Below are 66,737 nucleotides of genomic sequence, written 5' to 3' on the forward strand. Positions count from 1 at the left end.
AGAGAGGAGTGAAAAATAAGAAACTGCCAAGTGGCTTTCAAATATTCCCTATTGAATCCCTTTCTTAATAATGCCTTGAGTCCCATATTTGGTACCCTAAGCAGTTTTAAGACATGGGGCCATTTTTGTCTGCCTGCCCCTTTGTTCAAGTGAGATCTGATACTTTCACTTTGGGGCAAGGAGAGAACATTGGAGGCACTTCCCCACTTCCCCAAATTCCCATCACTATTCCTTCATTATGCTAAGCTATAATTTGGCTAACAAGCCACAGTTGGTTGTTAAACAGTCAAACAATAACCTGAGAAATAAATCATGGTATATAAGCAATAAACAGTTGGCTTCATGCTACATGAAAATTATATTATAACTAAGAATAATTTGTAAATAATAGGAGAGGAGCAATTCTCTTATTTCTTGGTTATAAGCACCTGTACCAGCACATACATCCAACTATAGAAGTTCTTTCAGGAAACAAGAGACTTTGGTATCACATAGTATGGATCACAATAACATGATCAATTTTATTCCTTCTTGTTGCATCCAGGGCCATGACATGGAATACTTTCTAGATAAGTTTCATAATCAAACACTTTCATGTTGAAACTTATATAATCAAACACTTCCATGTTTGGTTATGCACAATTCTCTCATTTCAATCGCTTCCCAATTTATCTTGTCACTTTTAATTTCATTCACTCTGCAGGAGGTCCTTTGTTTAGTTTCCTTCACACACTTCCAAAACTTTTTTTTTTTTTTTTTTTGGAAAAAATGTCTATTAAAAGTATTCTGCATTTTTGTGCCTCTTTTATTTTTACCTGTTCCTTTCTTTGTTTGGCTACATTCTTTGCATCTATCACTTTCTTTATGTGCATATTATATAACAACTTTCTCCCAACCTTAGTTTTGTAGCAATCAATCAGTTAGGTGCATTTTTCCTCATCCACAGTCTCTTACTCTTCATCATTAACACTAGCATCTTTTTCATATCTCATTAACTAAATTCTGCACACTTCTGTGACACTTCAAAGCATAAATTTTCATTTTGTTCCAAGTAGCTTCCATATACCTTTCCCCTTAAATTTACTTTCCATTCATTCTGTTGAGAGGTTGTTGTTTTTTTGTAATACCATTCATACTTCCTCATTCACAAATTCTGAATTTCAGTTTGAAACATCTTGCACTTAATTCACCTGATGCAATTCTGCTCGAGACTTTGGAGTTTTGTGATAGTCAGTCAGAATATACAGCAGCATTCTTGATGGCCTAACATCATGTAAGGCAACTTTATCTATATTCTGTTGAGATTAAGTGATTAATCAGATTAGTTGCTCTTTGATAACATTCCTGACTTTACTTGTGCAAATGAACTAGGACAACGTTAATTAGAATAATGTGTAGTTCATTATTATTGCAGTTTTCAGTCTTTCTTAATTCTAACAGAGATGTTCAATTTAATGTGTGTCATCAAATTCTTGTCTTCTCATAATGCTGTTGATTAGTATCCCATGTAAAAGATTACTTCCATAATTGTAAACACAAGGCACTTTTCCAGGGTACCAAGCAGACTTGGTATATTTACAATGTGAAGCATCTGTGTAGGGTACTTTCATTAAATTATTAGGACCACTTTCCTTGATGGATCTATTACAGTTACCCCTGTCATATACAGAGCATTTGTAGCCTTCTCCCATAGCACTAAATATTAAAAGCTGCAGCATACATCCTTGCAGAGAGGCCACTGTTCTGACCAAGCTGTTTGCTTCTCATTGAGAAATACAGCACAAAGCAATCTTTCTCACAGAAGAGAAGAGAAGTAAGTTGATACATTTGCCATGCTGGAATTAAAAATATTGGGAGAGAAATAATCAAGATGAATAATTATTGTCTTTCCTACTGACACTGCATTTTAATTGCTATCCCCCCCCAAAAAAACACCAACCTCATGGCAGCTAATCAGATTGCTGCCAGATGGCCAGCCCTTATTTACTGATAAACCTTTTACAATAACCATTTTGAAGACAGATAATTTTTGAAACACCGTGGAATTATATATGAGGTTACACAGATACAAAGTCATTGTGCATGGCCAAATTTTAACATGCAGATTTGTATAAAGCAGGAAAAGACGTTGGCTGTTCAAGCAAGGCTTCAAATAATAATCTTTTTCATTCTTTAATTGCAACATGGCGATATCACCACCAATCTTGTTCATAGTTTGGAAAGTGAATGTCTCATAGAGCATCCCAGGGTGATTGATGCATTTGCCTTTCCTCTGCATTTCTGAAAACCATTCAATGCCTCTAGATTAATCATTTGCAGCTTTCATGCTGCTGGGAATTGGAGTCTGCCGATATTTAGAAAAGAGGGCCAGGAGTCTCCCTAAGGAGGCAGACCCTATTACAATTAACTTCTGAGTCTATTGTTTACAAATATCCTTCAATATGTTCAGTGTTAAAATATTTTGTTTCCTTTTGTATTTATAATTTAGCTGTGTGTCCCCCCCCCCCACTTTTAATTGCATTCTTTAGGTTCGTCTAGCCCCCTCTAGTGCCTATTTGGTAAAGTCTTATCTTACTTTTGAGGGGGGGGATTTAAAACAAAAGCGTACCAAAGTTCTCATCCAAAAACCTTCTTCAGTTCAAGGAAAAACAAAAGAAGTCCAGTTGCCTTCTGAAAAAGCACCTTTAGATCAACCATGACCTGGGTGACTGAGAATCTCCATAGACATTTAAAACAAAAGCATTTTCATGTAGGAAAGATTATTATAATTAGTTAAAATATTTCAAATTCATCTGAATCTTTGTAACTTTCTAAAATCAAAGTTTTAAATACCCTTTTACTGTTTATTCAAAAACAATTTAAAGTCCTTAAACTTCCATTTAAAATTTCTTTCACTAAGGATTGAAGGAAACTCACCCAATACTGCAACACTTGTCAGTCCAAAGGTTCTTAAGTACTTAATAAGCAATTTCAGAAACTGATTAGAAAAGAAAGTATGTGAACCCAGCATCCTTTCAAATGCACCAATTGTTGGCAAGATGGCTATTCCCTCATCTCCTTAAGCTCTAAACCTACCAGAGACTGCTATATTTTGGTCTCCTCATGAGGAAAAACCATCTGGAGCTCTTGTGGGTGATCTCAAGTCCCCTCTTGTCCAGACAGGAATTACAAACAACCTGTCTTCTTGCCAGCTCTTTATTCTGCTGCAATCATTAGCACCAACTTTAACTGAATGGCTTCAGGACATTTCTTCCTCAGGCCAGAACACAAAGGACCATGAATCTCTTACCTGTGGGGCAGCTTCCAATATTGAGAAGGAAAAAAAAAGCACAATCATTACAAGAGGCATTCCTAAGCCTATTTCTCAAAAGCCGTGGGGAAAGTAGGTGTTACTTCCTCCTCCTTAGCCATTTATCCCACTCAGAGCCTCAATAAACCTTCTACTAAAATAATTATATTTCCTCCTTGGGCCACTCCTCCAATAGGGTAGGATATGTGCTAAATGTCACATCATACCACCACATGTTTACTCTTCCAGAACAATTATTATTGTTTTTTTTTATATGCTGTCATTTGATTATGCATGTGTAGACTGGTAATAAAGCTGCACATGCACAGAACAGTCACTAAGATAAATCCAAAAAAACACTGCAAAAAGCAGTGCCAGTCACTTTGACCTTATGAGAAGCTGAGGCCACCCAGCACATTCCCCAGAGCCACAGAGAAAGCAAGATATCAGCATCACAAGTGACACAGACAATGGTCCCATAGGTGGTAAATAAAGTTGACTTCTTTACAACACAGTGATGGGGTGAACTGGATGTGATTGCTTACAGCATAGAGCTTAATGACTGAAACATTCCTGTTACTGTTTGTTCCCCTGAAGAAATTGATGTTAATATGTAAATGCTCCTGGAAGTAAGGATACCAGTAGGGAGATTGCTTCATGAAAGTGCTTAGGTCATTATTTGCAACTGGGTGATATTAGCCCAGGGAAAAAGAATCTATTCTGTATCTGTAAATGTTGTTAAAGATAGTAATTTAATTCTGTAGAAATGCAGCAATTCACTCGTAAAAATAGAAAACAATAAAGAACTAATTAACAAACAGTAATCCACTCATAGAACCATGTAAATTATGAATTTTTACATGGTTCTATATTGGTTACATGGTTCTAAGCATTGGACAACACAACTTCCCTGTCCAAGAAGCAAACAATGTTATACATACCGTATTATGCAAGGAAAAAAAGGTTTGTTTGCATAAGAGCTCACTTCATCTTCTGTCATAGAGGTAAGGCCAACAAACACATTCCTTTCAGATCAATGTTTCTACTCTGCAAAGTGATTTGTTGCATTGCTAAAATCACACACACCAAAAACCTAGTAGGAATCCCTTTTTATCTAAGCATACTCGGAAGTCAGTCAAACTGAATTCAGTTCCCATTCATTGCATTTTCAAGTATACACCATCAATAACATAAATATTTCTTGACAACTGTAACAAATAAAAATCAATCACTCCTGCCTAATGTTCACTTATCAATTTACTTCAATAGAAGAAAGTCTTTGAATCGTATGCTTCCAACCACTGCAAATTGAATCGTACTTTCTCATAATTGGAACATTCAGTTGGCTAAAATCTGGATTATAGACAAGGCAATCTATCCACTAGCCAAGGCCCATGAGTTCAGTCCGTCTATGGAGCTGCAGTTTCTGAAGTCAGTTGCCAGTGCTAGAGCACCCGTCTCATTTAAGGGAAAGTCTGTCTTCCAAATTTCTCCACCCAGCTAGAGGAGGAATCACTATACACCTATCATCTACTATGTAATGCCGATGGTCAATGAAAGTTTGCACAAAGGAACACACTTCCACAATCCTTTTCACAAATGAGGTGGCTGTTACTAATTGATTGACAGAAAAACGTCTGTTCCAAGGATTGCTGGCACTCTTTATTAGCAAGTGGCGCAATGTCACTTAGTTGCAGCCTTTTCCATTAAGCAACAACGATTCTGCCTATTTTGTGAACGGGTTTGTATAACAGCTGATGTGTCAGCGCAAGAGAGCTTTGTAGACACAGGATAAATGTTTCACTGCCTGAATATAAATACATCAATTTCATGTTCATAAATGTTCCAATTTGCTTTCCTCAATGACTGAAGACAATATCCTGTATAATGTTTCTGCCTTCCCAACTGACATTACATCTTAATTATCCAAAAGAAAAAAAATGCCTGTGAGTCAGATTGTTGCCAGATGGCCAGCACTTATGGATTGATAAAGCTTTTATAGTAACCAATGTGGGCACATAATTTTTTAAAATTTTATTTTAACAGTATGCTGAAATTAGAGATTGCCTCCTCTTTATGATTATGAACTAGGTTTACAGTTATTAAGGGTGCTTATGGCATTTGGCTACATGTAGAAGAACTGTCTCCATCCATCCAAGCTCTTCAGGGGATCCATAGTCCTGCTGGAGCTTGACCAGAACATCTCTGAAGTATCTCAAGGAGTTTGAAAATATAATGGCAACTATTTAGTGCAATGTTTTGCTGTGTCCAGAATGCAGAATCATTCCTGACAGGTGGCCATCCAGACACTCTTTAAGTACAACTAAGAAGGACTCAACACTTTTAAAGTCAAGCTGTACTCACTAGTAGGAAATTTCTCCAAATATGCTATTTGCAATGGTATGTAAAAATGACCTTGGGAAGAAGGAGGAGGAGTCACAGTCAGGGGAATGGTCAGACAAGAATGTCTTTAACTGATTTCTGAAATAATTTTTTAAAAAAATATTCTTTTTTTAATGCAGCATGGCATTAAAATATATTTGGATGTCAGTAAGGCATTTGACAAAGTAGATCACAACCTTCTTGCTAAGCTAAAAATGTGGGATAGACAGCATCATCACCAGATAGATGTGTAACTGGCTGACAAATTATACTTAATGTGTAATCCTCAATGGAACTACATCTACATGGAAGGAAGGAAGCAGTGGAGTACTCAAAAGTTTTGTTTTAGGCCCAGTACTCTTCAACATCTTCATAAACAATTTAGAAGATAGAATAGAAGGGGAACTCATCCAATTGGCAGATGATACTAAACTGGCAAGAATAGCCAAAACCCCAGAAGATAGGCTCAAGATCCAGATGGATCTCAATAGACTTGTTCACTGGATCCTATCCAACAAAACAAAACTCAGTGTCGAGAAAAGTACAATTTTACACCTTGGCAAGAAAAATCAAATATACAGGTACAGATTAGGTGAAACCTGGCTCAACTAAGAACCTATGAGAGGGATCTTGGAGTTTACTTAAATAAGAGGCAGCAGTGAGTTGCAATCACCCAAAAGTCAATGCAATCCTAGGCTGCATTAACAGAGGGATAGAATCAAGATCATGTGAAGTGTTAGGACCACTTTATAATATCTTGGTAAGGCCACACCTGGAATACTGCATCCAGATTTGGTCACCATATTATAAAGAAGATATACAGATTCTGTAAAGAGTGCAGAAAAGAGCAACAAAGTTGATTAGGGGATGGAGGCTAAAACATATGAAGAACAGTTGCAGGAATTAGGTTTATCTAGTCCAGTAAAAAGAAGGACTGGGGTGACATGATAACAGTGTTCCAAAATCTAAGGGGGTGCCACAAAGAAAAGAGGGTAAATTCAACCTATTTTCCAAAGCACCAGAAGGCAAGATAAGAAACAATGGATACAAATTAATCAAGGAGAGAATCGCAGAGAACATCTTCAAATTGAATCTCTGAACTGAATACTCAATCTTGTTAATTAGGGAAAGGGGGACAGGGAAGAACAACACAAGAATAGTGGTTAAATCTGTCATTGGTTGATATTACCTAATAAATTTCCCAAAGTGGGATGGAGGTGTTCCATTATTCTGCTTGGCTTTGGCAGAGGGAGAATTAGATTTGTATAACAACTAATGCTATTGCAATATTCATAGGTATTTTGACACCCCACCTATAGTGACATATCATTTAACTTAGTAAGACTGAAGGATGTTTACTAATCTGAAAGCTACCTGTAAACCTAACCAAAATGTGTGATCTTCATTCTTTAATTAATTGGTTTCAGATTGCTTTTGCTATTTAATTGGTAGAATATTCCCCCAAAAGAACTGATGTTGGCTTTGGTGACTGTATGTTTTTCCCCAGCTTGTATAAATTTCTCTGTATCATACCTAGATTAATTGGTACGAAACTGATGGCGTGTGCATGCATGTTTATATTAATTACCGTAGCAATTGTTACGTTGCATTTTGCTCTTTTCTTTTCTGAAGTTTTTAAAATGACAAAGGATAGACTGGTTCCTTCAGCAAGCAAGTAGAAAGGAATACACATGCACTTCAAAAGTTCTTCCCTTACAATCACAAAGAAATGACACATATTTTAAAAGCAGATGATCAATGAGTTGTAAACTAAATTGTCAACCTGCAGCTATTTTTCAGCAGACAAGGGCAGCAGTACAAGAATGCTACAACCATATTTTTCAAAATATAGTGGCTAAGAAAAAATGTTTGATCATAAGGAATTAATACTTTCATTCCTGTAGGCAACCAGTCTTCTGCCTATACAGGTAGTCCTTGACTTACAACAGTTCAGTTAGTGACCATTCAAAGTTACAATGGCACTGAATAAAATGACTTATGACCATTTTTCAGAATTACCACCTTTGCAGCATCCCCATGGTCATGTGATCAAAATTCAGATGCTTGGCATCTGTGTATGGGATCATGTGAACACCATTTGCGATCTTCTGACAAGCAAAGTCAATGGGAAAACCAGATTCACTTAACAACTGGGTTATTAATTTAACAACTGCAGTGATTCATTTAACTGTGGCAAGAAATGTCATAAAATGGGGCAAAACTTAACAAATTTCTCATTTAACAGAAATTTTGGGCTCAATTGTGGTTGTAAATCGAGAACTACTTGTAATATTTCTATGACCAAATGCTTAGATCCATCAGTTCCTGTGTACAGGTTATCCTTGTTTAGCAACTGCCTTGTTTAGTGACTGTTTAATTATAATGAAAAGGTAACTTTGCAACAAATCCTCTAATTTATGATCTTTGCAGATAGTTTTACTTAGTGACTGCTTCATTTAACAACCATCCTAATTGTGATTATTTAAAGGACTATCTGTATAGAATATGACTGTAATCTCATTGCATTCTATTCTAATTCTAATTCTAATTCTAATTCTAATTCTAATTCTAATTCTAATTCTAATTCTATTCTATTCTATTCTGAGTTCTTCTTTCTTTATATCCATTGGTTCCATATAAATATTGTCTATTTTCTTCTCTTCTTTCATTCATTTTGTAATCACTTACATTTTTTGTAAAGAAAAATTATCCAATTATCTTTTACTGACACTTTTGGAACTCTCCCTGATGCTATCTTTCTTAACATATCATTCAGGGCTTGAGAAGAAAATGTTGGCCACTTTTTTAAAAAATAAAAAGAATGTCATCACATACAGGTGTTAAAAGAAAAAAGTTATTTCTCTCTTTTTGTTCAACAGATAAGATAAAGAGGATTCATTGACATTTCACAAATACTTTATTTTGGTAGTATTTATTCATGCATAAAATGTATTAATAATGATAAATATGAAGCAACCTACAAATTTAAGAAATCCACATATAAAATTAAACAATTGGAATCAATGACCAATGATAGGTAATGAGCTTCTTCTATTTCTTCCTGCATAAGTTAACTGTTGTCTTGGATTCTTACACAGAACAGGAGTTGACCTTTGTTTTTGTTTTTAATATCAGGTTTAAATGCAGCTCCACTCATATCTGACTTAGAACGGTCCACATGTTTAAATTTGTAATAAGATTAAAACATAATTTACAAAATAAAAGGAATATAATAATTTACCTCATTTACTGGAACCAACCAATTAGGAACATTCCTCCTCCATTGATACAAACATCAACCATGTCAAGCTGCAAAGTCTCCCTGAGCAAGTCAGTTTTATTTGCTTTTTGGGGAGCATGCTTCAATGTGTAGAATAGCTTTTTATTTAAAAAGTAAATCCAGCATAGAATTTAATTCTAATTGAAAACCATTCTTGGATTACAATTTTATACATCCAAGATTTGAGTTCGAGAGTTCATATCTTGATTTGATAATACTGATTTGTTTATGATCTACACTCTTTTAAAATGATTTGCACTATACAGTATTAACCAAGAATATTTAAGTTTAATGTTCAACAGGGGCATATGTTAATGGATATTACATATGCCTTTTAAGAATACACTGACATATATTAGTGTTGTATTTCAGATTTGTTGTTTAGCTGCTGTATTTCACTAACTGTACATTATTCTTCTTCCATCTAATTTGTATGATTTCTTTCTTTTAAAAAACATAATAAAATGTAATGTAGTTGTCCACATCATTCTCAATTATGAAGTTACCTGGATTAAAGACTATATCTGCCACATGTACATTGAGTCAGGGATATTTGACTGTGAAATATAAACTATAGTGTATTCTCATTAGTAAGGACAGAGTTGGGCTACAGGTGAAAGAGCCTGTATCTTACATGCTAAAAATCACAAACCTAACTCTATGGGTACTAAACTCCTTATGCCAAGGAAAACAAACTGGAAACTGGGACTTCAATGTCAGTTAAATCCAATCCACCTCACATGGTGGTTGTGTGAAAAATAGGAAGAGGAAGGAATATTAGATATGTTTATTACCTTGAAAAATCTGTCCTCTGTGAACATACTCTATGTATTTTAAGTATATTTCCCCCCTTTTTCTATATATTTGCTACGTAAGAGATATTAAATTGACCAGCCTGTAATTCCACACTCCTTCTCTGTATCTTTTTTCAAAACATTGCACACTTAACCTAAGGCCAAATGCTCACGGGAAAACTGCTACTTTGCTTGAAGCTGGACGAAGACCCCCTTCCTCTATGACCTCCACTTGCTGATACAGGAGGAGCTGCTAAGCCAGGAAGGGTCTCCAATTACATTCCTGCTCTTTCAAGACACTGCAACTCATCCTGAGTCAAGAGAAAGGTTATACAGAAACCCTAAGATACAAACAACAGTAGCTGTCTTGTGAGGGTTCAGTTTAAGCCTGTTATCTCCCATCCAGTCCTTACAGCCTCCAGATAGCGGGACAAGACTTTAACAGTTCTCCAGAGCAGCCCAGGGTTGCAGTGTATATTTGGGTGTCCTTAGCATATTGATGATACTGGACCCTAGACCACTGGATGACCTGCCAGAGCTTTTTAGAAGCATATATTCGAGTAGGAGTGTGTGGGATGCCAATTTCCCACTTCCCACCATTTTCTATCAGTTCTACAATACCCATACCAAATCATGATCACCATTTAGGATTAAATCAAGTTGCCTCCCTTCTGTCCATCCCAGTCTATGTCTCAAATCATTTAATGTATCTAGAAATCTCAAACCATGTCCTTGAATACAATATTTGCAATTTGTGGATTCTTCTGAGACCTTCATATTTCATTATAAGAACACATGATAACTTTTTTTCAGCAAGCAAAATCTGAAATGATAATTATCTAAGACTAATTTACTGAAGAGTTATACAAATCCAATGTTCCCAAAATTGGAAGAAAGTTTTAAAAAACAAAATCCCAAGGTTGATTTTAGGTTTATATTTTGTGACAAATTATTAGAGGGAGAGACATATGCATACAGTAGGAGCATTTTTAATAAAAAGACTGAAATCTCAGTTGGTGCAACCAGTTGGCCAACTCAGCTGGTGAGAAAGGATTGCCTGGCTTAAACAAACAAACAAATCTAAAATTTAAAGGCCCCTTAGGGCATATAATAATAAAATTTATGAGGAGGAAACATATTTGGCATTGGTCGCATCCTTGATGTTCAAGCAAATGTGATGCAAACTGTTAATTATGTTAATGAAAACATGTAAATTAGATGCTATTTTCTGGTTTATGACACATTTCAGGCCTAAACAAGCTGGCCACCTTTGAGACGTGATTTGTACTTTTTCCAGTTAATAGTAACAGTGTAAAATGGAGGCAGGGGGAAGGTTATTAATCCAGATTTCAATGTTCTGATTTAATGGTTCAGCCTTAATGTTTTGATCTTCCTCTAAATATACCCTTATCAGTCTGTGACTATTAGACTGTTTATGCCCTTTGGCTGAGTCAGGTAACATTTCTCAGAAGTGAAAAAGAATAGACTCTTCACCTCCCTGCCTGCTAGAGGGCTGGTTTACATTGAGCCCAAGTGACATAATGGTACAGTGTCAAGTTACATGGGAGAGTTGGTAAGAATAAAAATCTCAAAATCCATTTGTCATGATTGTAACATCTGGACTACTCTAGAGTAGGTTTTCTACTTTACTCTCAGACAGCCTTGATAGCTTTTTCTTATCAAGATTCTGCATTACAATCTTCCTCACTTTATAACAGGGTGGATTTGATTTAAATCGAGTTGATTTAAATCACAATTTAAATCATGATTTAAATCACTAGTAAAAAGGCTTGATTTAAATCAACTCGATTTAAATCATAATTTTTAAAGAGCAACTGTCATCTCTGCTACTCCTTTGACCCACTGTTGACTCACCGATAGCCCGTGTTGCAGAATATACAGCCTCATGCTACATAACTAAGCTCCATTTCATGCTGAATAAACTAAATTATTTATGTATCTTAAATAGAAAACTATCTTACGATAGATTTTTACCCCAAAAGTTTTTTATTAAAATAAACCAAGTGGCTGTGGCTTCCGGCGCCCCGATATAGTCAGCAGGTGCCATCACTGACTATTGGGGGTGAATCTTTGCCCCCCACGGAGAGGGCTCGCAATCTGGGTGTCCTCCTGGACGCGCGGCTGTCTTTAGAAGAGCATATGACAGCCATGGCCAGGGGGGCCTTTTATCAGGTTTGCCTGATTCACCAGTTGCAGCCCTTTCTGGATCGGGACGCCCTGCGCACGGTCACTCATGCCCTTGTTACTTCCCGGTTGGACTATTGTAATGCTCTCTACATGGGGCTCCCCTTGAAGAGCACTCGGAGGCTCCAACTGGTCCAGAATGCGGCCGCGCGGGTGGTTATGGGCGCAACCCATTGTGCCCACGTGACACCCCTCCTGCGCGAGCTGCATTGGCTCCCAGTGGTCTTCCGGGTGCGATTCAAGGTGTTGGTTACCACCTTTAAAGCGCTCCATGGCATAGGACCCGGGTACCTCCGAGACCGTCTTCTGCCACCAATAGCCTCCCACCGACCAGTTCGCTCCCACAGAGAGGGTCTCCTCTGGGTGCCATCGGCCAAGTTATGTTGGCTGGCGACACCCAGGGGGAAGGCCTTCTCTGTGGGAGCCCCAGCCCTGTGGAACGAACTGCCCCCGGAAATTCTCCGTAAGATCTCCGACCTCCGGGTGTTTTGCTGAGCACTGAAGACCTTGTTGTTCCGCCAGGCCGGACTATCAACACAATAGTTTTAAATTGGGGTATTTAAATTTTTTGGGGTTTTAAATCTGAGCCAATTTATTTAATTATTTTAAATTTTATATTGCTGTTTTGTCTGTGTTTTTAAATAGGCTGTACACCGAGTCCTTCGGGAGAAGGGCGGTATAGAAATAAAATTATTATTATTATTATTATTATTATTATTATTATTATTATTATTATTATTATTAAATTCGATAAAAATCAAAAAAATCCAATTTAAATAAAAAAATCTGATTTTTTTGATTTTTTAAAAAAGTCATTGATTTTTATCCACCCTGCTTTATAACATGAACAGGCCATCTTATGCCTTTCTTGCCTACACTAAGAGTTCCAAACAGTTTAATTTTCATCTACGAAAAGATTGTATTCAGATAATCCTATCCACACCTTTTTTTCCCCGTCTGTTCAATTGTCCAATTCTTGAAGATTGCTTGGACAAGTCCCTGCAGTTTTCTTGGCAAGGTTTGCCCTTCTTCTGGGAGAAAGTGACCGGGCCAAGATCACCCAGCTTGCTTTGTGCCTAAGGTGGGACTAGAACTCAGAGTCTCCCAGTTTCTAGTCTGATGCCTTACCCACTATACCAAACTAGCTCTCTGCATGACTAATTGCTATAGTGATTGCTAGTGTTTCTTCTAAATAAATGGGCAATCACAACAGAAATGATAGAACATCAAGATGATTCTTGTAATCTTTTGGAAGTTCCTCCTAAATGTTTGAACCATTTATAATCAGTGCTTTGCTTGTAACAACAGAATAAAAATCTTGCAGATACAGAATTTGATTACACTCAGTTTATCTGTAAAAGAAACCCAATATGAGTCTCAACCAAGCTAAAAAGATTACTCTAATGCACTGAGAGATAACGAGCTATTTACATTTTCAGTTTTTTTTAATGGCAAGCAATATAAAACTGCCTAAGCACTGAATAAATGATATAATTGAAAAATTAGATTACCAAAAGATCAAACCAAAGTACTTATTCTCAATATAGAACATAAACTGTTGCTATAGCAAAATATTGATTTTAACACTTTAAGATAATTGCATGTATAAGTTTCTGGATGTTTGAGATCCTGATTAGCCAGATCTTACCCAGTGGACTATTTTCCACCTTTCACAATGAGAAGTGTACAAGTATGTGCATGTGTGTGAATTGTCTGCCACTCACTGCTCTTTCATTTTGCTAGTCTTCCACATGTGTGGGTCTAATGTCTGGGGTAGTGACTGGGTTGACATCTATCTAAACCTTCCGGATGGCACTTACTTGCCCATGCTACACCAATCCCCAAATAGAGAGGCTTAATCTGTCTAAAAAAAACTAAACAAAAATTTCAAAATTCCAGAAATATGGGGTTAAGCCATTCATATTTGCAGGAAAACTATTCTACCCTTTCTCTTATCCCATTCTGAGAATTTTGGGGAAATAATTAACGTTCAATATATCCATTTTAAAAATAGTCTGGACTGATTTATTGAATGCAGGTTATACCCTAGCCTTACAATGAATTAATGAATACATAATAAGCAGTACAATATCAAGCCCAATTTAATGCTACCTGTATAAATTATGCAAATCGTACGAACATGGGTTCATACAAGCTTCTGACAAGCAAAGTCAATGGGGAAGCCAGATTCATTTAACAACTGTTACTAATTGAACAACTTCAGTGATTCACTTAAGAAATGTGGCAAGAAAAGTTGTAGAATGGGGCAAACCTCTCTCAACTGATTTCTCACTTAGCCACATAAATTTTGTGGTCATAAGTTAAAGACTACCTGTTTTTAGCCTGGTGAAAAGATGAAAACTGTTTTAGTGAATATTCTGGATATCATTTTATTATTTTACATAACTTTTCTCAAAATATTCTTAAAATAAAAATAGACCTACAATATCTGGGCTACTTTTCCACGTTAGGCCTGTTTGCATTTTAGTGAGTATTCCTAAAAGTTCACATCTGAAAATTGATGTCTGAACCTTGCTGCCCAAGTGAAAAAAATGTATGTAGAGTTCTACATTACAGTTTTCAACAACATATATTTATTCAGGATACGATATGATGCATTCCTGTAAGGATTACAGTTCTATGAGCGCTCCAAATATTTCACATGGATTATTTTGAAATAAATATACTGCAAGATAGGTTGCTATATGAGGGAAAGCAGAAACAGTCAGGAATTTACCCAAATATTGAGTTTCCATGAGATTTCATTATCTCTTGGTTAATCCGTTGCTGCAAGTTCAGGGTAGAATATGAATTGCTTTTGAAACATTATTCCTGCATGCATATGCATGCATGTATATGTGCATATATAGATATAGATATATAGATATATACACACACATATACATATACATATACATATACATACACATACACATACATCGTATGCCCCCCATCTCGCCAGTGATATATGAAACTCATATAAAGCACCTGGGTTTTGTTATTCATTTCAATAAAATATTTGGATATTTTATATTTGGATCACTACAATATTTCGATCACTCATAACCACCTCACTTTTAATGGTGCAAAAAGTCATCTGAACAACATGGAAAGAATATTCTAAATCTCTTTATGCCCCTCTTGGTCTTTCTAGATGTAATATTATTTGTAATCATTTTGGTCAGCCCTAACTCAGAAAAATTAAGAGATTTGAATTTTTCTCAAGAAACACATTTTTGAGTAATTTAGTTCTATTAAGGCAGAAATGGGGGAAAATGTTATCTAGCACTTTTCTTAGTGGGAGCAAAAGTTCTATACAGCTAAATCAAAAGAAATACAGAACTCTTTCTAAAGGTGAGTTATGATCAGACAAATAGCACCACCTGTAGGACAAACGAATGCACTGGCATAAAATATCAGATTCAGCCTTAATAGAGCCTAGGCCTGTGATGGCGAACCTATGGCACACGTGCCACAGGTGGCACGCGGAGCCATATTGGTGGGCACGCAAGCATTGCCCTAGCTCAGCTCCAGCATGCATGCACACACCAGCCAGCTAATTTTCGGGCCTTCCGGAAGTCGGGAAATAGGCTGTTTCTGGCCTCCGGGGGGGGAGGAGGGGGAGGCAATTTTTGCCCTCCCCAGGCTCCTAGAAAACCTCTGGAGCCTGGGGAGGGTGAAAAATGGGCCTTCCGGTCCCACTGGAAGTTGGGAAACAGGTTGTTTCCGGCCTCCAGAGGGCCTCCGGGGGGAGGCCGTTTTCACCCTCCCCAGGCTCCAAGAAAGAAATTATGGGTGTGGGTGCGCGTGGGTGCGACCCCCCCCTGCACTCCCCCCGCTTTTGGCACGCAACGGCAAAAAGGCTAGCCATCACTGGCCTAGGCTGTCTTCACTGGTCAGCTTGACTGGAGATGTTAGAAACTGTAATCCAATAGGTCCAAATCATTTATTCTAAAACATTTTAAAAACATAAATATCCCTGATTATTATACTTTACAGTGGATCTTCAAAATAGCATCTGATAAGCTATTATTCTATTTTACAGTGAATCTTCAAAATGGCATCTGATAAATAAGTATGAAACTAGAGGAACAGAATACTTATATTCGTATGCAAGCCAATAAATTATTATGCAATCAAGTTCTTACTGAGAATGAAAACAATAGATTTTTTATTCCTACTCAATAGTTAGCATCCACTGGGTATGGTAAATATACTTGCAGTCACATACATATGTCCTGCTTCACTTTCAGAAGAGATATGAATTTGAGAGACAGGATTATTAAGGAATCTTATTCAGATATTTTTTCTTAAAACTATAAAAGTAGCACAATTACTATGATTTAATATTCAAAATCCAAATCTCATTGAACTCAACTGGACTTGCTCCCAGAAACTCATTTCAGAAATATGCTTTAAATACAGCCATCTTGAGTACTTTATTCAGACGTTAGATGTTTTCTGCCAAAAATATTTGTCTTTTGAAGAATAAAACTGCCTCATCTTTCTCCAGCTTTTGGAATTCCTTGTAAGAAACCTTGACAACGACAACAACAAAAAGAACAGAAAAGAATTAACTGTAAATTAGCACAAATCTTACATCAAAAATAATTATAATGAAACAAGACGGGGAATATTGGAGCTTGTGAGGACATTCTACCTCTAACCTTAAAGGGGGCCATTCCTGAACCAAATAACCTAACAGAGGGGTTCCAGTTTATCAAGGAACAGTGTAAGTGTTAATTAATTATTGCCAAGATGTGTAAGAATAGTCACTGTTTTGTGAAGGATCACTAATTATCTAATTATCACTCTGTAGATTCTACATTAGATTATCCTTTGATGTTGACTGATTGCACAGAAGTACTAAAAGCAGAAGTAATAGAAGTACATGCCAAATTCAATTCACACTGTATGTAGACTGCATGTTCACTCCAAGAGATGAACACTGGCATTGTTTAATCTCTAAACAATGCTCCAAGACTCTGCTTTCACTGCAATTGTTTTAACACAAAGTTCAAGGAATAATACTTTCAAGCAATATTCCAAAGTGATATTTTATGTTACCAAATAATATCAATACTGAAAATGGGCTCTAGGTTGATGTTGCAGAACATACTCTGCATGAAGGGGGGAAAAAAAGATCCCAGGATCACCCTGTGGATCCAGAAATTGACCCGTGTAGCAACTTGCAGCAACTTGCAGCACCGTAGCAGATGTATATATAATATTGAGCTAAAAGAGCCAACAAATTAAAATAAGATATTTATATCCACTAAGCCTTTTGATTAAAATTTATATAAAAACTTTGAATAAAATTTTTTAATAATTTTCTGCATAATGACATAGATTAGCAAACTGCAGAAGTCATGCTGTCTGGTTTAATTTTTGAACTCGTTGCTCCTGATGTATCCCTTTTGCTCTTTAAAAGGAAGGACAAGTTCTAATGTTATTCTCCCTTAATAATTTCAACAATATGTTTTCGTACCAATATAACTTGGTATCCCAGTCGATTTAAATGTCTTATTTTCATTGCCAACCGGCCTTTTGGGTGTTGTGAGGGATTTGAGAAAGCACTTGCAGGTGGGCACAGCACTGCTATCCTGTAAACAAGGACAAGAGAAATGCCTACAATAACAACATAATTAATTATAGCAGTCTGCAGAAATATCAATACAGCAAAATAAGGATGAAAATTCCAAAGGCTCTTCACTTAGATAATTGTAACCAAAGCCTGTCCTATCTGCATAGGTACATTATGTGATTTATGCATATATGTGTTTCAGTTAAACACATCTCCATCTCTTTCTGTGTAGTACCACTCTCTTTTACACTGCAGTCATTCAAAGGCTGATACAATCTTCAGCTTAATGCCTATAGCCCTGCTATAAACCTATTGCCTTTAGAATGACAGTTTAAAAAGATAAAGAGAGATCATCCCAATGAATTCTTGTGTGTACACATAAAATGTACCTCTATTTTCCAGAGATTATACAGCAGGTACAGAGGGCACCTGTTCAATCCCAGGAAATGACATGGTTTCTTTAAGTGTGCCCACATGTACATTTTGCCCTTCAAATCTGGATGTCTGCACAGAGAAATAAATGAAGTCTTTCTCTGCAGATCATGGCATCTAAACAATTATGCCTAGAAATTCAGCCTACTGCACAACAAATTAAGTAAAGCATACACTCAGATAAAAGTACCGTTTGAGGTTGGGATCCCCTTTCAACTGATCTGCTTCTGTACTTGTCAGTGCTATTTTTCGGTTTGCATCCATTAAAATTTCAAAATCTAAAAAAAAAAAAGGCCAAACATTATGTTTTTATAAAGAAATTGCTATATACTCACAATTTCTCAAAATAATACAAGGAAAAATGTATTTGAATCACATACTAAATGAAAATTATTAAAGTTACATTTGTTTTACTAACATCAATGAAGAGAAATACTACTCTGGTTATGGAGGGGGGAAAATCACAATTGATTATAAACAATTGAAGTTTGGACAAAATCTTTCCCAACTAGTAAGCATGATTGCCCCATTAACTGCTAAGTTTTTATTTCATTATATTTTATAGCATTATGCTTACTTGATACTTTGTATTTTTTTATTAAAAGTTTTTTATTTTTTAAACAAACATTTAATATAAATAATGACTGAAAGTGAATCACTTAATTCCAATGTTCTCTTATAAGATTTTAGTTACTTTGCCAAATGAAAAGTGCATTTAAATGGAGTAACCATAGAAAAGGCCAGCTTCTGGGCTCATCTCCCCTTAAGGTGAGGAAGAGGAGATAGCCAGATGATCCCCTCATAGACACAGGGCAGTAGGCAAGAAACCTGTACTTTAGCCGTTTCCATTTACATGTATTTCATTTTTATGGATTTATATAGCTCGTTGTCTCTATAGTGATATTTTCTTGCAAAAAATAAAGGACAAACCTGAAAAATGGGCAAATCTGAAAGATTCACCTGGATATTTTTTAATATTTTGTATTTATAACATTGTTTTACAAAGGAAAAAGCAAACCCAAAACCAAGAAAAACTCTACAAAAGCACATATTCTAATAAAAATATCTAAAAACATATATTTATTTTTAAATAAAGAAATGTAAATTTATTTTTAAAAAGACAATTCAAAATTCAATTTTTTTTTCATATTTTTCATGTGTGAAAGGCTGTGCATTAAGTGGTACCATTTGTATGGCAAAAGCTAAATGACCAAAAAGAACAAAAGTAGCTTTTGAAAAATAAATAAATTTAAAGGACAACTTTCTGAAATAAAGAACTATCCTTAATAATAAATTACGTATGATCCCAGTACTCATAGGTAGAGGGCAGTAGGCAAGTAATCTGGACTTTAGTCATAGCAAGGTTTTATATGTATAAAAATCAGTAAATGCTTTGAGTAGCAATAGGTAAGCATTTGTTCAGGCTTCAAAGCAAATGCTCCATATTGGACAATAATAACACTGTGATGTTTCATACCTAAGCAGTAACCTTGAGTCAATTGTACATTTATTTGAAACAAATTTTCATTTTCCAAAAGCGTAAGCAGGGCTTCCTGTATTTCAGGATAACTAAAATCAAGTATTTTCTTTGGTAACGATGACAATTTCTCTGATAAAATTGTTGATGTTGAGGAAGAATCTCCATCAAGTTCTAGACAAACATTTATTGCAGGCAACATACTTAGACTTTTTTCTATATAAAAGAAATTAAAAGAAAAACTGTTAGCCAATGAACTCTTTATCTGCTTGAATAAAGACATACATATTTTGCCTAAGGAAGAAAAACATAGGTTTTCAAATATAGGAATGAATTATTGGAGATCTGTTCAATTCCGTAAGCCTTTGGGAAAGCTCCAAACTGCATCTTCAATCAGCATTAGCTCATGGTCAAATTTAATGTCTGCAATTTTCTCCCCATATTGCACCCAAGAAATAAAATGAATATGCCTTGATAAGTACCTTCAGCAGGAGCCTTTTTACCTTCATCTGTCCTAACTTTATTTCTATTGCTTTAATACACCAAAAGAAAACAAAGTATAACAATGCTATACAAAAAAGAGAGGGAAAGGATGAAAAAGAAAAAGAAAAAAGTGGGCAAAGTAATAAAATAAATATATAATTTGTTTCCTCTATTTAAAGCTTCTCAAATTTTAAGTTAAACTTTGACAGAGACTCATATACTTTGTTCCTTCCACTGTGTTGATAAAGACCCAAATCAAAGGCTTACTATGTAGCTCTTTATAATCTGGTGTGCCAGTGTCTTTCTAAGAACAATCTTTTTCACAACAATCAAAGCATAAGATATCCAAAATTCTTCATAAATAGATCAATTCAAAATTTGGGGGATGTAACTTATCAGTATATTAATATATTTAAACAGAATCTCCCTTGACAAAATTTTCTTGACTATGTGGAGGATTTCCAGCCAATGGCCAAAGTATTTGTCACTATATCTTCACATTTATGATAGAAAAATATATAGCTAGCCTTTTAGAAACAGTCCCTGATGAGTCCAATAAAAACCCTCCCCTAAAATGTTTTGTGAATTATTCTCATCTCAAAACTTGAGGAAAATATTTATTTATTTAATTTTTTAAAAGCTGAAGATATCAACATGGAAGATTAAGATACTCCAATTCCTCATTCCAAATTTGTAAAATTCTACAACTGAAAGGCTGATTTAACCTGGGAGTAGGGGGATTATCTAATCATAAGAGTTTCCAAGGCCACCAATTTATAAGAACCAAATGTGAATATAAAATGTCTTAATTAGCAATCTTAGGCAAGTTGTATTCTTTTTGTAATCTCACAAAAATACAAAGACACAAAGAACAAAATGTTGATCTACAGAGTTAACCCTGCTTTCAGTCCAAATTTTATATGCCATTTTAAAATAAAATAGGAAAATATGAATGAATCAGCTTTTCAAGTGAACAAGAAACAAGCTTCAGTTTCTTCCCTAATAACTTTCAAGTATGTCTAGTGGTTTTCAATGCCTTGAATACAACTAAATCCTGACTATAATTACAAAGACATACTTGTCAGGAATCGTCTCCAATTTCTTTTTGAAATACATACTTAATTTTGTTTCCAAAACACAGAATAGAACAAAACATAATAGAAGTAAATGTGCTTGGCCAATGGCATTGTTGAAAAGCTGAAAATTAAACTCCCCACATTCATTTGGGAGTTGCTGTTGAGGAAGAAAGAACACATATTGGAACGTGACTGCTTAATAAAATGTTAACATCTACTTATTCATTTGTTTAAAGTATATTTGTGAAATTAACATAGCTATCCCTCTTATATACTAGTACAGGTAGTCCTCGATGTACAACAGTTCATTTAGTGACTGTTCAAAGTTACAATGGCACTAGAAAAAGTGACTTATGACCACTTTTCAGAGTTACGATTTTTGCAGCATCCCCATAATCATGTGATCAAAATTCAGATGTTTGGCAATTGGTTCGTATTTATGACCACTGCAGTGCCCCAAGGTCATGTGATCAACTTTTGTGACCTTCTAACAAGCAAAATCAATGGGGAAACCAGATTCACTTAACAATCAGGTTACTAACATATCAACTGCAGTGACTCACTTAACAACTGCGGCAAGAAAGGTTGTAAAATGGGGCAAAATTCATTTAACAAATGTCTCCCTTAGCAACAGAAATTTTGGGTTCCACTGTGGTCTTAAGTCAAGGAGTACCTGTATATAGTAATGAATATATATTAATCATGAAATTATATGCATTTTTACATTTATGGGTGTTCGCAGCCTTCTACTAATATTTTTCCATGCTAAACAACTTAAAAGAGAGCGACTTTGGTGTAGTGGTAGTGGTAGTTAAGATATCAGGCTAGAAAATGGGAGACCATGAGTTCTAGTTCTGCCTTAGGGACAAAGCCAACTGGGTGAACCTGGGCCAGTCACTCTCTCTCAGTCCTGGAAAGCAGGCACCCTTGCCAAGAAAACTGCAGGGACTAGTCCCACCATCAACCTCAGCCTATACCTATCTACAGAACAAGTTGTTGCTGCTGTAAGAGTATACAATAGACACACAACACCACATTATGCAGAATGTTACAAACTTTCATGCATACATACATGCCAAGACTTCTACCTCAAGACTGTTTTGAAAAAAATGGTCTTTAGCAGCACTGTTGACCAGTAATTATTCAACTCACATACATCAAAGTTTCAGAAAATCCCGGAACATCTCAACAAACACAATGGGATTTTAATACATTATAACTATTAACAGATAAAATATTGGTAATCTGTATCATGCAAACTTAATTTGCACAAACAACCTATTTTGCCCACTACACCTCTCCCCAATTTAAATTCTATGTACATGAGCCTGGCCACTTTATATGTCTGATAAGTAAGCTGCAGCTCATGAAAATTTAATAAAATTTATTATTTTATAGGAAAGTTGCTATCAGATTTGATAAGGCCAACTTTACCTGTACTGGTAACCTTTTTAAAAAGGAAAATAAAAAATCCCTTCCTCATAAGGGACATTAGTGGATCTTGTACTTGAAGGAAGATTCAAAATTAAATTTCCTGCTTTGGCTTTGGATCTGAATTATCTCAGCTTGAGATGTTCTTCCTTCTTTTCAAGAGCTTGGACTCTGTTCTCATGAGATTCAAACATCATTTATTCAAGCTCTTTAATTTCACCTTGCCTAGGATCCACAGTGTGTCCAAGTGTTTCAATTTTAAGTATATACTTGGCTAAAAAACTTACAGGTTGAATTAAAATGAGTAGCTCAAAGTCTGATGCTTCTTTTGGTTCAATTTCAGATTGAATCATAATTAATCAGACTCAGACTGTCAGCTGAGCAACCAACCTCTTAGACTAAGTAAGAGTCCAGGGATCTTTCTTCCAGCTAGGGACAATGCCTCAAGAGAATATTTCTTCCCCTCGGTTCAAAATGTATAGAAGGGATGCATAAAATTTCTTGCTTATCAATTATGTTTTAACAAATATATTTTTTCAAGAGTCATGGAACAAGAGGAAATAGTCAGCCGTTAATGTCCCTTCATGTTGCCCTGAAATCTCTTTTTCCTCTCATCATCCTGCTTCTCTGTCATGGTGTGACTTTTTTAAAATTTATACAGCAGGATGAGTCTATCTTTAAGCAGGATGATTGCTTCAGAAAAATAAAGGTGGCTTTTTTGGGGGAGAGATCTTTTATTTTGTACAGGTACTTTTATAGCTATTAGGGGAAAAACACAACTATTTACAGCAGAGGGTCCACATTTCCTAGTGCCTTATTTTTTCTATCTGTCTCCCAAAGATATTTGCTAACAGAAACCCCTTGGTTGCTTAATTATCTTGCTCCCTCTTTCTCATCCTTCCCCCTCAGTTTTTCACTGAGAGAAGGATAAGAAGGGAATTGACTGAACTAGTGTGTGCTTAAAGCTCTTCTTCATGGAGTTTTGGGCCTCAACTGGCATCTCTCTGCATTATTGCATGATTCTGGGTCTTCTGATCAGCCCCTTCAAAGCCCTTCTGATCTAGGGCTTCTGCAAAGGCTCCTGGGGACTAACAGCTGCCTCTCTCTGACCGTCTGCCTTGGGTTTGGGGTGAAGGACATCCATTTATCTCAGTCTTCTCTTCTACCAAGGAAGCCTCCAGCCAATGACTTCAGTTTTCTCCCACTAGGGTGCACTCCTGCCCTGTTCCTCAAGGCCATACCTGATTCTCTGTCATGCTACACTTCCTTGCTAGGTTCATTGCTTAACCCAATGAACTTTTGTGGTCTTTAAGCAATTCCAATAAAGACATCACCATGATACAGATTTTAGGATACTAATGAACAATGCAATATTAAGCTGATCATTTTGAAAGAAATATGGATAATAATATAAAACTGAAAGTGGGTATTTTGTTCACCTTTTATTATGCAACAAATATATATGTTAATTTGTCTACACAGAAAATTACATAGATATGATCAACACAGATTAAAGAAAATAAAAATAAAATAAAATTGATCTCTAACCTGATTTTATTAGATCACTGAGAATTTCCTCTTGAAGCAGTTGATTAAGAGCAAGTTGGGGAAGATATCCAGCAAGACAGAATGAATATACAACTCTTAGTAAATCCATATTATCAATCTCATGTAGATGTTTATTCAGTATACTATTCAGAGAGTCAAGAAACCTTTTAAAAAATGGAGGTAAACAAATATATAAATTCCTAATAGGTTAAATAAATCTACAAATACTTGAGGCTTATATATCAATTCACAGCTGAATATTCATGAGATAAATTAGGAAAATTTCTACATATCGCTATTTTGCAATAGGAACTTCCTTCCACAATCAAAAACAAAACACATAGCTCTTCCATCATGTTCAGATTTGATTTGTTTAGTATTAGCATCTCTTCTAGAACGAATTATGTGTTTGTAATTACCTTTCAAATTAAGAATACTTGTATTATAGTAGCTTTTTAAATACCGTAATCATTATACCTCAATTTTTAATATTAATTAAAAATTAATATTAAATATTAATATTAAAAAGGGAATGCACTTGATCTGTTTTTATCCTGGTAGTCAGTCATTAAGCAAACTATAATAGCATCAGCATTGCCCATGATTTTTATAGGACCTTTATCACATTGATGCACTGATGCAAATGTGTGGTGAATGTAAACCAACCAACCTGGCATATTCGAGCAAGATGAATGAAGCCTGAGTGATGGCGACCCTTTTTAAAAAGACACATTTAATTTTCAAAGAAGGAATGATGATGCCTTAAGGGCACAGACTACTTGACCCAACACTTACACTGCAGAAAGAATATTTATTTATTTATTTATTTATTGCGATTTATATGCCGCCTTTCTCCCTAGGGACTCAAGGCGGCTTACAAAATGACAACTTCAATACAAATCACAATACAATACCAAATTAAAATCAGTAACCCAATTAAAAACGATTTAGAATATCTACAGAGGGGAAGGAATTTACAGGCTACTCAAGCCCAAGGCTGGTACTAAAAGAAAGCCAGGCTTATGGAGACTCTGTGAGAGAGAGGGCCAAAAGCCACTTAAGACTGATTTATAGCTGCCCGCAATTACCTGTAGCCATCACTGCATACCTACACTGCAAAGGGTTTGATGGGTAAGCGGAGGTTGCAAAGGGCTGCAGGTGGGCTGACGCAAACACATCCCAAATCCCAATTGCACATTGTGCAGAGATGTGCACCCTGAATGTTGCTTGGTTCCTACTTCCAGCTGGGAGGAGGAAGAAGGCAAGGTACGTTCAAGCAGGAAACGTTAACGTTCGCTGACATATAAAAAGAATGCCTATGCAACTATCCCTAAACAACAGATGCATATGTTCCCTCACGGGCAGTGCTAGAGAAGTTTGCTCCAGCCTTTAGTCTGCCAATGCCCTGTAAGCAGCAGCAGTTTAACAACAGTACTTGGGTACTTAGAGCAACCCAGGCAAGGAAAGAGTCCTTTCCCCTCTTTTCTCTTGATTTTGATGAATGAGAGGAGGGAGGGAAGGAAGAAAGGTCACATTTATATGCATCACAAATCTAATGTTATCATGAAAATTATTCAATTTTATATGGCCTGTAAATCTGTTTTCTATTTTCTCTTCTGTCCTTTCACTTCTTTTTTTCTCTTTTGTCTTGGTTCCCCTTTCAAATATTTGTTAAAATCAAATAAAAAGAAAATTAAAATTAAAATGTTTTGTTTTTTGTTTTACCTGGTGTGTGTGTGTAATGTGTCCTCATATACTTTCTTTATTGGATTGCAATAATACAAAATTTGAGAATACATGTTATAATACTCACACCATCAAAGAATTCTATATATTAATTTGGTGACAAATTTGAGATTATTTACAAATGACCAGAAGTGTTTCAGAAATTATTTTTGAAATGAGTATTTACTAAAGAATAACTTACTCTTGGCTTTGGCCGCTGGAGAGGTGATTGAGATTAGAGTAGGCTCGCAGAATAATTATAACATCTTTCAGGTTCAAGGATTCCAGGTGAAGCATCACTTCCTCAAGAAATTTATCCATCAGTTGGACTGGGTGAACACTAAGATTTTCAAAAGCTGAAAGTAACAGAATTACCTGAAATCAAAAGGAGAAGTTGCTGAGCACATTGTAAGCCGCCCTGAGTCTTCGGAGAAGGGCGGCATATAAATCAAATTAAAAAAAAAAAAAAAGTTAAAGTAACTCACATATATTGAGATAACTTTATTAAGAGGATTTTTTTAAAAAAATAGTCAAAAATGTTGTTGGGCCTGAGAATATACCACTGAAGAGAGAAGCAAATTCCTTTTTGCTTTCCTGAATCCCTGTTTACAATCCTTTTTCTATTCTAAGCTTCTCGGGCAAATTTCTCTCCCTCTGTCCTTTGTGAAATAATATGAAACTAATCTGCTATAATAATTTAAAACCAAAGATGCATACCCTGGTTGCATTCTCCAAAGCCCAACTGTTAACTTCTTAAAGCCTTTCCAAATTGTAATTTTTCATAATACAGAAAGAAGTTATGATATGCATCAGCGTAACCATTATTACTTATAATTATTACTTTAAATTGAATTCCAACTTAAAGCAAAATGGCTGGGGAAAATACCCCTAGAGAATGTGAAAGAATAGTGTCTATACTTTGCTGTTCAGAACATACAGTACCAATCCAGTATCTCCCCCCACCTTTTTTTTTTCTTTTTCTTTTTCAACTGACTTCCAGCCTCACAGGAAGCTCAGTTGTACCATGGGAGAAAATAGTTTTGGGGAGTAATAGATTAAACAGTCTAAATTTCCCTTCTACTAAGCACTTAATAAATATTATTTCAACAAACCATGTATTTAACTGATATATCTGATGTATCTATTTAACTGTGTAACTGATGTATCTATTTCTATTTGATTATATTTTTCTGGTTTTATCACTAGTGGAGGGATGACATTTTGTATGGACTTATTATTACATTGCCACTATATTTTATAATCATGAGCTGCATTGGAAACCTTTTTAGATTGGATGGCAAAGTACCACTGAATCTCTAAACACATGTAAGAATTAAATCTGTCCCCAATAACTAGACCACAAAAACATCATATTGCACTGAACATATTTAAATCCAGTCATCCTGTTAAGAAATCCTATGATACTTAAATTTTTATTTACATCTTTCCTATCTATTTTCACTTTCCTGATAACTTCTTCAAACAAACCAATCTCTACATTTCTAAACTTCTTATAGCTTAGTATCATTTATCAAGTAGAGGAAACAAAAACCTTTTATTCACATTATTCATAGTCCAGCATAATCTGTGAAATTACAGAGACAAATAGATTAAGTATATTGTCCATATTGCAACACCTCTCCCCATTCCTATGCAGTTACAGGGACTTATCCTAAATAATATCATGAATCTAAAATAAAATTAAAAACAATATTAGCATCCCATGCTACCATTCATTTACTACTGAGAATGCCAGTAATATGAATAGTGACATCCTATATATTTACCTCATTTCTGTTCCATGTATAGAAGACTGATGCGGCATAATCAGCTAATGCAGAATAAAGTATCCTATTTTGATATCTCAATTGTTTGCCAGTTTTCAAAACATTCAGCAGGTTCAAAAATTGAGTTCCTTCAATGTTTTCTAATGCATACAAAGAAAACTAACATTGGAAATTCACTTGGTTGATAACATTTGTAAAAAAACATTTGTGCTTTGAGTTTCTAAAAAGAAATGACATGATAAATCCTGAAGCAGAAAATACAGCATAATTGGCAAAACTAAAGAACCGTTCAAGGAACATGATTTGGTCAAGTGGAGGTTCTCTCTTTTGAAGAATTTATTAACATGACATCCAACTTTTTTCATATCTATGTCCACTATGTATTGTTAAATAAAATCAAAACACCTCTTATGCTGCTTTAAAGTAGCCTAAGAATTATCTTTTTGAGCCAATTCTCTTAAATATTTATGTATAACTTTCACTATAAATGCACAAGTCTAGTTTTATAAACTATAAGCCAAGGCTGAAATTTCCAGATATAAGTGGTCTTCAACCATAATTGAGCCCAAAATTATGGTTGTAATTGTCATTAAGATGGGTCATTAAGCGAACACCATGGTTGTTAAGTGAACCTATTGTCTGCAATTGATCTTTTTTGCCAGAAACCAGAAATAAATGCCTATTCCTGGAAAAAAAATTTTACAAATTGCACTTCGCCACAGGATGCTGCAAACATCTGCAGAAAAACAATCAAGCTCAGAGAACCCCAAAAACTCAACAGTTCCACCATAACCCACATATACTCCCTATTTTCTTGTTCTGCTCTTCATAAGCAAATACTTATCTGTAAACTCTTATGGCAAATTAAAAGAAATTGGATTCTAGAACATTATAATCAAATAAACTGTTTTGAACATTAGTAATCTTATACATTTGTCATGACTTACCTATTACTGTCTTACTACAAGCATTCAGGATTGGAACAGAGAGATAGTCCATTTCACCCAATACTCTGAACATTTGAAAAGCATTTGGAACTGTAAAGTGATTCATCAGATTCAACATCTTGTTCTAAATTGAAATAAATTTCAAATTAGCCAGAAGTATCATTGGCGTACAAGACAAGGATTATAAAATTATTGTTTGTTATCACAGAGTTAACAAATATTTTTCTCCTACTTTTGCTTTGAAGATTTCAAGTTTTGAAAAAGTAATCAGCAACTTCATTTTTGTTGTTTAAAATGCCATTTTACACCTGAATACCTATTTTTAATTTCTCACTTTCTATATAGTTATGGTGATTTCATAATTATGTTGTTTTAGTCTGGCTATCTTTAAACTTACTTATGCTGTTATTTTGATGTTTATTTGTATTATGTTTTTATATATGGTTAGCCATCTGGAATTGCTGTGATGAGATGGATAGCCATATAAATCAAATAAATGAAAATATGTTTCTTCTATCCAAGTTCTTATAAAAAAGGAACACAGAAATAATGAAATCACTTCTGTTGTACTACAACTGTAAGAATTAATACGTAATATTTATTTACTTATCTATATGAGTCCAACCTACTCCAAACCCAGTCTGGGCAGCTTACATAAAAAAGCAAGAAATAAAATAGAAAAACAGATCATGGTCACCCAAAAGAAAAACCATAAATATTAAGTAAAACAATAAAACTGTAGGATTCAACAAACACCCTGTTCTAAGGCCTGTGAGAATAGCTATATGTTAAAAGAATTCTGGAAAATTATCTGTGTGGGAGCCACTACATATTTTGGGGGGTGGGAATGCTGTTCTAGAGATCAGGTGCTATGACAAAGACAGACTTCTTGATAAAGCACTACCTGGAAACCTGGAATGCCTCTTGCATACCTGATTTTTCTGGAAAGGCAGAAATAATCAAAGATAGGTAGTTAATCAGGTTCTTCACTAAATTTCATGATTCTTGACATTCATAGCTCTTAAAATAAATGACCTTTTCTTCTGTGATGACAAAAGCGATGATACCTGCATGTACAGTATATTCATACAAACTTAATGCAACAATTGAAAACATAGATGAAAGAACAGTATCAATTTTTTACCTCCAATTTTTTCTTAAGTGTCAGTGGTACATCTTTCCCGATACTGCGCATAATGGTTTGCAATACAAACACGTTTGATATTTTGTGGACTTTGTCTTGTAAAAGTAACCTATTAAGAAAGAAATCCTCTGAAAAAGAATATGTAATGGCTCCTACATAGTCTCCCAGAGTCGTCCTCCTAACCCCGAGGCATCCTGCACTCATCTGAGACTCTGTCCACCTAATGAGCCCTGTGATCGCTTAAGAACCACAACTGGGAGTTTCAGGTTTACAGTTGTTGAGCGAAATGATCACATGGACATCTTAATTAACGACCGCTTTGCTCAACAATTCCAGTCCCAATTGTGGTCATAAATTAAGGGCTACTTATACTGCAAACCGGTGTACATGGGGTTACTCTCAAAAATTGCCAGAATCTGCAACTGATGCAAAATGCAGGGGCCAGGATGCTACCTGTTGTATGGATCAAATAATCCATAAATTCCATACTGATAGAACTGCACTGGCTAACAGTTGGTTTTCTGATTTAATTCAAGTTGTTTGGTATTGACCTTCAAAGTCCTTAACACTTTAGTTAGTGCCAATCTATAGTGGGAACTACACGTCCCACTATGAACGTATCTTCTTTGACCAGTAGAAAAAAAATCTCTTCAGATCATGTTTTAATAGAATTTGATTATCTAGTAGGTCAGAAAGGCCTTATTTTGCATGGGCCCCAGGCTCTGGAATGGGCACCCTCAGGAGATGTATTTGGCCTCCACTCAGCCAATACTTAGGAAAATTAAAAATACAGCTTTTCCACCGAACTTTTACTTATTCATTTTCAATTCTGATTTTAGTTGTACGCAATAGATGATTGACAGATGGACAAATATAGATATGTTCTCTAATAGTGTAAGATGCCTTTATTATTGAAAAAAAATTAAAGTGGGATAAACAAATATCCAGAAACAAATATAAGTGGACAGCCTGGATATGGACACCAAAGTTTCCCAGGAACTACACCAGAGGTTAACATAAGATAAACTGAAAAGTATCCTGTTAAATATTTCATTTATGGTATATCTTAGTCTGAATCTGGTCCAGGAAAATAAAAATTGATCTTAAGTATATTTGTCAGTAATTCTCCATGAGCTCAATTTGGCTTGTTTTAAATAAGTGTATACAATTTCTATATATTCCATTTTACATTCTGAAGCAATTTTATACAAAGTTTCAATTCATATTCAACCTCTTTAATTTTCAAGTATCCTATTGAATATTTAATCAATTTAAATTTACAGTTCTAAACTCTCATTTCTTTTAATTATGGCCACATTTTGGACGCATCATTAAATTCAACCTCATATCCAACTCTGCCACCAATTCCCTTTCTTCTTGCACTATCACAAGGAGAAAAAAGTTCCCAGTTCCAATGAAAATCTAATGAGTATTTCATCTGAATGCTAAATTATAATTAGTCTTAATCTTTAGTTTACTAAAGAAACCTGTAATTTGAACTGGAATTAAGACTAAGCTCAAGATGTTTGGGTTCAGATATAAACTGGAATAAGCTACAACTATTTAACTAGAAACAAACTTCTCCCACAAGTGTACCCAATAACTGATAAGTACCAACGTACAAACTTAATTAAAGTCTTTTCTTACTGTAGTCCAAGTTGAAGAGCTTCCACATTCTTGCATTTTTCCATGACTTTCAAAGCGTTTGCAATAATTGAGATACATTGAGTATTAAATTCATTGACACGTTCCTATTGAAAAATTCAAAAGTTATTTTAGAAGATTTTCATGGAAAGATAAAATTATAGGTCAGAGGAAAAATTAACAAAGCAAATTCCTACTGCTATTTATTTATTTATTTATTCATTTGCTGCCTATCTTGCCATGGGGCTTCTCTAGGCAGTTTAAAATAATAAAAAGGAAGAAAATTGAAAAAAATGAAACAGAACATGAAACTATATCAAGAGTATAACAGAAAGATGGATGGGCAGAGGGCAGAGAGCAAGTGGGGAGGTGAATTCTGCCATCTATCCAGCAGCCACCTCCAACATGGAACTCCTCCGTTTGGTGTCCAGGCCAACTGGCAGCGCCAGGTCTTCAGGCTCTCTGCAGAATGATAGGAGGGTGGGAGGAGATCTTAGAGGGTAATATGTTCCAAAGGGCGGGCACTGCAGCACAGAAGGCTCTTCTTCTGGATCCCAGCAGTTGGAGTTTTTCGACAAACGGCATCTGAAGTAGGCCCTCTTTGGTAGCACAAGTAAGATAGGCTTGTACTAGCGGGACGAGGTTATGGGCAAAGAGCCACAATGTACAGTACCACATTTATAAGTGCTTTATTAATTGTATAGTGAAAATTCTGATTCTCTCAAGTTTCTCTAAGGTTAAAAAAGAACACGTGTTCCACTGCACGGCCCTGTTCAATATAGGGTTCCATGCAGTATGCTCGTAGCGCAAAGGCATTTCCATTTCTTTTCTAGCTATAAACCAGAGAGCTGGGAGTGCAATCAGCATTCAGGATGCTCTGCAGAAATGCCATACAGGGAAAGGGATAATGTCAATGGAGCTAATAAAAGTGGCAATTCCAACTGTGCTGCTGATTGCTGCTAACCATTCCAAGCTGGCTACGCTGCTGATGACAGCAATAAGAGGGACATTTCTGGAACTCTGTTCCTGTTTTCTCTGACTCTTTCAACCCAAATGAAACCATTACTCACTACAAATAACAGGGATGACTTAAAGCAATACCTAAATTATTGAGAACCTAAGAGGAAATTATAATCACACTGTAGATCAATTTAAATGACTTTGAATAGTTCATTTGAGTCCTATTAATGTCAATGAGACTATTTTAAAAATGAGGTTGCCCAATAGCTTTTTTTCTTTTCTCTTTGTCTCAAAAATTAGAACATGTAAACATTTACCTAAATATGTTGTTTCCGGAAAGTAAGTCAAATAAGGGCCTAATTAGTATTAGTCATAAGAGTTATAAAGTAGCAACCATCCACTTGTGAATCAGATACAGAAGAAATATATAGCCAGTCCAGGAAATTTAACCCCAGTGCTTAATATATTGTAATAGGGTAAGCCAAATTTTGTTAAGGTCCCCATTCTCTTGGTGATAATCTGTTTTGAGTTGCATTGTAGGCAAGCTGAAACAAGTAGTAGGTAAGGCCAGAGACAAACAAGAAATAAGGAATAGGACAGTGAGCTCTTTCCAGTCTAAACAAATCTCCTGCATACAGCTCATTTTGAAACTGGGATAAAGAAGGCATGTTATCCTCAATTTCAGTTAACAAATTGCCCACTCATGTGCTACAGGATAGTTCAAACATGCTAAATCATCACCCATGCTTACATATCCCAGCTAACCAAATCAGCTGCTCTTCCACAGTAAAAACGTCTCTTGGACACCTGCAATGAATGATTGCTAGAGTCCAAGTAAAAGGGTTCTGTCATTTTTGTTGTCTATTAGCTGCCATAAACACATCAAAACAAAAGGAAGCTCCCTTCAACCCTTTTGTATCTTCTTATCTACCCACATACATGGCCTTCTTCTTCTAGGGCTGCCCTAAAATTCAACCTTTTTCTGGGAACATATTCTTTAAAAAATACCCTTTCTAGTCTAGATTCCAGGACTGATAGTTTCTGGAAGATTCCTGGTACAAACTAGGTCCAATTCTGATTGACTAAGTGATGTATCTGGCCAGTGACGCATATCAGTTTGGAAATAAGTCCTAAATTCAGTTCCATTTTCAGGTAAAGGAGTACAGACTAAATCGTAAATCAATAGTAACTTTTTCAATCCGTAGATAATGAAACTGAAATGTCTTAGATTATTTTTTAAAGACAAAAGATTATATATGAAGTCTAGAGACATATTAAATAATAGATTTAACTTTTTAAGTAAGCCAGAACTGTTCCTTATTTTAAAGTATTCTTAAATTTTGTCTAGAATGGGGATTTTTTTTGCTTACCTGGCAAGTCCTCAGTAATGTCTGAACTAACAAGGTATTTTGTGGAACTCCTAATTTTACCACAGAAAGTAGAGTGTGTGCCAAATCATTGCTATCCATGTACTTTGCTTCATCCATCACATGCTGACAGAGCTGTCGAAACTGAGGGTGTTCAAGCATCATCTTTGTCTCATCATATTTCTGACTCTTAAGTGTTTTTTTTTTAAGCATCCACATAGTCGAAAAACAGTTACTGACATACTTTAAAGAGACTTGACTTTTTGCAGCACAGTCTAGTACATCACAAGGAGATACGCATTTTTGAAGGTCACTGAAAAATTTCTGGGAAATGTCAAATTCATCGCTTTCTTTACTGGTATTTCTAACTTCCTCTGAGGAGTTCAACTGAACAGGTTTGAAGTTCTGCTCATGGTCAAGATCGTTGGTTATTTTCTGCTCATTTGCATCACTGCTCCCAACATAAACAAAAGTATTTTGAGAACTAGTTGAAATTGAAGAATGAAACCAGCAAGAAGGGACATACAATGAACATTGAATACTTTGTGCAGAATTTTTATAACCATTAATCCCAAATGCAGTTGTTTTGATTTCTTTTCTAGGAAAAGATCTCCCTGCATTGTAACATGCCTGTAGCCTTCTTATTGACCTTATAAAATATTCCAGTTTGCTGTTCATCTTGCAGTTTCTTTACAATATCTTGCTTGGAAAAACTTATTTGAACCTAAAGAAGAAAATCAGAACAAAGCTGTTAACATAACATCAAGTGAATTAATTAACCAGTACAGTACATTAAATCAATTGCAATCAGTTTAAGGTGGGGTTTTTTTTGCTTCAATTAGTACAGTCATCTGTTTTCCAAGTGCTATGAAATGCTAACCTTAGTAAATCTAAAATAATAATAAGAGGGCTGAGTACTGCAAGACTGAGCTAATTTAGGCCAAAATTTCCCAAATGAGACAAAACTATGAACACTTAAATTCAGTACAGTATTTAGGTTAGCTTTCAGAATTTGCACTTTCATCTAAGTAAATATGACTGCAAATACTGAAAGCTATCCAAAATATTAAATTAAATTGGCCTCTAAGTGTTCAGTTTTGTCTCAGTGGGGAAATTTCTTGAATAAACTTCAGTAGACATAAAGGTTTTCTTGCTCCGTTAAATGTTTTTTTTTAAATCTATTAGATCTCATAAGTTAATTTTAAAATAAAGGTTACTAGTCTTTTTTTTAATCACGTTTTAATTCACTCCTCCAATTTTGTACATTTACAGGCCCGAATTGCAAGAATTACAGTAGCAAGTAAACGTGTTCGATTCTCCGAAAACTGGGAGCTTCCCAAGGCATGAACCAATAATGAAGGAAGAAAGGCAAAACAAAATTGTCTACAAGACGAAGCTTCAGAGTTCATAGCCAGAAGATAAGGCTATAAAGATCGAGGAATATAAACTATAAGGAGCCAATAGAAGCAACGTCACTCTCTCCTTACTGAATTCTCAGCAGTCTGTCTCTTTCAAATATATCGAAACCTCTGTCAAAGCAACGTTTCCAGGGCTGAGAATTTGCACTAAGGACAGAGAAAAGGACAAGGCGCCTTTGCCACGCCGCCGCCGCCCTCCTTGTTCCCAAATCCCTCTTTCTTTCCCGCTGGTTCCTTGTTGTTTGATCTCCACCCTGCCAGATGTGTCCAGCGCTCCATTCCACTTACTTGCCTCCCCGCGCGAGACGCTCAAAACCAAGACGCCGGGTGACGCAAATTCATACGCGACGCGAGGATTCCTTCCTCAAGATACAGTTGCCTGAAGCGGACAAAATAAATCAGTCGCCGAGGCCTCACTATTTCGCCTCCTGTCGGACTGTGCGCGCCTAGTTGCTAGGCGACCCTCCGCAAGGCTTCAGATTAACAGGTTTCTGGCCGCGGCTCTTGGTCAATGGCGAAGTTCGTGCTGGCAGGTGAAGGGGAAACCCTCTCCAAGGCGACTCTTACTCACCCCCGTTGGTTGGGGATGATTGAATACTTTTGGACTAAACTGGCGTCGCCTTTTTCGCCTTGAATTCCTGTTGGTTTCATGTTTCTTTGTAGATCGCCCAGACTGATGGGGGCGGCTTGCGGATACTATAAATAAGTATCTGCAACACAGACGGTGCAAGGCAAGAATAATCGAGTAGTTCTTATCTAGGACAAAGTATTTTTTCCCCTTCCATTCAGTCGTGTTCGACTCTCAGAGACTGCCTAGTCCCTGTAGCTTTCTTGGCAAGATCTGTTTGCCATTGCCTCCTTTCTAGGGCTGAGAGAGAGTAACTGGCCCAAAGTCACCCAGTTTGGTTTCTGCCTAAAGTGGGACTAGAACTCACTGTCTCCTGATTTCTAGATTAATGTCTTAATCACTACACCAAACTGGCTCTTTCTTATTTTTATTTTTCATTATATTTGTAAGCCTCCAAGAGATTTGTCAAATTGCAAGGGAAAAACCCAAACCCATAAATAGATAGTGCAAAGCAACAGTAATTGACTGGGGTCCTACCTAAGATAAAGTAATTTACCAAGACAAAATAATTTAAGCAAACCAAATTTAGGGGTTCAGGCTTAAAATCTAATTTGGGTTGTTTGGTTGTAGCATTCCGGGTTGTATGAACCAGCCATTGTAATGATTTAACATTGTATGAATTCAGCCTGTTGTGGATTATTCAGTAAATCTTAATTAAACAAATCACGATTTAACATTATGGATCCAGACGTATCTTCTTTGTCAGAAACGTACAATATTAGGCCTGCTATATCTGGGCACCACAATCCATTCAGCTGCTAGATAGTAGCAAAGAGAGACATAAACTTTTAAATCTTTGTTTCCAGTCTTCTGAATTTTTTGCTGCTTAAATACAGCAGGAGCAATTATATAAACTAACTTTAACCTGTTTTTTGGTTTGTTTTCAGTGTCTTCTATCAACCAAGGGCTGCAAAATCAAACTAAAACAAATTCCATGAATTGTCTAAGTACTATTTTATAAATTATTTCAATAAAATCTACCAAAGTTGAATATGAATACTGTGTCTTGAAATGATGTGTTGTTGGTGTAGTTTGATCATCATAACACTCTGGTGTTTTTCAAATTTTAATATCAAATTACTTCAACATTGCCATGGCTCTGCATTGGTCAAAGTTTGGATTAGGATGTGGAGGACCCAAGTTCTAATCCACCCTCAGCCATAGAAGTTTCTCATGGCTTTGGATCAGTCCTTCTCTTTTAGCCCAACCTTCCCCACTGGATGGTTACTATGGGGGAAAATAGGAAGAAGTGCCATTCTACATACTGTTTTGGGCTCTTGAATGAAAGCTGGGATATACAGTAAATTCAATAAAGAAATCACATGTTTATAATTATGTACAATTTTTATTAACTACTTAATTTCCAGGTAGAGCAGATTGCCCCTACTATGCTAAAGCAGAACTCCTAGCTGACTATCTGCTGAAAAATTTGCCTAACTTCAGGATACACAAGATAGTTCAACATCCTGACAACTGGGAGGTAACATTATTTCAGTCTGGTTTGCTAATGAGATTCTCTACTTTTGGAATCCATTAACCAAAAGAAATATCTACAGGTAGCAAAAGAGAGGGATGGGATAAATATACAGTGCATAAAGATAGTTATATGGAAACTGATGAAGAAAGCTAATGAACTCTGCTAACCTTTGAGTTTGGTTATTTGTAACATCAAATGTATGATGGTTTAGGGGCATAAACAAAGTTTGGGAAATCTACAATAGTTTTTTATGGTTTTAATATTTATTGATGGATAAAAGTGACGATGATACACAAAAGCTTCATCTATTTTGCTTCAGTTTAAACAGACAAATTAGATTTTTGTTTCTTTAGAAAGAATGGCATAATTTAGATAACAAGTCAGAGATTAAAAAAACCTCCATAAATTTGTGGCAAAATGAAGTGAAAATATTGTCCGCTAGTGGATGTTGCTACATTTGTCTAGAACCTATTTATAATTGGATGTCAATTAAAGCAGTTAACTGAGGTATTAATAGGTTATCATAGAATGTATTTTGTGTTTTTCTGCTAAAATACTGAAAGTGAACAATTATTGATTAAGATACTTGAGTTCACATATAAAGTATTTAACCAGATTCTGTTTTCCTTTATTTTGTATGGTTCCAGTTCTATTAATGTGGTTATATTAGCATTGCCTAATATAACCACATTAATATGTGTATGTGTATGTCAAGGTTTAGCCTAAAAAGGGAAGTTTAAGGGAAAATAATTTCTTGAATAAAATATAATTCTTCCTTAACTCCAGAGTGCTTAGGTAAAATTAGTTGGTAGAAATGGCAGGAAAACAGAATATCTTAGGCTGTGATGAGGTGTCTTTCACTGAAGGTATTTTCAGCAAAGATGTGTAGAGTTTTTCCCCCCAAGGAATAATGTGGATTCTTTAGTGAGCAGGGAATTGGACCAAATGATGAAAATGTCTCTTCCCACTTCATAACTATGTAAATCAAAAATGGTGATTGTATTTCATCTGCAGACTGAGCTGACTCTGGGCGCTCAAATATAGGTGCCAAATGTCTATGGAGATTCTCAGTCATCCAGGTCATGGTTGTCCTAAAGGTGTTTTTTCAAGAGGCAACTGGACATTCCGGTTTTTCTTTGAAGACATTTCGCTTCTCATCCAAGAAGCTTCTTCAGTTCTGACAGGATGGTGGGGAATGGAATATAAATCCTTCCATTTCCCACCATCTTGTCAGAGCTGAAGTAGCTTCTTGGATGAGAAATGAAATGTCTTCAAAGAAAAACCGGAATGTCCAGTTGCCTCTTGAAAAAGTACCTTTGGGACATGGGTGCCAAATGTTATGAAGTAGGCAAGTTGCTTTGCTAGTATGTGAGCTTTCTTCCATCCCGATGAGTTTGCTAGTATCCACATTCATAGATCCTATTCAGAAATATATTCTTAACACTAGCCTCTTGTACTGTATGAAGGGAGAATGGATACTTGTAGGAAATGTAAGGATGATTGTTTCAACAAGGCAGTTAAAGCCATTTATGGATGTGTGCATATTAGTATTGCATGCTAATATGCAATGCTAATTTGAAAGCATTTATCTTTAGAAGTGGCTTCAGGAGATCTGTAATGAGAATGGCTGGAAACACAAACGTTCCCCAATTATTTGGAGAGAACTGTTGGACCGTGGCGGAAAGGGCCTTCTTCTAGGAGGATTCAATGAATTTCTAGAACATGCTCAGGTAAAAGTTTGCATATAGACTAGTTGCATATTGATTTTTCTGCTAACTTCTTTTTCTTACTCATCAATCTGTTTTTATTTTCAGACTGACTAAATTTCAGTATACAGTATGTTTAACCACACAATGCTTCAGTCAGCTTAATTAAAACTGTTAGGGAATTAGTGAATGGAAATTTAAATATATCTGTAAAATATCTGAATCTCATTGAAGGACATTTGAAACAGATAATATAAAGCAGAGGTGTCAATCTCGATTTTATTGAGGGACACATCAGGGTTGTGTTTGACCTCTGGGTGGAGAGGAGGGGACATGGTCAGGGTGGGCATGGCCAGCTCAACGTCACTCGTGTGATCAAATGCCACTTTTGCTAATTGTTTGTTTTGCTAGCACTCTGCCAGTGAAAACGGAGCTTGGGTGGGGCATGTGTGGCCCTCCCGGGCTCTGTTTTTGGCTACGACAGCCTCCTGCAGCCTCTGCCAGCTAAAACAAAGCTTGGGTGGGCCATGAGTGGGCCAGATCTAAGCAACCCATGGGCTGCACCCGGCCCATGGGCCTTGAGTTTGACACCCCTGATATAAAGGGATAAAACAGTTTGTTAGAGTAAATGGAAAAGGGCAGTAAACAGGAAGTTATTTGAAAAATTAATGAATTAATCAGCAAAATATTTGTAACAAGTATATAATTGTAGAACTTTATTCACTAGATAAAATAATTCTAAAGAATCTTGTCATTCATCAAGATAATTGATGGAACCCTGATCTAGACTAATGGGTGATATGTAGTAGAGTTTTTGTTTCCCAGTTACTTAAAAATAGCAATAACAGAATGTAAAGATGTTGCAATGAAGAAAACTAAGTACAATGATGACTGGATTTTGAGGAAGTAAACTGCCAGTATGGTGGTAGCAGCTAACCAATTGACCAATCTTGAAAAGCTATGCAGAATTAGGACTTGAAAGGAAAACCATTAGAAAATCCCAGAGCTATAGATTAAATTGGGAAGAAAATAAAACACTTCTGCACTTCCCCTGGTAAAACTGTATGCATGTCCATGGAGTCACTAGATTTTTTGTGGGAACTCTGAAGTAAGTTCAAATCTGGATTTAAACAAATCCATTGATCAAGAAATATCCAGAGGCACCATATTGTTAAACTCCAAGAATATGTCTTTGCTCTTGACTCTGTATTAGAAATAAGAATCTGACAAAAATAAAATCTGCTTCCCATGTTATGTTATCTTACTATTTACATATATACTGTTGTTCTTAGACACCTAATGTCATAAATTTAAATGGCTCTCCCTATTGTCATTACTATTTCTATATTTTTGTAATCAAATGTGTTTTGGTCTTCAGAATTTGAGATAACTTGATATTTATTGATGAACCTTTTTGATCTTCAGCAATACTATAACATCACATCAGATATGATGACTGAAGAGATGTTACTAATAGCTAATGAGAACTTGCAGACTTGCATAGAAATTGAAGCAGAAGAGAAAGAACTAAAAAGTCTTATCAATCCCTTGCACATTTGGCTTAATAGGTGAGAAGGTGAAAAAGAAACGACAGAGTCTGAACAATTTTAATTCATTTTTTCTTTTTCTTTTTTTTTTGAACAATTTTTTTTTATTTTTTTAAAAACACATAAACATACAAAAATCTTTTCAGAACGAGCCACTGATCTGGTCATGAATAGGTACAATTACTAATTCCTCTTTAACAAAAGCTTTTCCCAAATCCCCACTAATTACCATAAAAAAAAAGAAAAAAATTCTTCCTAACATATATTTTTTATACACAAATCAATTACCTTCTATTATTTCACCACAAATCTTAATTTCCAAATAGCACAACTTAATTTTCTCTAACATTATTGCCCTAAATTCTATCTAAAAAAAGAAAAAATTCTTAAAACCCATTACACTAATCTTAAAATCCTTAATTCAATAACATTTCAATTTCTTTTCCTTTTAACATGGATGGATATATCTTAAAGACATTCAACAAAATATTTACACAATATTTTAACTGTTAGCATTTATCATCTTCACTTTACTATTTATCTCAGCTTAACCCTTTTAATCACAACATAATCATTTCATTATTAGTATCAATTCCAGCATTGTCATCTTTATTTCTAAAAGTGTATCCCAGTATATAATCTTCCTCTTAATCATCCTCTTTTGGCTGTTAATCACAGCATAGTCTTCTTAGGTTTTACTGTTATTCCTAGTATAATCATCATTTTTGCTGTCAATCCCAGCATAATTGTTTTTATCTTTACTGTTATTCCCAGTATAATCATCTTGTTTTGCTGTCAAACCCAGCATAATTTTCTTAATATTTTACTGTTATATCCAGTACAATTCTCTTAAGTTTTGCATAATCACCTTAGTTTGCTGCTTATCCCAGCATAATCACCCCTTTTTTTAAATTTTACCATCCATCAATACATTACTTGTTAATATTCAGTCATATTATTATTATCATCTTTATAACAATTTAACATTGAGGCTTAGTTCTTACTCCAAACACTTCCTTATATAAATTAGTAAGTTTCTGTTAATATATTCTATTCCTCACATATTCTTACTTTTTTCTTTATTTCAGCTTTTTACATATTATATTCTTCTCATATTCATATTCATTTTTATTAATCTATAAAAACCTCCTTTTTATTATTACTGTCCCATCTATACATTGCTTTATTTTTAATCACATTGTTTCTATCTTCTTTTTTCCAGCCATGTATATATCATTCCTCCTTTCCTTGTCTGTAACATAAATTCCATTTCAATTTCAATGTTCACAGTTTGCTTCTCCATATATCAATTTAGTTCTTTTTCTTACTTCTATTTCAAACAAATCACATCAATTTTCTTCTTTTGTTCTTGCACCATTTAGCTTCTTTTGTTCCTGCGCCAATTAGTCCAATTATAAGAGTTCCATCATACTTTCTCTTTTTTTCAACAAAATCAAATCGTCTGCAGACAAAAAAGAAACAGCTCCATCTCCTAAATCCCACGGTTGTTATCTGAAGTATTCACAATATTCCCAAACAAAAAGTCAGTTACAATGTTTCTTTTTAGACCAGAAGGTGTCCTTCTACAATCCACAATTTCCTTTAGTCATGCAAATCACCATTTTGTTTCAATTATATAACATTCCAGCCCAATTCTCTCCTATGTTTAAAAGTAGTAATTCTTCTTTATCTTTTTGTCTTTAAAAGTCTAATTCAAATTTAAAGTTGTTCAATTTTGAACCAAGTCTCAATATTTATTTTTCAAGTTTAGTCTATTCAGGTATCAATTTTCAATTTGGTCTTTTCCTTTTCTTTTAAAAATTTCCTCTTAAAATCTTCTATGCCCCTTAGCTCCGCAGCTGCTGATTTAAAGCTAGGGATCTTACAAAATAAAAAGCCATTACTACAAACGTTGTTTCAAGCCTGGGTTGGTTGACACTCACCAGGCTTCAAAAGGCATTGCTCTTTTCAGCTTTCCTCCTGCACATCCCTTGCCCGGTTTGTCCCAGCTTCGTGGCAGCCGCCATGGCTGCCGCCCCCACCGCTGACTCACAGAGAGCTCCCTCCGATCTCCAAGGAACTTGCCCATTTCTCTGGTCGTCCGAGGCGCCTCTCTTCCATCCTCGTCCCTGCAGGACGGTTCCAGTCCGAAGACCCATCAGCAGTGGTTCAGCAGCCGGGGTTTTCGTGGGGCTCATCAGAGCCCACTATTTCCCCGACTGTCTCGCTGCAACGTCAAACCGGAAGTCCCCATTTTTTCTTATTAATATAACAGTTCATATTTGCTGAACTGGAATCACGTATACCAGTGTGAACATTCTTTTGTTGTGATTCTAAGATTGCCAAATGGCATTCAAGAATTTGGATAATTCCACTTTAGTGTCCAACTGCAGATTGCCACTATAATGGGAAAGCAGCAGAATGGTCCTTGCCATGTATCTGACCATGCTGCTTAGTTGGCTCAAAATAGGAATCTCTAAATTTTTGCTGATTCCAGGATATGTTATTGCCATTGAATTGGTTTTCTTTTGTTCCATCTTTTTTTTTGGGGTGGGGGGGATTGAAGAAAATGGGGAAATTCCCAGATATTTATCATTATGTTTCTTACAAGTTTGTATATACTCTCCTAAGGCAAATATATGTTCAACTATGCTAAACCGATAGGTGCAAATGTTTGGTGGAGGGGTTAATTTTTCTCAGATGATATAACTGAATTTGGTTACTATCAAAAAGCTAACCTTGGTTGGCATTGGGATGGAAAATCACCAGTAAATCTAGATTCTAGGCTATGGGTTAGAATGGCAAATTCAAAAAATTTGCTGGAAGAAGGCAATGCAAGCCATTTCCATATTGTTACCAAGAAAACTACATGAAAGCTTGGTTTTATTTGAAAGATAGTATAAACATCTCCCCGGTTATCTTTCAAAATTTCTCTTTAAAAGAGGAAAGTACTTTACATATCAGTTGGGAGGAAAGTGTCTGCCAGTGCAGTTGTTTTTCTCAGAATTAGTTCACCTGGACTAAACCAGAAGAGCAGCAGCACATGAAGTATTTGCTATGTAATATGCAGTTAACCTTTCAATATATACATATACAGATATACATACATACATACATACATATTGTGAGGGATTTGATTGATTAAGGAGGCTTTAGTCTCCCTTTCTTGCCACTTGCTTTGCAAAATTTCACCACTACCACCAATCTGCCCACAGTGAACTGAAAAATAAATTTTGTGGATACCAAATGCTTCAGAATTAATAGTTTCCCTTATTGCTTTTTTCTTAATCAGAGCATGCAGTCCTGCTTGTTATCATCTGATCCCGTTATTAACTAATGGAGAAATATTTGGAATGGAAACTGAGATAAGCCTTCATTTGTTTGACAGAAGTATTTTCAAAGACATTCTTTGGGGCATTGTTATGGAGACTCAAGATTTAGCATCCCCAGTCCTTCGTAGTGTCACATTACATACTGAACTGGAGGAGATTTTCCTTGATGCTGATATCATCATTTTGTTTGATGACATCCTACAGGAAACAATCCCAACACTCGAACACTGTATCCACCAAGTGACTGACCAATGTAAAACATATGGCCCTTTGATAGAGCAGAATGCCAAAAGCAATGTCAAAATTATTGTGATGGGAAAAACCTTTACCAACCTTAAGTCGTTAATGCTTATGACATATGCACCCTCTATAAATCCTAAAAATATTATCACTCTTGCCATGCTGTTGGAAAGTGAAGCCAAAGCTATGGTAGCAAGAAAAATGCAAATGCACCCCGCAGGTATGTAACAGATTGATCATTGAATTAGTTTGAACTATTTTTGTCTCATGTTTAAAACTAATAAAGACAAACTATAAATGAAAATTAAAGCATGTATGTAGAGGTCCAGAGAGATGACCTGGGAGAAGATACTATTAGGTAAACACTAGGGACAAAAGAAACATGTTAAATCCGGAGAGCCAGAAGAGTGTTACGAAGAGACCTAGACTATTTCTACCTGGTCCTCTCCTGCTGGCTCCCTGGATATAAGAGGGAGAAAAGGGAAACTGGGAAGACTTGCAATGTTAATGTCACCCTTCTTGAACAGACAGATCAGGAAAGAGATAGTCATACTTCATTGAAATAGTCTATAATAACAAAATCTTGCAGATCAGTCCACGTGTCTTCCTCTTACACTCTAGGGGAATGGAATAGAGCTAGTCTGAGTCTTTTTGTAAAATCCCTATCTACATATTCCCAGAAAAATTGGAGTTGGCCATGGGAATGAAGTGCAGACGTTTGCTCCCCTCCTAGGTCATCCTCTATTCTCCCTAAAGGCATACGGAAGGATCCTAATTCATGAGGTGATAAATGGATTGTAGATAGTAATAGTATGATTTCACAAGGCTATACATTTTGATGGATTGGATATACACAGAAGGCAAGTTGTTCAAAATTATGCATCAATGTAAAGGAATTCTGGTGCTTTAGGGAAGAGAATGTGAAGGACTCAAATAAAGGCCACACAAATGATAGTTGTTATTTATGCTGGTGACCATGTTGACTACATAACACCTTAGAAGAACTATATGCTGGGGAACGGTTACTGGGACCATTATTGACTGCTTATGGGTTTGAGGTATTTTAGTGCCAAATAGGGTGCTGGAATAGGTTAATCTTTCATTTTGTTAGTCTGTTTTTTTTTTTTTCAATTTTCTATTGTTGTCTTCAACAGGAATAAAAAACCTCATTGTTTGGGGGAACATCAGTGGCAATAGCTTCGTTGATCTGAGTAAAACAGAGCTATATAGATATGACAGTGCCATCTGGGGCCCACCAAGTTTTTTTCGTCCTTTGTTGGATGTGCTATTTGATCGGTATTCTTTCTGATTTTTTTTAAAAAATTGGTATTATACAGTTCTTAAAACATTATAGAAACATAGAAAATGTATAAATGTTTGTGCCATATAAATCTGCTTCACTCCTTAACCTATTTCATATTCCTTTAGTCCTTTAAAATTATTTTTTTGGCCCTTTGTTGCAGTCGAAAAGCAGCATTTAACTGAAGGACATGAAAAATGAGAATTATGTGCTATGGAACAGCTGGCCTTTGGCTGTACTAAAGTATATCTGCCTATGCATTATTGTCTTTAAAAATGCTGTATATGTCTGAGTCTTTTCACAATTAACTTTAGATTTCCTACATTTAATTTTCTAGATATTTTGTGACTGACATTAAAGTGTTAAGATTGTTGTCTACCTAAATTTAAAATTGCCTTGTAAAATCAATATTTTTGTTTATGTTCAACACCCAAAATGATTAGCAGTAAAAGTATGTAAACATTTTTTGATATTAGGCACATTCCTACTTTTACCAACAGAATTCTAGAACTCTGATACAAATTAAAATTTCTGTGATATTTCTAACCCTGTATGTAATGCTGTATTATTAAAGAATGTCATGACCTAAAACTTGGTATTTTCCTTTAAAATAATTAAGATTATCGTATTAAAAAGTAAATAAATGGGCTGCTCTGGTAATTAACAGCTATACAGAATAACAGAGTTGGAAGGGACTTTGGAGGTCTTCTAGTCCAGCCCCCTGCTCAGGCAGGAAACCCTATAACATTTCAGAAATGGTTGTCCAGCTTTAATCTAATGTTCTTTTAAAGTCCTACTTCATTGATTTTAAGACACATTTTTTTACCAAAATTGTTTCTGAATACTGTTTCCCTGAATTTTTATCTGTTACAGACATCTGTATTGCGCAAATCTATGTGGCTTAGAAGTATAATAAAACACATGACAATACAGTTTCTAAAGTCATAATATTTAGTTAACTCCATAATACCATAATTATTGTGTCTCTGATACCAAAATGACTGCCTGAATAATAATGTTTTAACAGCTTTCTAAATATAATAACAAGGTGCATTTTTATTTTCAAGGATAGCTGTTTCTACAGGAAGAGAGACAGGAGGAGGAGAGCTCCAGCACAGAAGCTTGTCTCCAGGACCCCTCCTGCTAATTTAAATTTCTTGATTGGCAGTCATCTTGTCAGAGGACATTTTTACATTTGTTTTCTGTATTATGTTTTTAAAAAGCTGTAATTTCTTGTTAACAGTGAATGGATGCAAATTGAATTTGTGGCTTCACTGAGTTCATTAACTTCTTGGGGAGCTCGTGGTTTAGGAATGGCATCTGCACATACGATCGCTACTGTGCTGAGATACTGGTACCAAGGATCCCCTCCTGGAGAAATGATCTCCTTGGGAGTAATTAGTGAAGGTATATGTCTTGAAAAGCTTTTTTGACCCACTTCTTTTGGTGTCACTAAAGCCTTTTTCACCAAAGCTGAATATTTTCAACAGGAGATTATTGTAGGGGGATCAAAAAATCAAGATGGCAGATATGACTGTGTTTTTAAAGCCTTGCACTTGTAAAATACACAGCCATTTTAGCCATGTGATCTGGATGCAGGGGCTGCAGATGGGGAGCCATATGTATACCAGTGGTGCCGCCAATCCCTCCTCTTGGATTAGACTGATAATGTGATGATGGTGATGATTTTGTGCCTTCGAGTCAGTTATGACTCCTGGAAACTACCTAGTCTAGTTCCTGCAGTTTTCTTACCAAGGTTTTTCAGAAGTGATTTGCCATTGCTGTTTCCTTAGGGTTGAGCATCCAATTGGCTTTGTGTCCAAGGCAGGACTAGAACTCACAACCTCTGCAACTTTAACTGGTTTTATCCTGTGATTATACAGAATCTACTTTAAGCATGAGCCAATTCTCTGAATCTCAATTTAGAAATCTAACTGAAATAGGAATGTTAGTTGTAATCCACACAAATTTTTCTGTCTCTATCCATTGTTTACCTTATTTTTAAATAAAAGTACATATATGCATGAAGTCTACTTCTACTCTTCCTTTTTGGTTTAATATGGAAATTGCTTCTCAGATGGGATTTTTTGGATAGCTAAGAGTTGTTCTATGGATCTGCAGATAGTTCTGGCATCAAATTAATCTGGTTCTCTGGCCTATATGCATATTTCATATTTGTTCATTTATGTATAACCTATTTATAATATTTATTATAACAATCAGTCTGTTCCCAGCACTTATAATACTACCCCTATTTTGGGGTAGTATTATGTGAGATCCTCAAGCAAAATGAGAATGTGAAGTAATTTAAGAGGTTTTTTTTATGAACAACTTGGTACAGTCAGAAATAATAATAATTGACTTATTATTGTTGTTGTTAACAATAATAATGGTGCTCTATTGGGTTTTTCCCTATTCTATAGATGGATTTCTAACAAATCATGCATCATTAATATTTAATACAAGGTTTTATTACAAGTTATTATTAATAACTTTTTTTAGATTTGTAAAATATTATACCTTCTAGATCACAGGTGTCAAACTTGCCGTGTCATGTTGCCGTCATGTGACATTTTGTGACACTTTTTCCCTTCACGGAGCTGGGATGGGCATGGCCTGCATGTGACACATCCAGCCCATGGGCCGCCAGTTTGACACTCCAGTTCTAGATTATACCTCTACTAGTGGCTATGTCTAGAAAACGTATATTAAACCTAGGTTATAGTGATTAGAACAATTCTCCTCTACTCTCTCCATCATAGCAGTGAGAGTAATTCCTAGACCAGAAAGGAGTTGTTATTGCTAAAAGTCAATTCTAGTCATTCTGTTTTATTTTCTTAGAATCAGAATGGAGGGATGTGCATCATATTCTTGTGATGCTCAAATGGCATAGAAAAAGTATCTCTGTATTAATTATGCATTTGTTATTTGTGTATTTCATACTTTTGAAGTCAATTATTTCTGTTTCTTAGGTCAATTTGGACTGCCTGAGGGGATTGTTTATTCAATGCCCGTAAGGTTTGAGAATGGCAGCTGGGAGATCTCTACAGAAATAGAAATTAATGAAAAAACTCAGTCATATCTTCTAATCCTGGCTTGTGATCTCATTCGGGTAAAATAATATTGTTTATGTATATATATTCATTTTTTCATATTCATATATTCATATTTTTCATATCAAATTATTCATATAATTTGTTCTTTTAGTTTGGATAGTCTAGAAAGCTTTCATCAAGATATTACAGCTGTTCTACAAAGTGAACCTTATTTGAAAATCAACTAAGACACAGTCATTTAGAGTCTAATGTCCAGTTTTTTTATATCATTTAAATTTAAATATTAAAATTAATTTGAAAATTATTAAATTATTATATTAAAATTATTTTCAAGATGGTTTGTTAGCTGCTTATTGTGGACAACAGAAAAAAGAATATGTACATAATAGGACATGATACGTGAAATAATTGACAGATCTTTATTGTAATGTGAATTCAAAAAGACAAGCTGAAGGTTTTTAAATAATCTGTGGTCAATGGCAATATGTGTTGTCATTGTAAAATATTTCTGTAAACATAAAAATTAGCAAAAATTATTTGAAAAATAACAAATTACATTATTCTGTGGAAATTATAATTATAATTTCCGTTAAAATCAAATCCACTCTTATGAGATTAACAGATTAATTGTTTAGGAGAAGCACATTATTTTTATGTGAGACACATATTTTATTAATGAAAGAAATTCTTAATAAAGTCATTATTAATGCTATTATAAATCACCTCCAATTGATACAGCTTTTTTTCTATTCAGGAAAAACAAGTTGCCTTAGGTGAAGTAGCAGAACTGAATCCACAGAGAAGAGGTAAATATTAGTAACAAGTTATTAGTACTCAAACAGTCCAAATGATATTTACAGTAGAGTAGAGTAGAGTAGAACAGAACAGAACAGAACAGAACAGAACAGAACAGAACACTTTATTGGCCGCACAAGGAATTTGTCTCCAGTGCATAAGATCACAGAGTACATATAAAACAAATTTAAAAATAAATATTCTATTACCAAATTTTTAAACTGTATAAAAGTGATGAAATAAATAAGTTTACATTTTAGCTGCTTCAACTGTCAGACTAGAGTGGTATAGGTGTTTTATTTGTCCTCATAGTTGAGGCCTCAAGACCTCCCTACATACCATTTTGTATGGTTATCAGTAGTTATCACTACTTACAACTATAGGACTGCAAAACATGCTGCCTCTGGGCTTCATAAATCCTGATTGGGTGAAGCACTCTACATACCTTCCCCACTCCATTCCACCCTTCCCCAGCAGCTTTTCTTTTTGTTATGCTCAGTTGCTGCTACATTTCCTACCTACCTATTAACCATATTTTCTTCCATCTCTCCACTCTTTCTTCCTCATCCTACTCTATGTTCTAGTTCTTCCCAGCCTCCCCATAATGCCTTTCTTCAGCTCCTGCCCATTTCTTCCTAATCCACCCACTCTGCTCCATGCTACCTGTTTTTTTCTCAGTTCCAAAAGATGTTGCAGCAGTTTTGGGCATTAATAGAAAATGTTCTCATTGAACACTCCTTTTACAAAGAAGAAAAATCAGAAAAGGCTAAATTTTAATTTCTTTCAGAATAAAATGAAAACATCCTTTCTTTTGTTCTCATAACAAAACAAGAAAAGCACAGACTCTTAGTGTTGATGCCTTGTCAGAGCACTGTGCTGGAACATATTTTCTAGTAAAGAAATAATTTGCATCAGTTTTCTGTTTTTCTTTTTGTTACACAGGTGGGATTGCTACATGGTTGAGATAAACTAAGTTATAAAATGTACACAGCCATGTCAGGGCTTTGGGAAAGGAGATTTTCCCATCAAAGACATGGTGTTGTCTTAGTTTATTGTGAAAAAGCCATAGACTTCATTTCCTTTTGGAGTGAATTGGAAAACTAGATTCAGAGTGGTCAAATGGCAGGGCAAGGAAAGGGGAAGCATACAATGGATGAATGAAAAATAATGTCTTCACTTAACTTTAAATAGAGATATTTTAATAAGTGAAACAGGCAATACCTGAATACTTCTCCACATACTCATGTACTTAGAAAATAGAAAATAGAAAAACAGAATTGGATGGGACCTAGAGGTCTTCTAGTCCAACCCCCTGTTCAAGCAGAAGACCCTATACCATTTTAGACAAACTGATGTCCCTATAGACAGGGATGTCAAACTCGCAGTATCACATGATGTATCAGGACTTTTTTTCCACTTCACAAAACCAGCGCATGATGCATCCAGCCCATGGTCCACGAGTTTGACAGCCCTGCTATAGATATTCCTTCAATTTTGGGAAAGGCGGAAGTCATATGGTACTAAGCCTGTACTGTATGGTGATAGTGTAAGACTATGCAATCACTTCTTGGGTGGCTTATAATGTATGAGACTTGTTGTGTTACAACAGAACAGCCCTTTTGTGCTTCTGAACTCTGCTTAATCATTATTCCAAAATGCTGAGTGTTGCAATCTAGTGCTATGAAGTGGTGTCAGGTTCAAAAAATCCATTTGAAAAAGTCACCCAGAATCATGGTTACGAGATAGGTGGCAAATAAATTTCATAAATAAAAAAAATGACCACCTGCATCACAAAATCTATAACAATAAATGTACTTGCCCATGTCTGGGCTTTGACTTTTTTTGTACAGTAGGTGAAACCTTTTGATGATATTACATGGGCAGATACTTTATTTTTGGCTCATAAAGATAATTCCATGTTTTGTCAACTGTCACCAAACTATAAAGAATGTCCTTACCTTCATTTGCATAGCCTGGCAGTAGTTGCTTGTACATTTCAGCTCTTGAAGATTTCAACTCTATCATGAGCATGCAAGGAACCCATGTGGTAGAAACCTTCCAATACTGAAGAATATCACTAATGCATGTTTTTGTGAAATTTTGTGGATTGTCCTTAATCAATTCATTAGTCTTTGTCACATGGAATTTGCTGATTGCTATTATGGGTTGTCATGCAGTTTATTCTTGTTCACACAAATCAACTCTTCTAGTTCACAGTCTTAACAGTTTTTGGCTCAATGATGCACAGTATTCACATCAATGTAGTTATCATCATAATCTGCATTCAGCAGTGAATTTCAATTGGAGGGATTCCTTCAGCAGTGAACAATTCAATGTTCCTTAAGGTGCTTTAACAAGTAGTCACTGCAGGCTTCCATTTCATGAACAATAGCAACATGTTGTTTTCTGATAGCCATTTGAAGTGAAAAATCAGAAAATCAGCATGTCCATATGCCTTCTATTGGTGACATGGAGCATTGGAGGGATTAATTCCATTCAACCATCATCATTTTTAATATTACTGTATCAGTGTTATGCCAGCTGCTTCATCTGACTGCTGTCCTGTTTGAAATAAGAGTTTGTTCCTTGGCTTTGTCTTGATTCTTTTTAAAAAATTGCAGCAATGTTCCTAAATTGGATAGTTTGGCAATTTATTTCTGTGGAAAAAAATAGAAATAAATAAAACAGCTCTGCTACCTTTGGACTTTAGCACTTGTCATTATGAATTTATACATCCCTAATTTACAATATAAATCTATAGTTGTCTACACAAATCAAATTTCATAGAGCTAACCTCCAGACACATGGATATAATAATGCAGTTTTAACTTTACGCGATGGCTCAGTGGCTAAGATGCTGAGCTTGACGATCTAAAGGTCGGCAGTTCAGCAGTTCGAATCTCTAGTGCCGCGTAACGGGGTGAGCTCCCGTTACTTGTCCCAGCTTCTGCCAACCTAGCAGTTTGAAAGCACGTAAAAAATGCAAGTAGAAAAATAAGGACCACCTTTGGTGAGAAGGTAACAGTGTTCCATGAATCTTTGGCGTTTAGTCATGCCGGCCACATGACCATGGAGACGTCTTCGAACAGCGCTGGCTCTTCGGCTTTGAAACAGATGAGCACTGCCCCTAGAGTCGGGAACGACTAGCACATAGGTGCGAGGGGAACCTTTACCTTACCTTCAAACAGTAATAACAATAACATTTTAACTAGCTTATTATTTTCTTTGGATTCTGCCAGATTTCAAAACATAGACATGACAACTCAGTTTGTTATGGCCAATTGACAATGTGTGTTTTATTCTTCTTCATAATAATAGAATGAGCATAGTTAAATGGACAACACAAATATTGTTTCTTACAGACATCCATGCAATATATCGTGATGTAGCAGAAGAAGAGGAAGACTTTGAAGTAAATGTTGGTAAGGCAAAGAAATGTTTTACTATAATTGAAGACTGCAATTAAAAATAATTATTATCATTCCCAAAACATTATTTTTACAAAATTAAAACAAAAATGAAATAGCAAAAATATTAATAATACAGAGTTTTAAAGAAATGATACCTCAGACTAAACCAAGAGCATTTTTAAAAAGGGGGAAAATGTTAAATATTAATTTGGAATGTGTACATGGAGTTTGTATGTGTATCTCCTGGGCTGTAACAAAAGAATTAACTCCGTCTTGCTCTTGCTCCGAATCCTAGGTAAAGTTAGAAATCTTTCTCTTCCTCTTTTCTTCTTGTACATATCTCTCTGAGCTATGTCTCACTATGCCTTCTCCCAGCTAAACTCTTTACATCCACTACTTGTTCTCCTACCCACATCTTCCTAATCTCTAAGGCTGAATTTAGGTAACATCCTAGAGGCAGCAAGTCTCTTATGAAGAAAATTTCTCTATTTCTTCACAAAATCTATACTTCTGTTTGTGTACCTTCCCAATTAAAGGGTTCAGTTTTATGCATCCTGCAATTAACAACTTTATTCTTACTTTACATGAGGTTTGCTGCAAATTAGTCTGTGTGTGTGTGCGTGCGCGCGTGCACATGCAATGTATGTGTACTTTTAACAGAATATATGTTGGAAGGGACCTTGGAAATCTACTCCGACCCCCTATTCAAGCAGGAAACCCCATACTATTTCAGATAAATTGTATGGCAATCTCTTCTTAAAAGCCTCCAGTGATGGAGTATCCACAACTTTTGAAGGCAAGCTGATTAATTGTTCTAACTATCAGAAAATTTCTCCTTAGTTCTAGGTTGTTTCTCTCCTTCCATTAGTTTCCATCCATTGCTTCTTGTCCTGCCTTCAGGTGCTTTGGAGAATAGGTTGGCCCCATCTTCTTAGATATTGGGAGACTACTATCATGTCACCCCTCGTCCTTCTTTTCATTAAACTAGACATACCCAATTCTTGCAACCGTTCTTCATATGTTTTAGCCTTCATTCACCTAATCATCTTTGTTGCTCTTCCCTGGACACTTTGTAGAGTCTCAACATCTTTTTTATATCGTGGCAACCAAAACTGGATACAATATTCCAAGTGTGGTCTTACCAAAGCATTATAAAGTGATAACACTTCATGTGATCTTATCTCTCTGTTAATGCAGCCTAGGAGTGTGCCAGCTTTTTGGGCAACTATAGCACATTGCTGGCACATATTTAAGTGACTATGTGCTAGAACTCCAAGATTTCTCTCACAGTTATTACTATTGAGCCAGATACCACCTATACTGTACCTGTGCATTTGGTTTTTCTTGCCTAAATGTAGAACCTTATTTTTTTCACCATTGAATTTTATTTTGTTAGATAGGGCCCAGTATTCAAGTCTGTCAAGATGCTTCTGTATCTTTAGTCTATCTACTGGTGTGTTGGCTATTCATGCCAGCTTGGTGCCATATGCAAATTTGATGGGTTCCCCTTCGATTCCCTCATCTAAATCATTGATGAAGAAATTGAAGAGTACTGGGCCTAAGAAGAGCCTTGGGTACCCCACTGCTTACTTCCCTCCATTGGATGTACTCCATTGAGGACTACACATTGAGTATGATTTGTCAACCAGTTAACAAACCCACCTGGTGGTGGTGCTATCTATTCCACATTTTACTAGCTTGCCAAGTAGTCAGTTTTGGTCTACTTTATCAGATGCCTTACAGAAGTTCAAGTAAATTATATCCACAGCATTTTTCTGATCCACTAATTTTGTCACTTTCTCAAAGAATTCAATAATTCTTTGATCTGTTTTTGACAAACCTGTGTAGGCTTCTGGTTATGACTTTGTTTGCCTCTGAATGTTTGCAGATTCACTTTTTGATTATCTTTTCCAGAATCTTCCCAGGTATTGATGTCAGGCTGATAGATCTGTAGTTTCCTGGATCCATTTTTTCCCCTTTTTTAAAGACAGGAACCACATCAACTCTTTTCCAATCCTCAGGTAGTTCCTCAGTGCTCCAGGATCTTTGAAAGATGCAGTTCAGTAGTTCTGAGATCATGTCTGCCAGTTCCTTCAGAACCTTAGAGTGTAATCCATCTGGTCCTGGTTAATTGAACTTGTCTAGGATGGCTAGGTATTATCTTAGCCTTATTTAGTGTTTTTGTCCACAACAAATTTTGGATAGGCAAATGTAACCTGGGGAAATCAGAACTGGATGAAATATTGACAGGAACAGATGAGAAAATGATTAAGAAAATGAATAAGTAAAAGAAACAATGATAGCATGGTCAAAGAATTTTGGATACAACATAGAATTGGAGAAATGGCAACAACTTTGGGAAAGAAACTATAAATTAACTATGGCAACAGCTTATAAAAAAATTTGTATAAGATGTTTTATAGATGGCATATGCCACCAGAAAGATCAGCTAAGATGCTTAAAGATAAATCAGCTAAGTGTTGGAAATGTTACCAGTTGCCATCATCATTTTTTTTTATTATTTGATTTATATGCCGCCTTTCTCCGGAGGCTCAGGGGGGCTTACAATGCGTTACAATGCATTTTATCATATGTGGTGGTTGTGTAAAGAAGCAAAACATTATTGGGTGAAAATACAAAAATGGTTAGAGGGAATATTGCAGCAACATATAGAGTTAAAGCCAGAGATATTCTTACTGGGAATTTTACCAGAGAATTACAGTAAAGAAGATACGTATTTGATCATTCATATAATAACAGTGGCTAGAATTGTATTTGCACAAAATTGGAAAGCAGATAAAATCCCGTTGGAAGGAGAAAGCATAAAGAAAATTCTAGAATGTATAGAAATGAATAGATTAACATTGAGAATAAAAGATAAAGAGAAGTTGATGTATTTCAAGACATGGGAAAAATTTTATGATTGGTTAGAAAGGAAATATGAATAAGGGTATAGAGATAAAATAGATTTAGAGCAGATGCGAGAAAACAATTAGAAAAATAGATACTCAGATGATGCCAAGTAAAGGGAAAAAGGGGAGGGGGGTAAAAGGGAAAAAAAGTGAGATATTATAAAAATGTACACAAATGATGAAATAAAAATAAATATTAATTGAATAAGAAATTGAAATGAAAATAAAGATAATTAGAAAATTGGGGCTGCTTGAATACCACTTTAGGTTGAACTGAAAAGGGAAACAACAAGAGAGAGGGGAAGGAGTAGAGAGAGGAAGGGAAAAGAGAGGAGAGCAGAAAAGAAAGGGAAAAGGAGAGGAAGAAAAGGGAGAAGGTTAGAAGGGGGGAAGAAGAGGAGTGGGGGAAGGGAAGGGGAAGTAGGAAAGAGAAGGAGAGGAAGAATGAAGAAAGGAGGAGAAAGAGAAAGGAAAAGAATGGGAGGAGAAGAAGAAAAGTTGGAATAAAGGTAAAAGAGCAGCCCCGAAAAAATAAAAATGAAAAATGAAAGTTAAAAGATAAGATGAATGAAAAATGATGGATAAATGACTGTACATGTAAATGTGTTTATGTGAAATAAAAATAAAAAACTTGTTTGAAAAAAAAATTTGGATAGGCAAATGTACAGAATGTATTAGGAGACAATGTAAACATAAAGGCTTCAAATAACACTCCTGATGATTTCATGGACCAGACATATACCGTATTTTTCAGTGTATAAGATGCACCGGAGTATAAGACACACCTTAATTTTGGGGGAGGAAAACAAGGAAAAAAATATTTTACCTCTGCCTACCAGCATTTAAGGTGGCGCTGCCCTCCTCTTCCTCCTGCAAGTAAGAGGTGCAGGGACTACTCGCTTTCCCCCAAAGAGACCCCTAGCATGCTCTGGGGGGAGGGACAGAGCACAGCCTGAGGAACAACCCTCCCTCTTCAGGACAGTGTGTGTGGGGGAATCTGCCCAGCAGCTTTGGGGAACAAGGCGGGTGCCACGATTTGCGGCTGGTCACCCCTCTGGCCACGCTGACTTCACTCCCCAGTAATGTGAGGAGCCGCCGCCGCCGCTGCCTAACCCTCTCTGCGCCCATGAGCCAAGCCGAGCTGAATGGGAGCCCCTAAAGGGAAATGTTCCTCCTTTCCAGCCATCGCTGCCTGGATTCCAAAATGCAAACCTCAAGAGTCGTGCTTCAGGTGGCGGCCAGTTCCCCTGCAATGTGCAGCTGGGAACTGCCGCCCGAACCCGCACGATCCCCTTCCCGATTCCAAACATGGGGTGTGTGCAGAGACAAAAAAAAGTGTACCGAGTTTCAAGTGGCGGATCTGGCCAGGAGGAAAGAGAAGAGTCTGCTGAGAAGGAGGACGGCGCATGGCTCTGCAATGTGCAGAAAAACACTTTTAGGCATCAGCGCTACAATCTCCTCCCCAAATCCAAAGCACTTCCCAGTTCCCCGCTGCACATTGCAGGGGAACTGGCCGCCACCTGAAGCGCAACTCTTGAGGTTTGCATTTTGGAATCCGGCCAGTGATGGCTGGAAAGGAGGCACGTTTCCCTTTAGGGGCTCCCATTCAGCTCGGCTTGGCTCCTGGGCGCAGAGAGGGTTAGACAGCGGCGGCGGCTCCTCACATTGCTGGGGAGTGAAGTCAGCGCGGCCAGAGGGGTGACAAGCCGCAAATTGTGGCACCCGCCTTGTTCCCCAAAGCTGCTGGGCAGATTTCCCCCACACACACACACTGTCCCGAAGAGGGAGGGTTGTTCCTCAGGCTGTGCCCCGACACAGATCCCTGCCGCCTGGAACTGGCCGAAAATGGCCGAAGGGTGGGGGCCGGTGGGTGGGCGGGGCTACATTCAGCGTATAAGACGCATCCAGATTTTCACCCCCTTTTTGGGGGTAAAAAGGTGCGTCATACACCAAAAAATACGGTAATTTTATTCTCAGCAGTAGGAAATGATTTGCCATTATCTTCTTCCAGGAAGTTTTTTGTTGTTGATCCCCAATCAAACCTATAACCCTGGGATTTCCTCGTGATCTCATCTACTAATAACAAGGGTTGAACTTGCTTAGTGTTTTTTAATAGGCGGTTTCAGTTAGGCAGTTGATAAATGATTGTCAAATTTGATTAAATTATAAGAGATTTTCAGGACTTTTTATTGTATTAATTTGGGAGCATGCATATGGTGCATAACAGCAGTACCACTAATATTATTGGATTTCTTTGATACATTTTCCATAAAAACTTTCAAAAATAAGAGCTGGAGAATAAATGATATCAGACATGTTATGACATCATACAAATTTATAATATCTTCAGGAAATTTCCAGTTTTGCGGATAAGAATATTTCAAAATGTATTTCCCAGATATATAGGAGTGCCTAGACTGGTACCATTTAAATGTATTAAAATGATCGCTAAATTAGTGACAAAATGTTTAACAACATATCAAGGATCTCCTTGTTAAAGATACGTCTTACGTTGACAATAGTTTCAATTTTGATTTTTAAACTTCATTAGGCTTGTTAATCATGTATTGAAATGGAAACATTATTGAATACCTACCATTGTGGACTCAGTTTGAGAGTTCCTATTTAGTACTCTTGCAATCTTGGCAGGTTATTGGTTCTAATTAGAGAAGGGATTTAGTTCCTGTTCTAACAGAGAAGGAACTGGGTATATTTAAATTAAATCCAATTTAATTTAAAAATTAAATTGGATTTTTCCTCTCATTAGAAATTGAAGCAATTCACATTTTGAAATGGCTAATAAACTTTCCTGCTTTTGTTGTTGAAAACTTGGGCTCATAATATGATTGTTACCTTATTAACTGTGTATTTATTAAATTTATATGCTGCCCATCTCATTGAGAGCAAAATTATACTTTTCTATAAATGTATTATGATCAATGATAAGTAACAATGATATTTTCAAAACTTCTGAGATTTTACAAAAGGAATACAGTTTACCTTAGACTGAATGGCAATGCATATTGTACTGATAAAATACTTGTTTGGTACATTGTTTGGCTCCATTGCCCTTATTTCCTCTGAAATCCAGGAGCCTTGGGTGTGCCGGAGAAGGCCTTTGCAGGTAGTCCTTGTTTAACTATAGTGACTGGGAGCGGAATCTCCATGGCTAAGCAATGCGTTCATAAAGGCCAAGATCACGTGACCATGCCGCTTAGCAACAGAAGTTCCAGCAGTCCCCAGTTTACCAGCAGTGAGGGCCATCGGCCTTGGATTTTTTTTCTTTTTTTTCTTGTCTCACTAATTTTTTATAGAATAGGTTTTGTTTCTTTTTTGTAAGTATATAGCCTAAAAATAGTAATTTACTAATTTAGTTATATAGTTACATTGCTATTTAGCTTATATATAAAATTACAAACCAACAACTAAGTTTTTTTTAAGGAATGTTATTAGTAATACCTTAAATTTATATTTAAAAATCATTACCAATCGGTATACATAGATGAAGGGGGAAAACCTGTATAGTGCTCGATAGATGTCTTTATAGCCATCTTTCAGTCTTGGAATTGCAATGCATGTTGCAAAAAGCTTGTGAGATTGCTTGATCTTCGATTTTGGTTCTTTTAGAACCCAGAGCTTCCTTAATTGACCAAGAAAGAGCCTTGGAAAGTGAAGATCAAACTGTTGCTGAAGGTAAATCTGTTTCTACATGCTTTTCCCCCCCTCAAAATTAGTTTGAGCATGGCGCTAGTCAAGGCAGATAAATGACAAGTAGGAAAAAGCAATCCATTTCTCTGTGACTGAATTCCAGGCAAAGAATTACACTCTCACACCACTTTTCTTTTCTTTTCTTTTCTTTTCTTTTTTTTCTTTTCTTTTGGTTGGGAGAGTTAGTAGTTGGCTGACTTTTATAACTGAAAAAAGCAGTAAGTTTAAGTCAGGTTTGTTAACTGTAGCTAATCTAGAGAATTGACCTTTTTGAAAAGCATTTCCTTTTAGGTAGTTTAGGTACTGTATGTATAATGTAATAAATGATCTATTATTTAATTTGAAAAGATGAAATTGTAAAGGTACTTATATAAATTAACTCTAAAGTGGAATGTTAAGAAGCTGGCAGGAGAGCCTTGTTTTTGTGTAGCTCTATTAAACTATACTGTCTCCAGTTTGTTCAATGTTCATGTATCACCATTAGTCACACACATGAGTACACAGTTAGGCCCTTGATCATTAGCATTAGTAAAGTAGCATTAGAAATAGTGATAAAAAGACAGAAACACAACGTCATGCACATAAGTATTTGTTCACATCTAAGTTTATCTGTATGACAGGAAATTGATTCCAGATAACCTGTAACAAGCCATTTTTTACAAATACAAATGTGGAAAAGAGATCACATTACTAAAACTAACATGAGTCCTTATTCAATCCTTGATTTAAATTCACCTCTACCACATCTGATAGCTAACATTATTTCTTGTGGTGTCCAATGACTGTTTTTCTTTCTCATTCTGAATTTTTCTTTGATTCACAAGTATCCATTATGCATTCAGTATTCATACAGAACATACATACACACACACTTTTTTTGAAGTAAAAAAAGATGAGCACTTTGTAGATGAGCATGTGTAAAACTAACAGTTCTGTCAATTACAGAAACAGAAGATACTGACGAATTAAATGAGTCCAAAAATATTGAAGACGAAAACATTGAAGCTGAAGATGATTAAGAAGCTAAATGCAAAATAGTTCTTTAATATGTAATGAAAATTGTATTGCTTTATTAATGAATGCAGAAAAACTGTATGATGTACTTCAAGAAATATAATGTAAAGAAGGAATACTGTTTTATTTTGTCAAATTTAATTTGCAATTTAAAGTTATTTTGATATTTACTGATGCCTGGCATCTTCTCAAAGGTTTTGAATTTTGACTCCCACTGAGTTAAGTATTCAGTTATACCTCTTGTTAGTCATAATTTTTACTGAATTGTATTTCTAGTTTTTATATCACCCAAAACTATAAAGCTGGCAAAATGTGAATATGCAGAAATAAAAGTAAAAATGTGCCTGACCCAAACATCTTAAATTATACAACTTGAATGAACTGTGTAAAATATATTTAATTTGAATTGATGAATTGAGATTTGAGGAGGGCAATTTGAATTTGATTCTAGGGCAAACCATGACCAGTCACAACAAACAAACCTAGCTTAATTTGCAAACAAGATTTAGGCTTTATCTATCTGTTTTTATTCTCCTAGAATAAGAAAGATAAGTACAAATTATGATTTTGTTCATTGGTTTCTTCATAAGTGAATGAAGCCTGAGTCCTGGGAGTGCATATCACACTAACATTGGCTACATCAACTAGGGATGGTTTAATTGTTTATTGCGTAGAGTTTGGGTTAGATATTCTATAAGGTCCCTTCCAACTCAAGCATTCTGTGATTTTATCATTTTGGCTAATCCAGTATCTCCACCTCTATTTGTCACTAAACTAACCTTATGGATTTGTGTGATGTGTGAATGCAATTTGTGTTAGTTCTGTTAAATAAATAAAGTGAATGGATAATTCAAATCCATCAGTTTAAGGCTCATTTCACATCCCCAAATTACGGCCATGCAGAGATCTGCCACAATCTTCAGGATGATATTAACCAATACGTCGCCTCTTCTGTGTTTATACATAATCATTCATATTTTAAAGTCACTGGCTTCACTGTTGCCTGATTTAGAAATTTCTATTTTTATGCCACCTATTTCTTTTTTTCTTTACTTTTTGTGGGTTTGGTTTCCATCCTGGTTTCTTTTCTACAAATTGTGTATCATCTGGTCGGATTTTGTTCTGCTTTGTAGATTGGTCTTGTTGGTTTTGTTTTTGTATCTCATATTTCTTTTTTATCCCTTGTATTTCCCCTAATTGGTTTCCATGCTTATCCTTGCCTTGATAAGTCATCACATTAAGGTTAGATGCCACTTCTCTCAGATTTGTAGATAGTCCAGCTGGGGTATCCAATGAATCCAAAGGCAATTCATCTGGTACAGTCTCTATATTTCGATATTTTACCTTTATTTCCGGCTCCTTCTGCTTATCCTGTATTATACCTGAAGATGTTAAATTCATTTTCAACCTATTTTGATAAAATTCTTCCGCTCTTTCAACAGTATTTAGCTGATATCTTTCTCCTTGATATCTAAATATAATACCAACTGGGGCGTCCCACCTGAATGAGATATTTCTCTTTTTTAACTCATTCACCAGAAAACCAAATTTCTTCCTTTCCATCAATATCTTAGGTGGGAGTTCCTTGTAAATCCAAATCTTTCTTCCATGCAATTGCAAATTAGAATTGAAGGAATTTTGCACGATATTATTCCTAATTTCTTTATCTGTAAAATAAATCACCACATCTCTAGGCAATTGCCTTTGCTTAGCAATCCAAGAGTTGATTCGATAAACTCTGTCAATCCTACAAAACACTTCGTCAGGTTGAACCTTTAGAATCCCAGCTAGAAATTCAGAAGATATTTTCCTTAAATCATCTCTATTATTTTCCTGCAAACCTCTTAATCTTATCGCATATTCTGTGAAATTATATTGTACCATTAAAATCTCTTTTTCAATCTTCTGTTGCAGATTTTCTGCATTACCATACTTTTGATCAGCATCCATTTTAGGTTTTTCTTCTAAGCTATTATCCTGAATGTTTATCAAGTCATTTTCAATTTTTTGAATTCTATTGTCCAACTTATCTTGAATTTCTTCCATTTTAGACTCTAGTAAATTAGTATTTGTGTCCAACTGTATCATAAATTCTGTAAAACCATTAGCCATTTTTGAGAGTTTTTTCTCCAAAAAATCAAACTTAGATTTCACCAATTCTTTAATTTCCTGCTTAAATTTTTCAAATTGCTGATTCACAATCTCCTCCCTTCTTTCAATCTCTTCTATAAAAAATTCTATTATATTAAAATCAGGTTTCTCAGACTGAAGAGTTAAGACTTGTTCCTTTAAGTTGTTGGTGGGGGAATCCCCCCCCCTTCTTGTTTATCTGACTTTATGAGTCTCAGTGCCATGTTTCCGCCCAGGCAGGCTTTGTTAAAAAAGAGCAAGAAAGACTTCTTTCCAATCAACAACAATATCAGGTCTCCAAGGGAGAGAAAAAGAAAAAAAGACACAGGAGCGAAGTTTTGTCTACAAATGTAGCCAGTGGTATTTATTCCGCTACATTGTAGTAATAAAAAACGGAAGGACTTTCCCTTTCAGCCTCTCCTCCAGCCGACGCCATTTTAAAAGGCTTTTTTTCCTCTTTCTTTTCCTCCTCTCTCTTAAGTAATTTCTTTTAAAAAATCAGTAGAGTACTTGCGGTTCAGTATTACAGGTCCAGCTCACATTTTCTTTGAGTAGTCTGTTAAATTTGCAGGCTTGCTTTTGACGCCTAGCTCTGCATCAGCAGAGGTCTCCCAAAGCCCGGAGCAGCGGCTGGGGATACGGGGCATCTCATCCGCTCCGTCCCAAAAGTAAAGGAAAAACTTTTGGGACTCCGCAGAGAGTTCTACCCACCCCTGCCGGCTCTATCTCCATTTCCTCATGAAAACGGAGTTTTTTCGAGCCGCCATTCCGTTGTTTTTTTTTTGGTGTTGATAAATATATTATATTATCTTGAATTACAAGGCAAGAGAATTATGCTGGGGCATGCAGAAGATCGGGTTGTTACCCACTACGATGATGGGAATTAATAATCCTGATGAAACCCACAATTATTACTATATGGAATATAATTATAATGTCACTCGGGTGGTTGTTTTTACTTTTATATATATAAGAAGATATTTACTACTGATGGGGGCAGATATGATTGAAGATCCTGAATAAACTGTTGCACCAGCAAGCTATGTTACCCGATTATGGATGTTGGTTTTACCAATCCAGTGGAAAGTCCTTAAAGAAGATACTATATGGATTATAAATTTAAAGTCATTGTCTTTTCTTTTTTTTTATTTAGATATAATGGAAAATATAGACATATATTTTTAAGTAGTGTGGGCAGTGAATCAAAGATATTAAGAAATGTTGTGTATGGTAATTTTGCATGATAGTGGGTGAATAAGCTAGTTAGTAGATTGATTAGTCTAAGAAAAGGGATTTTTAAGTGATATATTTAGGGGAGTGGAGGAAATGGATAGAGTGGAATAAATGTTAAACTAGATTTTATGGGGAAGGCTGCTTTGAAATGTTATAGTAATATATATAGAAGATTAAATGTTAAAGTAGGACTTATTGTATAGTTCTAAAGTGGAGAAGTTATTTTATAATGTCATAGTATAATGTCTTTTTTTTTTCCTTTTTTTTCCTTTCTTTTCTCTTTTCTGAAATGTATGGATAAAGGGGGATGTTATAATATTAATAATATTTTTAGTAAGTAAAGGTCAATATCTAGAGGAGGGAGTAAGTAATCTGTTATGAATTAGGGTTTTTTTTTGTTATGAAGAAGTCACAGGGGGGGATGGGTGGGGTGGGGAGGGGGGGTTAGGGAGGGGGAGGGAGAGGGGGGAAAAAAAGGGGGAAAATTTGTATTTGAAAACTTTCAATAAAAAAAAAAATAAAGTGAAGATGGCAGCACTCATGTTTGCATTTATGGGTGTATGTTAAAATACTTCTCCTTGGAATGTTTCTCAATTTATTCCTGCAGACATTAGAACAGCACTATGGAATCTGTGGCCATCTAGATGTTGACGAACAGTAGATATAGTAAATGAGACTCCTGGGATTTATAGTACTACAATATTCGTAAAGTCATAACTAACATCCTGTGTGCATGTAATTTTGGTGTGTTATCACACAAATTTATTTATTTATTTATTTATGAATTCATATTGCCGCCAATCCACACATGGCGACTCAAGGCGGCTTACAGAATATAAAACCCCATATAAAAACAATCAAACTAATTGAAAAGCATCCTTTTGTTCATGGTTATTTAAGTGACTAGAATAGTGATGCAAGATCAATTGTGAGAAAATATGACAAAAGGTATACAGTTCAGATGTGTATTTGGTTTTTTTTCCTTTGATATGGACTATAATTTTGTCTTTTTTTTAGAAGGCATTTTTATATGTGGAAAAAATGTACACTTGTGCATGTTTACACAGGGATCTATAAACATAAGATAACTCTTCAGTCGGAAGAGTACTAAATCAAGTATCTTACTGAAAAAGCAAGACAGCAAAACACATCAGCTTCTTGTTTATTTTTATTCTATAGCTTGTGATATTTCATCAGTAATGGTTTATTTTAAGTAAAGATTAAATTTGTGCAGAGTGAATAAAATTAATAATTTATCCTATCAGTTGCAACTGAAAGCATTCCTGGATGAATTGATTTCTACAACTTAACAATAATAGATTTAGTACAGGAAATACTGCTTTTTCATTCTGTGTGTAATGGAGTATGTAGCTATATAAAAACATAAGACTTTTTTCTTTTATTATGTGTTAAATGTATTAGCTTTAGCCAAATTCATGTGATAAAGGAGTCAGAATATTTGGATTAACAAGCTTAGCCCTGTTTTAATGCATTAAATGAAAGATAATGTTCTAGGCTGGAAAAGGCTTATAAATTCAAGGTGTGCTAGAGGTGCTAAATTCAAAACTACCCTGCTATGGGCAGACTTCTATTCCATCTGCAATGCTATCTAAAATCAATTTCACCTCCAATCCAGCCTGTACCTCTTCAGCATTCCAAATGAAGCCTGCAGACTTTTCCAGTCTAACTGCGAGCCTCTGTTCTGTAATGCCTTATTTAGACCTAATAAATATACTAAAATACTATGGCTTTGGGATTTTTTTTCCATAACAGTAATTAGCTATTTCTTATATTTGAAATGTCTTAATGTGCTGTAATTCAGTGACCATAGAAACATTCTGTGGTTGGAGATAATTATAACATTACAAGCAATGTATCAACGAAGGGTTTCCTAGCCAGCATCAATCGGTGGCGATGAGCTTCCAGGCTAATAGGCCATATTTTAATTATTTAATATCATGTTGTTTTGTCAGCAGCCATGGCTGGGACCTAGAATAGTGAAAGTGATCTGCTCTGTAGTGTACTACTTGGGAGCTCACAGGGAACTGAGCCAGAACGGACTTCTTATGTTTGTAACTTAATTAATTTCTAATTAGACACTGTCATTGGAATTCTGGAAAGCTAATTTCTGATTGGTTCTTCATCCAGGTGAATTTGGGGAATCCAGCTAATTTTTTAGTTTCTGTCTTTGAATCTTGCTGATGTTTATTATTTTTCAGTGACTGCTGAATGATTGAATGACTGAATGACTCAAATGAGATTGCTATATGGTGTTTTGTTAATTAAGGGCTGTTTTATTTTAGCAAGTTGAAAACAAAACATTTATTAATTTTCAGACTGTACTGCTTGTTAGTTTATAAATCTCAATAGCTTCTGTTTGGAGTTGTGCATGATGATTTGATATGATTGCTAGTACTCGTCTGTCTTTAAACTGATTTTTGTGCCCATTATGTTTTCAGCTACTTCGGGTTTTTCAGGTTCTAACCAGATTACAAAGATTTTACCTCTGATGATGCCAGCCACAGTTGCTGGGCAAAATGTCAGGATATCATATGATTAGAATGTACCTGCTACTCCAAAAACTGGAGTATAAACAGTTCAAAGTAATGGACAGAAAAATACTGAAGTCTACAGAATTAAATTTTTTTGCAAAAATCTGTAAAACTGAAAATTCTTTACCATTTTCAGCTGTTACATTCTTTCTCATCTCTGCCATTCAGTTTCTCCTTCTCAATGTAATGTCAAAGTAGTTTCTGGGGTTCTTAGATTACTTGGTTTATGGGATGGTTGTCCCAAAGGTGCTTTTCCAAGAGACAACTGGTCTTTCTTGGTCCCTGCCCCCGAGAAGATGTTTTGCTTCTCATCCAAGAAACTTCTTCAGTTCTGCTGAAAAACTGAACTGAAGAAGCTTCTTGGATGAGAAGCAAAATATCTTCAAGGGGGAAAAAACCCAAGAAAGTCCAGGTGCCTTTTTGGAAAGCACCTTTTGGAAAACCATGACCTGGGTGATTGAAAATCTTCATAGACATTTATGGGATGGTGTTTAACAGCTGTTTACTGATGCCGTTACTTTTTATGTATTTAATGTTCTATAAATATCAGTATTTTATATTTTGACTTTAAATGCTTTGACTTAATCCAGGTGAATTAAATTGGCGTGAATTAAAATACTGTAAAATATTTCTTTAAAAAACTGAAAATCTGTATGTTGTTCTATATGCCTATGGATGGAAGAATACACACAAGCATCATGGATTGTTTCCCACCAGCCAAGCC

General features: G+C 35.6%; 2 protein-coding genes across 2 annotated transcripts; one reads left to right on the plus strand and one right to left on the minus strand.

The window, feature by feature from the left end:
• Positions 1 to 15,789: 15,789 nt before the first annotated feature.
• FASTKD2 (FAST kinase domains 2) lies at positions 15,790 to 35,079 on the minus strand. Its single transcript, XM_070956793.1, has 12 exons — positions 35,043 to 35,079; positions 33,559 to 34,279; positions 31,232 to 31,335; positions 29,585 to 29,693; positions 28,441 to 28,564; positions 27,494 to 27,633; positions 25,909 to 26,081; positions 23,982 to 24,145; positions 19,444 to 19,659; positions 18,157 to 18,244; positions 17,439 to 17,553; positions 15,790 to 16,487 (listed from the first exon to the last, which is right to left on the minus strand). Exons 2-12 carry the CDS (start codon positions 34,231 to 34,233, stop codon positions 16,401 to 16,403), a joined length of 1,995 nt encoding a protein of 664 aa, XP_070812894.1. The 5' UTR covers positions 34,234 to 34,279; positions 35,043 to 35,079; the 3' UTR covers positions 15,790 to 16,400.
• A 262-nt stretch (positions 35,080 to 35,341) lies between these two features.
• Positions 35,342 to 60,103, plus strand: MDH1B (malate dehydrogenase 1B). Its single transcript, XM_070956795.1, has 12 exons — positions 35,342 to 35,506; positions 36,969 to 37,081; positions 38,674 to 38,808; positions 40,210 to 40,352; positions 43,624 to 44,123; positions 45,058 to 45,199; positions 46,447 to 46,610; positions 48,176 to 48,315; positions 49,014 to 49,065; positions 52,417 to 52,476; positions 59,004 to 59,069; positions 60,030 to 60,103. The coding sequence occupies exons 1-12, from the start codon at positions 35,485 to 35,487 to the stop codon at positions 60,101 to 60,103; spliced, it is 1,611 nt and encodes a 536-aa protein (XP_070812896.1). The 5' UTR covers positions 35,342 to 35,484.
• Positions 60,104 to 66,737: the final 6,634 nt, after the last annotated feature.

Source organism: Pituophis catenifer, unplaced genomic scaffold (assembly GCF_029215685.1).
Source record: "Pituophis catenifer annectens isolate HBS135680 unplaced genomic scaffold, rPitCat1.0.hap2 SCAF_1, whole genome shotgun sequence".
NCBI lineage: Eukaryota > Metazoa > Chordata > Lepidosauria > Squamata > Colubridae > Pituophis > Pituophis catenifer.

Excerpts from the sequence above, each read along its gene's own strand:
- FASTKD2 (XM_070956793.1), bottom strand. The coding sequence starts at position 34,233 with ATGAACAGCAAACTGGAATATTTTATAAGGTCAATAAGAAGGCTACAG. Across the intron at positions 29,694-31,231 it reads GCTCTTCAACTTGGACTACA|GTTACTTTTACAAGACAAAG; the intron begins GTAAGAAAAGAC and ends CTTTCTTAATAG. Across the intron at positions 24,146-25,908 it reads TCCAGCGGCCAAAGCCAAGA|GTTTCTTGACTCTCTGAATA; the intron begins GTAAGTTATTCT and ends ATTTTTTAAAAG.
- MDH1B (XM_070956795.1), top strand. The coding sequence starts at position 35,485 with ATGGCGAAGTTCGTGCTGGCAG. Across the intron at positions 35,507-36,968 it reads GGCGAAGTTCGTGCTGGCAG|GTAGAGCAGATTGCCCCTAC; the intron begins GTGAAGGGGAAA and ends CTTAATTTCCAG. Across the intron at positions 45,200-46,446 it reads TTGGATGTGCTATTTGATCG|TGAATGGATGCAAATTGAAT; the intron begins GTATTCTTTCTG and ends TCTTGTTAACAG.